Raw genomic sequence first — 72089 nt, 5'->3', positions numbered from 1 at the left:
TACGTCACGCCGAGAAAGAGACTTTTCTTTTACTTTTCTGGTCGTTATAAAACATTTTTGACGGATATAAAGTCCATGTCTTAAAAATATAGAATACAAAGATTAGTAATTGCCGGTGATTACAGCTGGAGGTGTCCTGTGGCTGTGAACAGTTTTAGAAGCTTCTCTTTTACTATTGCGGTCTATGGGAAAAAAGCTTTCTGGGCCACATGGGATTTTTTGTTGCAGTACCGCGGCTGGCCACTGGGAAAAATCGGCGTGCCTTCTGAGTGGGAGACCCGGGGGCTGGTTGATGGACACTAGCTAAGCAGAAACTTCCCACAATGCAATGCAGCGGTGTTTGGTTGCTAAGTGATACGTATATGTCAGCCATTATGGCCTGCGCTCACAGAACTTTATTCAAATGCAGGTCCCGAGAGCCAGAACTGAACTGGGTAAAAAGGCGTTCCAGTTTTCTGCCCCCTCAACCTGGAATGATGCACAGAAGGACTTGAAATTAGTTGAGCTTGTATCCTTGGGTACATTCAAATCCATTTTAAAAGACAGAGAAATCAGCTCTCTCGGTTCTTGTGACTGCCCAGTTGTGTAAATTTTACTATTGTTTTACTATTGTTTCCCCGGAATGTGTGACTGACTGTCTGTGTTTGTTGTTGTATTGTTGTATTGTTTTTATGCTGCCATTTTGGCCAGGTCACCCTTGAAAAAGAGGTTTTAATCTCAATGAGTTTTTTTACCTGGTTAAATAAAGGATATATATATATATATGTCATAAGTATAATACTAAGTATAATAATATTATGATATAATATTAATATTATAATATTCGTATATAATAATATTATATATATCATCTTGTTTCGGCCAGGATAAACGGGAACTAGCGGAGCGGTGCTGCCACTGCTGCTGTGACACGGCACTTCCTCCCAACGGCAGGAAGTGACGTGTGCACTCTGAATAGTACGTCCGAATTAATGCATACTACTGATATTTACTCAAAAGTGTGCCGAACTTAAGTATACTTTTTAGTATACTGTTTAGTATGGCATTTCGGACGCACCGACTCATTCTGCTTTAAATTAATTCCGGTCTTTCTGCGCTGCTCGTTTCCTCGCCCGTCTGTCGCGATGACGCTTATATTCCGCGCTGGGCTTGTTTTCCAAACAAAGTTTCAAGATGGCAGCACGCAGTAAACGGTGGTCAAGAGCAGAGACCATTTATTTAATAAATAGCTTGGAGGACCTGGAAATAATTAAAAGAATGATTGGGTTCCACCAGTCTTTGCTTTGCGCTTTCATCCACTGCTGTCTGTCTGTCAGTGGACTGAGGTAGAGCAATCATTGAACTGACCGGTTTCCGCTATTTATCAAAGCACGGTCTTCTATCTCCCTCCTCCTCAGCACACGAAAGAAAATCATCGACATGATGTTGTCGTGCTGCTGCTTCAAAAATAAAATCAAAACAAATCCAAAAAGGATGCTAATAATGTGGCCCTCCATGTTGTTGCTAATCGAGTACGTTTGTTTTCTTCCGGTAGACGTAAATACGTGAAGACGTCCGCCCCCCTATCCAATCAGAACCTTCCCAACCCCCAGACCTTAAGAGGAATTGGATAAAGCCGATCAAACGTGTTTTCCATGTAAACCTCAATTCGGAATTACTATTTCCATGTAAACTCGAAGGAAAATAGTTTAACTCTGAATTATTTTATTCGGAATAAATAATTCTGAATTAAAAAACGTCATTTAACCGTGGCCAATGACTGTGGACTGTTGTGACCTCACACTATATTTCAGAAAGAACTTGATCATAGGTAATTACATTCTTGATAAACATTCATGATTGTCCTCGTTCTCTTTGCTATGTCTGGACTTTTCCCTTCTTCCTCTCTATCTCTGTTCTTCTCTTCGTCTCTTTCTCGTAACAATGCAAATGAAAGTCAGCAGAAAGCTAATAAATGTCAGGATGAACGGAGACTCTGGAAAAGAATGAGAGGATTCCTGAACTTGAGATAAACTTAAATGGCTACATCCCTCTCCTCTTTTGTCATTTAATAATGGTCCAATAATCTCATCAGGCTAAGTGCTTGGACATAAAGAAGATGAAATGAAGCCGTTTTCATTCATCCAAGCCAGAAAGGAGATTTAAAAGCTTTAATCCAAAATGCAACAAAGTCCATTTCGATGGGAAACAAAAAAAAACAAGAAAAAACCTTGTTACTCAAAGAAGTTAAAATATCTCACACACACACACACACACACACACACACACACACACACACACACACACACACACACACACACACACACACACACACACACACACACACACACACACACACACACACACACACGTCCTACTGACATGCCTTCAGGCTCAAAAAGCAAACAGGACTTTAGTTCATCTGCACAAACACAAAGTTTTCTGCTGGTGATGAAGTTTAACAGCATGATGATGAAGGTCTGCAACGACGACCGCTAACTGTGAAGGGGGTTGTAGAATATGAGAACTTCTTTAATAAGACCGCATTTCTGTAAATGTGTGGGTTGCGCAGTCACCCCCAACCTGCCCCAGCACAGACACCCGGCAGCGATAAAGAGGGATGGGAGGCCCCAGAGCCGAACCCACGAGCATCGCCACCAAGGGCCCAAACACCTACACCAGCGCGGTGCTCCATGCAACACTCCCCCCCAAAGTCACAATATTCAAACTTCAAAAAAGAGCAATAACAGTTGTAAATAAAGAGGACTTTAGAGAATCAACAAACCCACTCTTCATCAAACTGAGAACACTCAAATGTAAGGATCTGGTCGACTTCAAAACTATACAAATCATGCAAAAACCGAATCAGCATCAGTTGCCCCAAGACATCCAGAAGTTGTTTCAAATAAAAGAAAATAAACACAATCTCAGGGGAATATGTAATTTAAAAAAAAAAGAACGTACGAACAAACATCAAAACCCATTGTGTATCAGTGATGGGAGTTAATCTGTGGAACAACTGCAAAGATGAAATTAAATCATGCAAATCACTAAGTAAGTTTAAACAAATCTTTAAAGGGGACCTATTATGGTAACTACTACCTATTTTAAACAGGCCTTGAATGTCTTAAAAACAAGCTTTTGATTGTTTTTGCTAAATAAATTAGAAATTCAGCCTCTGAGCCATGTCTTTATCTTCCCATTCTCTAACCTCATTATCTATGCGGGATTCTGAGTGGGCGGGGCTATGATAATGAGGCTCTGTGCTGATTGGCTGCCTGAATGACCCGATACACCGCTATGGAAAAATGGCGGAAGCTCCGGCCGGCAGAGTTAGTTGTGGGCGTGGTTTCACGCATCGGAGGCCAACCTATGTAAATCGCGCCCATTTGGTTTCTTTCCTCCTTCTCTGAGTTGGCAGGCTGAGGGGGGACCACTTTATATATGTTAAAGCAAGAGAAAACCTGTTTTTCATAATAGGTCCCCTTTAAAATACTCTTAATGGATACGAAATGGAAATGGACACATGAACTGACAGCCAATGACCAAAGTGCCTTGCTCAGCTGAACCACTTTTTCTTTCTTTTTTATCCTTTTCAGTTCTGTGAAATTAAGAAATTGTAAAAACAGAACATTAGAAAGGGTAGGACTAGAAAGGTTTTTTTGGAACTTCCTGCTACACCCTTTCAAACAGGAAATATTTATCTACATACAGATTTGTTTCTTTAATTTGCTTTGCTTTGCTTATGTTTTTTATTTTTTGGTATATACAATCTTATGTATTCGGATTATTTTTTGTTTTTGTTTTAACCTGCTGAATAAATAAATAACAACAAAAAGTCCACAATGACCCCCAGAGCCCTGCCCTAACCCCGCCCACCACCATGGGGCACCAAATGTGGACCACTGCTAGAACAAAACCCAAACAACCATGGAACCGGCAGAGCTGGGTAGAGGAGCCAAAAATTGTACTCAAGTAAAAGTACTGTTACTTCAGAATAATATGACTCAAGTAGGAGTAAAAAGTAGTCATCCAAATAATTACTTGAGTAAAAGTAAAAAAGTACTTGATGAAAAAACTACTCAGGTACTGATAACTGTTGAGTAACGGCTGATTTATTTTTTTTGACACAACCATTCAAACAGACAAAAGTACAAAATAATCATCTTCAGGCTAATTAAATCAATAAAATAATAAAATTATAATATTACATTAAAATGAATAAAGAATAGCTTAAATTAAAATAAGCTTAAAGTAAATTAAAGTACTTTAATAAATAATACAATAAATAAAATAACAGAATAAAAAAATAAATTAAGCACAAGTAGCACAAAGTTTCAAGCCTTTGTACTTTTCTTTTTTAACCAGAACTAGAACAAGCCCATGAACTCATAGAAACTCTGTGTGTGTTTGAGTCTGTGTAAATGTGACAAAACATGCAAAAACAAACATATTTCACAAAGAATCACTCAGTGATGTCATGAGATTGACGCGTACGCGGAAAAAGGCATAAAAGAAAAGTAACAGCTCAACGTAGCCTAATGTAGCGGAGTAAGAGTAAGTTTCTTCTTCACAAATCTACTCAAGTAAGAGTAAAAAGTATAGTGATTATAAACTACTCCTAAAAGTACAAAATTTCCCAAAACTTACTCAAGTAAATGTAACGGAGTAAATGTAACTCATTACTACCCACCTCTTGGAACCAGACCACAACCCAGAGGGACCAGGAGAAGCCAAGGAGATCCAACTACCAGAGAAGCCCGTTCAACCCCATCTCAGATCATCGTCCTTGTACTTGCTGATCACACCACTGGCTGAAGTGCACGTTCTCTTCATGTTGAATTAACATCAGAAAAGGAAAGACATTAGGAACATTTTTGGTGGTCAAAAAATAGGAAGTAAAGAGTAAAAGTTTAGGTGCCGTTTTACTTTCTGTGGCGGTCGGCAGGGAGCGGATAAGCAGGAAAACCACGAAGAGGCACCAGGGAGATGGCAGTACGAGCTCCAAGGTGAGCGAGGCTGTACTTTAGACCGCCGGTCTGACAGAGCAGATCTCAAAGCCGACACAGTAACGTTTTGTTGGGCCACAGCCCTGTGTTGAACTTGGGAAGACTCGGGAAGAGGCAGAACTCTGAGGCCATCCTTGATTTTTTATACGTTGGCCACCCGGTTTGAAACAAAGGAACATCCATAATGAGTCAAAGCCCCGGCAGGCTTTGCATTTATGGCCCTTGGTGATAAGGAATAGCCTCCTCATTGGGCATGAACCCCAAATCAGGGGCGGCCCTTGCCGATTTATGGCAACCCAGGCCCGACTATAAAGAGCAGCCCCCCCCTCTCTTCTCTCTTTCTCCCAAGATCTCTTCTACCTTGGACCTGTCCACTGTCCCATGGAGTTCTCTGCAGTGACGTGCGGTGAGGTTCATGGTTGGTGAGGCACTGACTCCTTTAGTGTCAGATTTACAAATATATAAACCAAAAAGGGAAAAGGGTGGCTTATTCAATTGGCTACTGGTTATTTCATATCTCATCAGCATTCTTCACAAAAAAACACACGGGCACACACACGCACGCGCGCACACACGGTACATATTACAGATACGTAAAGGTAAGAAAAACGTGCATTTGCTCTACAACCTCCATGTGTTGGCCGTCGCAATTCTATAATTCATACAACATAAATGAGAGTATAGACTGGTGTACAAAACCACAGATTTAAATTTTGACCTTTAATGAAATATTCAGTTGTTTTAAAAAACATTTAATTTAAATTTAATCAATTTACAGATTGCTCAACAAAAAGCATGAAAAGAAAAACAAAGAATATTTTATTTGAGGCCAAAATGTAGCTTTTAAATATTCTATTGTATTTTTCTTAGTCGAATCTCTTTTTTATAAGATTGAAATTAAAAGTGTTTGTACCCGTTGGCTCACGTTCGCCCCCTTCAGGGCGGCAGAGTATTGTCTGCCTTTTTCAGTGCGCTTTTATTTCCCATCAGTGAAACTAAATATGTCACTAACAGACTTTAAACTTTAATGGTTAAACACATTAGCCAGACTGTGGAAAATCAGGTCAAATAAACGTATCTGCAAACATTATATTGGCGACATGCAGAGATACGGAAAACAGCACGCGCACATGCACGTATCAACACAGTTTGTGATGGATTGTCCAACCAGAGGCTCGGCTCGTTGCTGCCGCACCTCACGTTTCAGCCCCGTATTTGAACAGGGAATAGGCAAATTCAGCGATTTTGACTATCAAAAATGTTAAAAATTACATACATAAAGATCAGTGGACAAATATTTATATAAATTTGATGTTATAATTATTTATTTTTTTACTTGTCATGATGACAGGTGAGGCTCTGCCTCACCTGCCTCCCCTGACCGCACGTCCCTGGTGTTTAGTTATTATTTCCTGATAAGTCAGGTGGTGCCCCGTTTTGATTGATTCATTTTGATAAGTCATCTTCTTAATTAATTATTAGTAACTATTGTTAAACAATTATTAATAACTCTCTAATAACTGAACCAGTACTCCATTTGTGGCAAAACAATTTTAATGTGTAGCCTTGATGGCACACGCAGCCTGCGTCATCAAACCAAACGGCCTCAGAGGGAAATATCTCTTTCTGACGGCCGCCGGAGCTTGAGGCACCAGACACCAGACTGCTGGTCTCATGAAGATCCTTCAACTGATTTGTAATATACATTTACAAACAGATGCTGTTTGTGAATGTATATTACGTTTACTCGTGGTTAGTACAGCATTCCCGTGTGCTCAACTCCCAACTCCTAGGAGTTATCAAAGCTCATTTCCTGTATTGATTCTCATTTTGGTGCATGTGAGTGACAGCAGCCTCCAATCATGGGGGGGTTAATTCACACTCTGGTAGCAGGTTTTAAGGTATTTTATATGGCATCTTCATATATATCATATATTCCTATGTTTGGACATTTTTGGACATGGGATTGTAATACTCCTCTGACCCACCACCTGATCCCGCGTCATCCTTCAGCCCACATCACATATCTTTTTTCAAAAGTGCTCAGAAGCCTGGCACTCGGCTCGCCGACCGCTCCAGGCTCCGAGGCAAACCTGTTATTCAGGTTAAAGGTCAACCTGGATTCACTTTGCTCCAAGAGAGTGGAGGCCTGCAGGAGCAGTGGCGGCTTCAGTGTGGACAGTTGGAGTGCAAAAACACCATTTATGCAACCCACCCGCCATCAGGTAAATCCCTGTTACATAAATCAGCTTACGGAGCCACAGACCTCTGGGAAACAGGATGCAAAAATCACTGCAGACTAGACTAACGGCAAAATAGTCTGCTCATAAATTAAAAAGACACCTATTTACTTTCACTGTGATATTCACAAAATACATGATGAATCTGTTTAACAGCTGAATTACAGACAATCATCCTCAGAGCTGTGGCGGTGATAACATTAGCTACAAGAGGAAGCGGTGCTGTTCCCGCCACGCTGACCCATTTCTGACTTACATAACATAAAGATCGCAGCCCCCTTCAGGATTACAGGGAACAGCAGGAGTTTTTATGCCTGCAAAGATGGATGGAGGTCAGGGAATAGAGACAAGGCTGGGGCTGCATTTTATGCTCGTTTTTCCTCCTTAAATGGTTCAAACAGACCTCACTGTGGGTTTCAAGCAACAATTTATTTTATGTGACAAATCTGATCAATTATTCAGGTACATTTAAGTTTCAGACGTACCTTCAGCTCGCAGATTCTTTGGTTTCTTCAGCGGACTCAGCTGGGTCGCCACACTCACTTCCTTATCCCTCCTCCCTACTTTTCCACATTGCTGAGGGATTTATTGCATTTTCATTCCCACGATACCTTTTTTTCTGGGAGTTGAATGGCTTTATGTCAGAAATATGTCAAATACATTGTGAAAAACTTATTTAATATGTATCTGGATAAAAATATTACATTAAAACGTCATCTTAAGAATAGAAAAACTAATGCATCTCTTAGATTTACAAGAGAACTCTCTCTCCCCCGCCTCTCTTTTTATACTTTACATATATAGACAGCACAAAAAGTCAGGAAATTTGCATTTGGTTGATTATTTCTTTGTTGTAACCATGCTTCTTGGCGATAGATCTTATAGAAAGCCTGTTTATTTCTCTTTTAAATGGTGCTACATTCATAAGGAACGTGCATCTGTGGGATGAGCAGCAGAGCTGAGGATGATGAACCATGAACATTTTGCCAAACAGCTTATTTTGCTGTTGCTATTGACTCTGGCATCGGTGTTGGCATCACTAGGCTTGTCATCATTGGAGGCAATCTCAGTGCAGAGATGGAGGTGAGATTCTGCAACCAGTGGCAATATCATCATCATCTAATCATCATCTCCACAGTCTGGGACCCGACTATCCTCCAACGCCTCCTCGCCTCCACAGAGCGGGTTCTTCAGAGATCTCCAGAATCTGGGAGTAGAGAGGATGGTGGCCTGCCATCAGTCCTGACTTCAACCCTATTTAACACTTGTGGGATCCGCTTGGGCGTGCTGTTTGTGCCAGAGTGACCAACGCAACCACGTTGGCGGATGTGGGACAAATGCTGGTGGGAGAACAGGATGCCGTCCCACAGCAGTGCGTGACCAGGCTGGTGACCAGCGTGAGGAGGAGGCGCCAGGCTGTTGTGGCTGAGTACGATTCCTCCACGAGATACTGAGGCTCCCATTTGTTTAGTGGATCAATTGTTAAATTACCAATATGCAGAGGTGTCAAAAGTATTCACATTCATTACTCAGGTAGAAGTATAGATACTAGAGTTTAAAAATACTCCTGTAGAAGTTGAAGTATCAACTCAAGTTTTTTACTTAAGTAAAAGTATAAAAGTACTGGTTTCAAAACTACTTAAAGTGTAAAAGTAAAAGTAATGTAAGGGGGAAAAAAGCCATTAAGGACAAAAGCCATTGAAAATGAATGCATCTTAGTATAATGCAAATATATTAAAGAACCATATATGTGTACTATTGAGCATTAACATGTGTTTCAGAGAGCAGGAGATATGATGACTAGTTGCCTATAAGTATTGTAATGGTGCAAAAAGTCAAACTTCATGTTCATGTTATCATTTATCCTAACCTTTATTGGAATGTACATCCAGGTTTAGTTGCAGGAATCTGAGGGAACGGATGTAAGAACAAAACTGGACAAGAACATCTGAAACAACCACAACCAAATTCACTCTATCCGGATGGAGCAATTTAACTGGATAGTTTTTTTTAAAGGCCGAAATGAAATAGAGTAACAAGGCTGTTTTTAAAATGTAAGGAGTAAAAAGTACAGATAATTGTGTGAAAATGTAAGGAGTAAAAGTAAAAAGTCGTCTGAAAAATAATTACTCCAGTGAAGTATAGATAACCAAAATTTATACTTAAGTAAGGTAACGAAGTATTTGTACTTCGTTACTTGACACCTCTGCCAATTTGTGTTATTTCCTCAAACCTCAGTTGTCCAGTCCACCAAACACCAATCTTTGGCCTTGGCGAAGAAGATTTGGCAAATTTTTCTTGTTACAACCGACATCCTCAGCTCTGCTGCTCATCCCACAAACACACGTTCCTTACAAAGTTGTCACCATTTAAAAGGGAAATAAACAGGCTTTCAAACGATATAAGATTCATCACCAAGAAGCATCGTTACAACAAAGCAATAAATCCACGAAACACAAATGTCCTTACTTTTTGTGCTAAGTTTATATATCCATATTTGAAATACATATATATAATTACATGTTTTTGTTGTTAAAAACAACCCATCACCAATGACAGCATCTAACTGTCATCTAATTGCTGCATCACAGCCAGAATTAGCTATTTTTGGCACAAAGATAACCATATTTCCTCTTACTGCGGTCCCAGATCAGACAAAATTTGAACAGAAAAGCAAACATTCAGCCTCACATTTCCTTGGGCTGTTGTTTATTTTCAGGCGGTCTGAACCAAAGATCTTTCCTCGTAGTTGTTTGTGCAGGCCATTTCTGCATCTCCTGGTACACCTGCTACCATTCAGAGCTGCTGCTGGAGTTTATATGGTAATAAAGCCATGGAGGATCAACGGAGCTTCACTTTGTCAACAAATGTGTGAGAATATCTTTGGAAAGCAACATTTCAGAAAACCATTAAAGGAATCTGGAGGAATTTTCCTGCAGAAACACAGCTGATATAACCACGAAGCCACAGTCTGGAGCTGCATTCATAGGTGGAGCTTCAAATGTTGCCGTTCAACAGGAAGCCTTGCGTTAACTTTGTTCAACACCGACATCTTTGAGGTTGAAGGCCTCATGGCTGCACCATCAAATTCAGAATGAAGGCCATGTGCTCTGGACTGATGACAAAAAGCATCATGAACAAGTAAACACATGCAAAATCCGGGCTCCGTGATGTCATCAGTGTCCCTCGGCAAAACCTCATTTCCACCTCTTTGATGGCGGCGTTCACGTCCAACAGCAAATTGAGATTTCAGAGCCCAAGCGGATGCAGAGCTTAAGACCTTAACTCACCAATGACAAGGAACAAATCAGCATAAAAGGTCAGGCAGTGGAATGTGTGGATAAGTATAAATACCTTGGGACCATTATAGACAGCAAACTGTCTTCTGTGGAAAACTGTGAGGCCGTCTATAAAAAGGCAAACCAATGTCCCCACTGCTTACGGAAGTTGTCATCTTTTCACATTGATAAAAAGCTGCTCACCATGTTCTATAGATGTTTTATTGAATCTATAATCTCTTTTAGCTTAGTGTCCTGGGGCCTCATTTATAAAGCTTGCTTGCGCACAAAACAGGGCTTGAAAGATGTGCAAGCCACCTTCTACGCAAAGGTTGGGATTTAAAAAGAAAAAACTAACCGAAAAATCTGCGTCAACCCTGACCCTCCCGTAGGAACTTACTTAAGATATGGGGAACTGGCGACGCAGGCGGTGAGGTGGTGAAATGAAGCCAGATTCATGATATACTCTTAATAATGTCATCACATATCAGACTTATAATAAAATAGCACTGATCGTGTCCCTCTGTGTGTGAAGCTCAGCGTCAGTCAGGACTCTGCTGGTGCTGCAGCCGCGGTGCAGGACACACCGGGAACCTCCTCGTCACCCACCGCGACAACTGGAGAGTGACTGAGGACAGAACAAATGAGGGGCTCCGTAAAGCGTTTATAAAAATCTGTGTCCTTTTAGGGGCTCCGTAGAGCCCCTAAAGGGACACAGATTTTTATTTATATATATAATGAGTTTAACGCGCGCGTGAAACCTTTATGCGCGGGCGTAAGCCTAAATTATGGTCCCGCGTTAAAACGACACAGAGACTACGCGGTGACGCGCACCTACGCCGTAGGCTCTGCGTTGGTGTGACGCGGAACCATAAATCAGCCCTGAGCAGCACTGAGGGGAGAGGGGAGCGGGGCTGCCGTCCCGTCTTCGCATCGCCTTCGCACAGTTTCTTGATGATTTGCAATTACAGGCTGAGCCTACCGCTAGTTTTTTTTTTTTTTTTTAATTGTTTCTTTATTTGGAAAGGATAATAAATAAAACGATACAGCAACACTCAATCAAATGAAAATGAATGTCCTTCCGGTTTTGCTAGTTTAAGTCACAAAAATTAACGTTTACATGAACTATGAACAGAAAGGAGGTCACCTGCCGCTGCTGTGTTGAACCAAACATAAAACCCAGTCGAGGTCAAAACAATGAATTACATATTACCAGTGAAATCAAACAAAATCTGCTCTCATGGGGGTGATAAATACAATCCAGTTATTCCAAATCTTATAGAACATGTCCCGTTGTGCTTTCAGTTGGAAGGTCAGCTTTTTCATCCTGAAAATCTCTAAGGTGATACCGATCCAGTCTTCTAGAGTAGGTGGGGTCGGAGTTAACCATCTCCTGGTTATTGCTTTCTTACTCGCCACCAAGAGCAATTGCAGCAATTTTATCTCTCGCCTACATTCCAAAACAGTAACATGACCTAGATATAACACGTCAAAACTCAGAGGAAACTGAATGTTACCGCTAGTTTTTAAACTGTAAAAAGTGGGGGGGACAAATACATGATTTTGAAAAGTGGGGGGACATGCCCCCCCTGTCCCCAGTGGAAATTGCGCCGTGGCACTCACGGCGTTTAGCGAAGCAACGACGTGCTGCCACTCACTCGCTTTATTTTATACTATTTATATACTTTTTCTACTTTTACTGTGACCACCAAATAATCTCGTTTTCCTGTCCTCCACCTCATCAACAACATCTCCATCTCAGTCTCCGTGAAATTTAGTGGCACGGTGGCTCGACACGTCTCATTCATCAACAGGCTGCAGGAAGCCGCTGCGCATGCTCAGCAGGATCATTCATATGCAAATACTACTTTGCATTGCCCATATATGATATGAAGTGGGCGTGTAGAGGGCGGGGTATGAGGAGAATTCAGCTGCGCAGCCTTCCAGCTGGACTGTGATTTATAAAGCGAACATTGCGTGCAAGTGTGCATGCACGCGGTTTTATAAATCCAGATTTTTTTTTGCGCCCGCCATTTTCGGCTTTTGGGTTTATGTGCACTTTTAGTATGAATCCTACGCACTCTTTTATAAATGAGGTCCCTGGTTTGGCAACTTACCCCTAAAAAATAAAAACTTGCTTAATCAGATTATGAGGTGAGCCAGTAAGCTAATTGGAGAGACACAACTCAACTTCTCTCCTCTTTAATGTGCAGCTACAGAGACTAGCTGATCCATCTCAGATGATGCATCTCATCCACTACACGGCAAATTCCAGTATCTCCCTTCTGGCCTTTGTGCAAAACTAAAAGGTATAAATGTAGTTTTGTCCCCTCAGCTATTAATGCCCTGAATAGGATATGATTTCCATCCTCCATCTAGGTCTATTTATTTATTTATCTATTGTATTGCTTATTCAATCTGGAGCATTTGTTTTGTTTGTCCGTCAATGTTTTGTCTTGTCATTCTCCTGTTTGTCTTGTGTCACTGTCACAGTACTGTATGGTGTTGTTGTAAGTTCCTACTTTTTACGTGCAAACAAATCTACCTTCAGGTATCAGTAAAGTTACCTTTACTTGTACTTTACTTTACTTTAAGCTAGGTGTGTATGAAAGAGACAAAATAATAACTGCAGCTTCTCTTAGCGAGTGTAGTACGGACAACATGAACATGGGGAGGAAGGGAAATAAGAAATACTTCACTTTCATACTCTCCTCTAAGGAATAAAAGTCAGTGTAAGAACCCCCCCAACTCTGTCTCCATCCAGGAGTTTAAAAGCTACTTTAAAGATCCTGTGACAGCAGCGTATCTGAGATGCTGGCGGGTCTGGACGTCGAGGTGCAGCTTTGGCTTCAGGTCCAGAGTGCACATCTGTCACATCCAGCTCCGTCTGCTGTGTTGATTTAGTGTGCACACAAACACTAAAGATGGTTTTTAAATCATGCCGTGTAACCTCCTGTAACCCAAACCTTTTGTAGTGCTGAGGCTCCGAGCCCACATCACAGCGGAGCGTGTCGGTCGCGCTGCTAGCCGCCGGCCCGGAGGGGGCTTGAGCTGTAATTGCCTGTTTTTTTATTAACAACCCTTTTTTTCTTACATGACGCAATGATTTGGTCCGTTGCTAACTGCAGCCATCCGTCTGATGCGGCTGCGTCTGAAGGGGACACGGCGTTGGGGGCTCTGGTCTCCACTCGGACAGATGGCAGCTCTGCGGGACGTCGGGCCTCCTCCAAGGACCAGCTTCTTCTCTCATCCAGCAGCCTGAACTTTGACTGGAGTTTAAATGAGGGCTCGGATACACAAATACACAAGGCACTCTGGGAAAGCAGACTTCCAAGTCATCACGAGAGGAAAGGACCTTGGAGACGGAAACACATGCTGCGTTTATCCTCCAGCTCGCCGCTCCAATTCGTAAAGGACAATAATAAGTGATGTTACACCAGGGAAGTTAATATTTTATTTTTTAATCTTTACTTTAACTGCATTACTTTGTCATTCTGTTGATAATATTGTAAAAGCTGTCGAAACCTGAGTCCAGGAATTAAATCAAACTTTAGTCACAACATCAGCAGAACTGGACCGTGTGGGGAAGAAGCTGCAGAGCTCACCTATGAAAACCATCTGTGGTTAATGACTACAGGAGGAGACCGCGGGTTTCCGTGGAGACGGGGGAGGAGCTTGGATGTCAAGATGGACCAGTTTGTTTCATTAAGCCACTTTCAACTTTTACTGTAGAGATGGAAGTTTGTAAATCATTTATTATAAGAAAAATATATAAAAAAAGTGCAAGATCGGAAATGAAAACCACAAACACCAGACTATGACACTCTGGGGTGAAGAGGAGAGGAATCATCCGAGTAGTTTTCAGTGCTCAGTTCAAATACCTGGATTTCTTATGGTATGACACTGCTTTAGTGCCTATGAGATGGACATCCCTAACTGGTTTTAAAGCAACACATCCAGATCCAGACCGTATTGTTGCAGGGAGGTCCTAGCATTTCTATGTCAGACCTCATTCTACATGCATTAAAATAAAAAAGCATGACTTAGGCCACGTTTCCACATAGCCGGGTATTTACAAAAACGGATATTTCTCCCTCTACGTTTTGAAAAATATCCTCGTTTACACGAACCCGGATAAATACGCTGTTAAGGTGCTATGAGCAGCCAAACCTGCAGGGGGCAGTGTAACGAGATGATAAAGTAATGCTAGCCAATCAGAATCCTGGAAAAAAACGTCAACAAATGACACGTGTGAAGCCTGAATAATATGGTTCTGCGTTAAATCGACGGCGTAGCCTACGTACGGTGCGCGTCGCCGGGTACCCTACGTAGGCTCTGCGTTGGTGTAACGCAGAACCATAAATCAGCCTTGACTGCAGTTACTTCCAAGACGGAAAGAGAGTCTTTCGTTTGGAGTGACAGAGAAGTGGAGTTACTTTTAAGTGTGACTTTGGAATATAAAATATATAAAATATAATGTGCAATATCATTCACTGCAACATGCAATTATGTAAATATCCATCTGTGAATATCCGTCTGGTATTTATGTACCAGTATTTCTTATTATTTATTTTTCTTATTATTATAATTATTGTATATACCAGTTTACTGTTTATAGTGTGTTATTATTACTATTTCTATTGATGCCTCTTGTTTTTGCACTATCCCCTTTGCTGCTGTAAACTGCAAATTTCCCCTCTGTGGGACTATTAAAGGATTATCTTATTTTATCTTATCTTAAAACAGGTAAAATACAAGAAAATATTGGCGGTGTTCAAAACAAATTGTAAACACAGGTCGCACAAATGATGCTGGTGACGTTTCTGTTGCATAATGTGACGTTCTGAAGCCTAATCTCCGTTTCCCTCCGTTTACAAGCAAACGTGAAAATGGAGTTTTTGAAAATCTCCACTTTGGCCGGAGTTTTCAGAAACGATCGTTTTTGGTGACTCTGAGCTTCGTTTTCATGTAAACGAACGGCCAAAACGCATGAAAACGCCACCGTTTTTGCTCCGTGTAAACGGGGCCTTAGATGAGGATAAGTGCTCATGAAAAAGAAATGGCCCCAAAGAAGAGCCAGAACAGAGCCTTCCCCAAACATCCAGATGTATATGGACTGTTGATGTAAGAGTAGGAAATGGTAAACATGTTCCCGTAGCACATTATTTATTTAAATCTGCAGCTCCTCTGACGGCAGCGGAGGCTCGATCCTCGTCCGCATCGGCCCTGAAGGTCAAGTGAAGGAGCTCTGCCTTTGTCGCCGCCTCTCGTTCAGGTTGACCTTCACGCATTCGTGAAGCCACAGATGCACACGGCTCACACGAGCACACGCTCGCATTCTTGCAACAACAACAGCAAAAAACAATAAATAAATAAATATATCACACCTACCATCAAACTGCACAAAAACCAGCTCTTAGTGTCTTTTTTCAAGGCTTTCATTTACCAAGACTCTGAAAAAGCTTTCAGGATATCGAGCGGTCCAAACAATGGGGGGAAAATGGCATTGGGGTTTCCATGGCAACTGCTGCATGCTGCTAAGAGGGCTGCTTTGAAAACATATGTCAGACTTGACTGGTTTGTTCACAGCGAGCCTAGCAACAGATTCTCGGTGCAGCCTATCACGCCGTCTCGGCCGGCGTTGGACTTGCTGTCTGAAGTGATCAGGGCAAAATAATGAGAAATATTTTAATGATAAATCTGCCTCGTTCTTTGCTCCAGAAGCAACGAGGACTGAAGTATGATCTCAAACATATTTTACTGAGCAACATTTCATCTCTTCTCGCCTCTTTCTTTCTCAACTATGAAGATTTTAACACCTGAGGGTTGGACGTTTCAGCTCCTCCATCAGCCTAAATAACCAACCAAGGTGTGCGTTTGTTCTGGTGTGCACTTCACTGAAAAGCTCATCAATGATGAACATATCTGTAAACCCGCAGCTCTAATGTCTCTGGAGAAGAGAGCTGTGCGTAAACCTCGTCTTCACGCCTCGTGCGCTTTAATTCCTGTTTGCTGCTGCAGAGGTGGTGGGTGGCTTGTACCAGCAGCAGCTCGCTGCCATATCACTGTCACACCACTGAAGAGCAAGGTGGGAGGGAGGGGGATAACAGATGAGGAGGGATGGAGAACTGGGGGGGTAGGGGGGGTTGATTTGGGGGGAAAGGAAGAGCAGAAATGAGAGATGCGTCACACCAAATCATTAGCATGCAATCAGGCTGCTGGTGCGGCGAGGGACGCCTGCACTGCAATGTCACGCACACGAGCGCGTCCTCGGAGAGGATGGGAGGAAATAAGGGGTGCCGGGAGAGGACCCCCTGTTTTTGATCACCTGTCAGCTTCAGCTTTGGCTCATTAGAGAGCTGGAGGTGGAGGTGGGCCGCGGGGAGGGGGGGGTGAAGAGCGTCTGTCCTCTGACATCACCAGTGTTTCATCAGGATGGAGAGTTTCAGCCTGTGTGCTGCAGGTTTGAAGCCCTTTGTGGTGTTTGTGCATGCCTGAAGAGAGGGGGGGGCGGGGGGGTGACTCTAAAGACATTGATGAGCTGCCCCCCCCTCCCTCTCCCTCACTCTCCTTTGCTCTCTCTCTCTCTCTTTCTCTCTCCATCACTGCGGTCTTTGGAAGGTCCACGTTGCCACGGCAACGCTCACATTGCCGCAGGCTGGCTGGAGCGAGGCGCGCTGGTTGAAAAAGAAAAACCAAGAGAGGGAAGGAAAGAAAATGAGTGAGAGGGATCACTGCGGAGGGCAGGGAGAGCTGGCGAGAATTGGTCCTCCAATTCATTACCTCCACGGCCCCCCTGTAGAGCCCCCCCCCCCCCCCCCCCCCCCCCCGACACACACACACACACACACACCACCGAAACCAAACTTATCATTACCATCATGAGCCGAGCAGCAGCCTTTGTTCTCCTCAGTAGTCCACGCACGTCGAGGCCCAACTTCAGACTGCATTTATTATTCATCCTCATCCTCCTCCACGGCAGCAGACAGCAGCGCGGCCAAACACGGGCCACGCACACACACACACACACACACACACACACACACACACACACACACACACACACACACACACACACACACACACACACACACACACACACACACACACACACACACACACACACACACCTTTCGATGGGTAAATGTTACAGCTGGTAGAACGAGGGACGACTAGATCAAAAATCTTTTGTTATGAAATAATCAATTTCTTTGTGCAGTTTCAAGTAAAATATCTTATTTTAACAATAATAATATAAAAGTAAAGATATTTTAAGATTTTTTTTAACATATTGCAAAAGCTGAGGTTCCCACGACAAGAACTAAACTTTTTTACCAGAGATAGTCAGTAAACTCCGACCCAGCGGCTCACGTCGACGTCCTTAGCTAACGCTAACCCTTGAATATGTAAATATTCCCCATAAATGCTTGGGTAACCTGCCCTCAGAGGGGGAAAGTCCATCTGTGCTCATCAAACATGAACCGAACCTGCTCTTAATAACTTCTCAGCCCCTGAGCAGCTTTGCTGAGCAGTGACAGAGTTGAACATACCGTCAGCGGTTGCTAAGATACGCCCGTGTGACCAGGTCCAGAGCTGAAGTACCGCATTCAGAACCTCTGCTGGGGCTTTTTTCTCTTCTCCTTTTTCCCACTTTTATTCTTATCTCATCTCAATTAACCAACCTAGACGAAAACACACACAAAAATCCTTATCTACCTCATCTACCTTCAATGTTCTCATAATTACGCAATAAAAGTAGTTCATCAGGTATAAACGTTTCCTGAGGGAGGTAATTTCTCTCCACTTGAGGTACTGCTTAATTCCCTCTCCACCCAGATACATCAGGAATGAGGAGCTCAGCATCCCACAGCCGTAGCATTTACCGTAGAAGGTTGTTAATATGACAGCTGCTCAGCTATTCCACTTTTGTGATAGAAAGCAACATCAAGTGAGCACAGATACCCCTTTTCCACCAAACTGGTTCCAGGGCTGGTTCTGGTCCACAACTCGTTCAAGTTGCGAACCAGCTGAGAACCGGTTTGCTTTTCCACAGCTTTTTTTTGTGGGTACCATCTGATGGCATTTGGATTTTCTGATTTATTTATCTTGACCCAACCTTATTTTGTGTTCAATTATTCTAATCTATGTTATTTTAATCAGTCTGTATTTTGTACTTGCACTAAGTGCTTTAAATGTTAACCTTTTATTGTGGTTTCAGGACATTGTATAGTAGTCTGTTTCTTGTATTTGCATTTGAATACTGTCATTGTAAACCCTAATGTGTAGTATTTATGTTTGTCAAGGACTACAGATGGAAATTAGCTTGTGGCTAACTCTGGTGCAGCCATCTTTTTAATGTACCTGCACATTGTCCTTTAAATAAATAAATAAATAAAGCTCGGGTGCTAAAGGGAGCCATGTCTTTACGTCGCTGTAAACGTCAGTTACGTCACTGCGTTTACGTTGGGGCAGAAGTTGAAGCAACAACGTATTTTCTCCAAAACGGACTTGGACCACATCTCTAAAAGACATGTTGTTTCCTCCTCAGACCATTGCTGCATCCATATTAATTTGTCGCTTATTTAAAAATGTCGCCGTTTCGCAGTCTTGCTATCGCTGTTGCTCATAATAACTCCGCCACCTCCGCTTGCGTAAGCGGTGGAACTGGGTTTTCTGGCCCGGAGCCAGTTCTTTGTCAGTGGAAACAGAAAGCCCGGTTACAAACTCATCACTAGCCCAGAACCAGCCCTGAGACCGGTTTGGTGGAAAAGGGGTAGATGTTTGTTTCAGCTCTTCTTTGCTTAATGCACGTTGTCACAGGCTCACTAGCTACTTTAGCGCTATAAAGACTAAACACAGTTTTTTATTGTCACACCGTTTTCTCAAGTAATATATGGTCCAACTGGTGCAGAGGTCTTCTTCCAGTCTAAGAATCGCTGGTCTAAAGGCTGAATTATGGTTCTGCGTCAAATCGACGCCGTGCCTACGCCGTCACCGTGACGCCGTCGTGAACCTTCGGACTTCTCCGTCACTCCATTTCTCCGCGGTGCAGTACCCCCCGTGACCGCTAGGTCACGATCTTTTCCTGAATGGTTTATCCGACTTTTCCGGTCACAGTGAATCAAAGAGATAAGGACAACTATTGTGCAAAAAAGCAAAACAAAAAAAAATCAAACATACACGAATAAAAGAGCACTGAAAGTTCACGACTGCTTCAAACCGGAAACCGGAAATGCTTTGCTACCAAGCAAACCAATCACAGCCCTCTCCGTCTGCGTTTGGTCTGCGTCGCCTCGACGCGTAGTTACAATTTTTGGGAGGTGCACGTCAGTGACAGCGTGGGCTATTGCGTACCCTACGCCGTAGGCACGGCGTCGTTTTGACGCAGAACCATAACTCAGCCTTTAGTCCTCCACAGGTTGAAATGTGCAACTATATTCAATGCCCCTGACATGGTCACGTATCAAAAGTGCATGTAGAGCAACAGGAAGTGCCAGATGTTTGCATGTAAATATGTGAGGAAGAAGCTCATTGTAAAACCTATTAAGGAACTGTATTAGCGTATAGTTATATCATTTTATGCTGACGATACTCTATTTTACTGTTCTTTTAAAACCCCTCTAAAATAAACTGGTGACATTATAATCCGTGTTCCTGTGTTTAAATGTGCACTCAACATAAGATGTTCACAACCTACGGAGCCCCTAAAGGGACACAGATTTTTTTTTTTATATATATAATGATTTCACGCGCGCGCGTAAAATCTTTAGGTGAGCATGTAAAGTTGTTTACTTGCAAGCAAAGTGGTAATGTCCTTATAATGGAGTCCCAAGTTAAAATATAGCTCAGCTAAATCCTGTAATGTCATTTCCATTCATAAACAGAGCAGGAGCAACTGGAGGGTCTCCTGTTCCAGCAATACTCCCATGTACTTGTTTTTACGCGCTCATGTAGAACAACTTTTAGGCGCTCACTTATAAGTTTTGCGAGAGCGCGTGAAACTTTTTAGTGAGTGCATAAATGTTTTACGGGCTCACGTAAACAACTTTACGTGCTCACTTAAAGGTTTTACGCGTGCGCGTAAAACTCATTATATTAAAAAAAAAAAATCTGTGTCCCTTTAGGGGCTCCATAACAACCCGACCCGGCTGCTAAGTAGTTTTCTTTTAGTAGCAAAACAATTCCTGACCACAAAGGGGCGTATAGATCTGCTGGGCTGACAAAACTGTGCTAATGAGTGGAGGAGGTCCGGCTCATGACCGAGAGGGGCACTTCGCTGCGTCTAAAGCCTGAATTATGGTTCCGCGTTAAACCTACGCCGTAGGGTACGCGGCTACGCGGGAGGCTCTGCGTAGCCTACGCCGTAGCCTGACGTGCACCTTCCAGAAAATGTAACTACGCAGACCGAGAGAGCTGTGATTGGTTTGCTTGGTAGCAACGCATTTCCGGATCCGGTTCGGGAAGCAGTCGTGAACTTTTCTTTTCTTCGTGTGTGTGTGTGATTTTTTTTGTTTTGGTTTTTTGCACAATAGTTGCCCTTATCTCTTTGATTAACTGTGACTGGAAAAGCCGGAAGCTAAACAAAGTATCAACTAGCGCTCTGGGGGGTACTGCACCGCGGCGAAATGGAGTGACGGAGAAGTCCGAAGGGTTCACGACGGCGTCACGGCGACGGCGTGTGTTGGTTTAACGCAGAACCTTAATTCAGGCTTTATACTTCACAGGCTGACACATGCACTTTGTTGTGGTATGCTGCTCCCATGTGGTCAGAGGTGGTATTGCTACACAGGGTGGCTTTAAATATCAAGAAATGTTGAGAACTACCTCCAGTTAGATTCAGATGAGACATAACGTGATGCCGACTGATTCGTGAGCTTATCGGCTCTTCAGGCTCATCCGTCCAGGCAGGTCTGAGTTGTGTTGGAACAAATCAAATCCAATGCTTCATTTCTTCTTTAGATTACTTTCATGCACTTTTTACTTAACAGTACGAAACCCTGCCGTAAGGCTCCTGACTGGAACCAGCAGAGGGGCCCGCATGACTCCTGTTATATCCGCGGCTCGCTGGTCGCCAGTTAGTTTCTCTTAGAGTTAGAGTTCTTCTCAAAGTTTTGGTGGTAACTTTAAAGGCTTCCCGCGGTCCAGCTCTGTTGTTCCAGAGCTGCTGGAGCCGAGCGCTCAGACGGGCCCTCGGGTCATCCAGCCGGAGACTGTCAGCAGTTTGCCACATTCGATTTAAAACTCGGGGGGACCTCAGCTGTGAAATGGGCTTCCAGTGTTTTTAACACAGGAAGCAATGACGTGTTCAAAAAGTAGCTGAAGTTTTTAAAACATTTTTTTAGTTTATGAGGAATTGTGTAATGTGTTATTTAAACAATTACACAATTATAGTATAGATTGTGGACTCTTTACCATTGAATCTTGAATCTTTATCTTTATTTCAGCTTTATTTCGACTTTTTACAAAATAAGATGAAAAGGTAATAATAAAAAAAACAATTCCTTTGCCGAAAAGGTGTAGGCTGAAGCCGTAGTTTATAGTGCCTACCCTTTTTTTCTTATGATCAGTTTAAATGTAAGACATCACCATTACTCCGTTGAAACAAACAATGCATAAAAAGACAAAAATAAGTAAGACAAAACACAAAATTGACGTTTCACATTCTAAAATGTTCCCGATAGTATACTCTATATTCATAGTGTTTTATATTTATTTACAGTATTTTCTTTAAACATTTCCTTCAACTTGAAGATAGAACTACACAGTTTTAGGTTGTTATTACAACTATTCCAAATTTCTCTAGCCTTAACTGATGTACATCTCTTTTTAATATTAGTTCTTGCTGTCGTCATCTCAAACATGAGTTTCCCCCTCAGATCATAGCGGGTTTCTTTTATCTGGAACAAATCCTGAATGTAGTTTGGAAGCATTCATCACCAACCACTGGAGTCATGGCAGTGTTTATGAGACATTGTCCCATTTTCCACTTAAAAACTGCTTTTTTTCCACAAAAGAGAAAAGAAATTTGGTAACTTGTTCAACATGGGGCAAAAATATTTTACATAAAAGATGTTAAATTCCATAAAAGTGAATGCTGATATTTGCAAATATACAGTATGTTGGTTGGTTGGTTGATTAAATAATACAAAAGCAGAAGTTTGGTTGATTTAAGCAGAAACGGCTTGAGCAGCAGAAAACTTCAGGGTGAGACGGGGACGTGTTTACCGGTGCGTTGCATCACCTCTCCTTCTGACAGCTCTCGTTTAGGATCTGAAGACATCATCTGTCGTGGTGTAGGAGGGTAAGCTCTTCCTTCGTGCAGAGTTTCAGCTACTCGACAGAGCAAGACTCCGGTTTCTTACTGTTTTTATTTCGTCATGCACCAAACGTTTGGCTGGGCGGAGCAGATGAGTCATCAGCAGAACTTTGCTCTGAGACCTGGACGTGCTTTCGAGCGCTAATGAAGCTCACTTACATCACTCATGGCCTTTAATTCACCTCATGCTCTCACAGGAGATGTCGGGTGAACTCTTGATAGCAGGTTGGATCATCCCACCCCCGTTTCTTCTATCCCAGAGAACACGGCAGCCGTGCTTTCTAGAAAATGTTTGAAGATGTGATTTGATGCACGGCAGGACTGCGTTCCACCTCACCTCAGTCCATCTATACCGCAGTGAAAGAAAACTATTTCATGTTATTATATTTTAGGAAGCGTCTGTGAGACTGTGGGACCAGCTAGCAGAGCTCCAGTGGACACCATGGCTGGGGCAGGTGGGGTTTTTTTAAAAGTAATGATGGAAAAACAAATAAGAGGCGAGTAAAATCTGGACTTGACGAACTAAAAAAGGCGAATCTCCAACCCTAGAAGAGGTGACAATTCCTAAAAACAGACAAAGACGACAAGACAAACTACAGAACAGGGCGGCATGCCTCGCTCTCTGCTGCTCTGCTAGCAGCAGTGTTGAGTGGACGACTGCCGCTTTGTCCTGGATAAAAGTTGACCAAAGGCTGGCGTGGAGCCTGGTAACATTTTTGTTCAACATCTGGAATATTGGTAAACCTATCAATTTGTTATCACATCTGAAACCCATCAATACTCAACATGGCTCTGCAACCAGATCTGCTTCTGGTGTTCACTTTACTCTTCCTCCACCAATAACCAAAGCACTAAAGAGGCTACAATGTATAGAGCAGTAACATACCGTATTTTCCGAACTATAAGGCGCACCTAAAAGCCTTTAATTTATGAAAAACTGGCAGTGCGCCTTATATATGATCATTACGGTAATTTCTGTTACTGTAGTCAGGGGGATTGTGGGTAATGTAGTTGGTGTCGCCGAAGAAATGGCGCTAAAAACGTCAGGAATCGTCACAGACATTCAAGACAACAGCAGCTATGCTGACTCGCATAATAGCGACTTTGACAAGACGGAGCAAAGCTGGTTTTTATTTTGTTAATAAAGTTTGACATACGTTACTTTTCTTCTTGTTTTTTTTTTTTTTGCATTTGTAAGATTTTGTAGCATTTCCTATAGCGCAGCTCCATCAGGTAGATACGTAACCCAACCCCAGCCACTATAGTACGGTATTTTACGATATATTTAGTGCTCCTTATAATGTGGTGCGCCGTATAGTGCGGAAAATACGGTATTGGAATAAAGCTAGATTCAAAAATAAATTAAGAAAAGCAGTACTTAGCAAGGAAGTCAGTTTTAGTGAGTTGGTTTATTCTGAAATTCTTGGTTTATTCTGAAATTCTGAGTGTGTAAAATGGAATATTTTTTGGTTGTTTGGTTCTGGCTGGTTTCAACAATTTAAGGGTTGAGTTCCATTACATCTCAGATCATTTTTGTTTAGATTTAGTTATGTTTTAATTGTAAGGATTGTATTTTATTGTTTTATGTGTGGAATGTTGGACCCCAGGAAGAATAGTTTTCACTGCAGTGAGGATTAATGGGGATCTGTATTAAATAAATAAATAAATAAAATCCACACAAGCATGCAGGTGACTTGGTCATACCCTTTGGTGGTGGTTTTTAGGGGGTGGAGTCAGACACTTCTGTCACAGCACAACTCTCTTAAAATCAGAGTTGAAGCTTGGAGCGACATCTGAGGGGCAGCAGATGCAGGATGATGTGAAGCAGGGTGGAGATAAGGATGAAGAGGCTCTGATCTGGGTTGATGAACAAAATGTCAGGTTTGTGATTCACGTGGATGCTGTCAAACCCACACATTAATGCTCTCAGGGACAGATAAATGTAATAACATGATGAAAACAGAGATTAAAACTAATTTCTGCTACTCCACTTGCACAGTTGTGGATGCCAGCGTCGTGTTTCGCATGCACGTCCTCTCACGACTTCTCACGACCTCTAGAAGTCACATGTTTATGAAACATAATGATGTGGAGTTGCGGTGCATTTCAGATACTTGTTGTGTGAGACCCTGAAGTTCACAGCCTCTCATGCTGTTTCTCTGGAATATCTGAACTTTTTAAAGGTTCCATTGCATGTAAAACAAGGTTTACCTTGGTAAAGTTAAAGAAAGATATTTTGGGTGGAGGTGCAGTGAGTCACTTCCTGCATTATGCAAATTTAACAATTTAAACAATCGGCTGGAAAAAAAAAATACAGTCCCGCAAACTGCAACATGTTACTAAACACATTATGTTGACTAATTTGGACACGCCCCCAAACTTCCCAAAGACCAGCCCACTTTCTGTTGAGCTCAGGAACATCAGAGCGCAACACTTCACAGTTGACTTCTACGAGGATCTGAAGTCAGAAGATCAGAGTTTCATCAGGACAGAACATGTCAGACGGATGGAAACGCTCCATCCTGGTTGGTCGGGAGATGTCATGTTGGTTCTTCCCACAATCTTCCAAAAGACCTGAACGATCCAAGTACAGAGGAACTGTTTATGCAGAGGTGGGTAGAGTAGCCAAACATTGTACTCAAGTAAAAGTACTGTTACTTCAGAATAATATGACTCAAGTAGAAGTAAAAAGTAGTCATCCAAATAATTATTTGAGTAAAAGTAAAAAAGTACTTGGTGAAAAAACTACTCAAGTACTGAGTAACTGTTGAGTAGCGTCTGATTTATGTTTTTTAACACAACCGTTCAAACAGACAAAAGTACAAAATGATCATCTTCAGGCAAATTAAATCAATAAAATAATAAAATAAAATAAAATTAATAAAAAATTAAAAATAGCTTAAATTAAAATAATCTTAAAGTAAATTCAAGTACTTTAATAAGTAATAAAATAAATAAAATAATAACAGAATAAAAAAATTAATTAAGCACAAGTAGCACAAAATGTCAAGCCTTTGTACTTTTCTTTTTTAACCAGGCAGAACTAGAACAAACATGAACTCATAGAAACTCTGTGTGTGTTTGAGTCTGTGTAAATGTGACAAAACATGCAAAAACAAACATTTTTCCCAAAGAATCACTCAGTGATGTCATGAGATTGATGCGTACGTGGATAAAAGGGATAAAAGAAAAGTAACAGCTCAACGTAGCCTAATGTAGCGGAGTAAGAGGAACAGTTTCTTCTTCACAAATCTACTCAAGTAAAAGTAAAAAGTATAGTGATTCAAAACTACTCCTAAAAGTACAAAATTTCCCAAAACGTACTCAAGTAAATGTAACGGAGTAAATGTAACTCGTTACTACCCAGCTCTGTGTTTATGTCTTGAGCCTCTTAGTACATGGGCGATGTCACATGTGCTGGTGTGAAGTCCGTGAAAGTACAAGAACCATGGAAAGGACCAAGTGTTCAGATTAACTGGCTCTCTCTCATAATGAGCTGGAAAAGACTTATTGAGCACTCTGAAACACTCAGGTCCTGTCTCTGGGCGGCTGGCTGGTTCCTTATCAGAAACAGGCTCCAACATAAAAGGCTCAACACCCATGACACAGACTGAAAGATATTAGCCAATGTTGACTATATTTACCTTTCACGCCCAACAAAATGAATTATTAATGAGCCCAACAAAACAGCCTCTTCTGATTAGAGTCATTCACAGGAACGTGTAAAAGGCAAGTTGGTCAAAACAACATTACATACCCTGTTTAAAGACATCAAGAAAGAAACTACTTACCATGGTGGTTTGGAGGACCAAAACTGTCATAATTCAAAATAAAAGCAGAAATATATATATATATATATATATATATATATATATATATATATATATATATATATATATATATATATATATATATATATATATATATATTTTTTCCTTTTCCTTAAACATGCATTCCTAGTCTTAATTTTGGCCCGATCCTGCTTCTTCCAGTGTATTGACCAATAATAGAGCAACCGGACCACGAAGGCCCTCCTCATTTGCATAATGAGGCAGATATGCATAAGGAAAAGTAAAAAGAGGAGATTTGGGGATTTAAAAACAAGTAATGCATGTAAGGAAGAAAAAAAAAGAATATATATATATATATATATATATATATATATATATATATATATATATATATATATATATATATATATATATATATATATATATATATATATATATATATATATATATATATATATATATATATATACATATATATATATACATATATATATATATATGGTGATGGTGGATGGTGGATTTTATCATATTGGCACAGATAATTTGTGCTGATTACAAATAATATAATATATTACAAATAATAGCACTGACCAAAACACCTGCAGAAATACTGCAGGAATGACATAGCAGCAGTTAAATGCAGCCTTCTGTAAGATTTAAATATCCACTGGGCTTACATCTAATACATCAAAACACAACAATACAAAACAGTTTTCTGAACTTATCAATATGACTCTGTCCTTCACAGGATAAGTAACATGGATCACTGCAAAAACTCAAAATCTTAACAAGATTATTTGTCTTATTTCTAGTTAAAATGTGTCATTTTAGTAAAAAAAACTCATTAGACTTAAAACAAGACTCGTCACTGGAAAAAACAACAATTTTAACTTGTTTCAAGTAGATTTTCACTTGAAATAAGTAGAAAAATCTGCCAGTGGAACAAGATTGTTTTGCTTGTAATAAGAAGATAAATCTTCTCCCACTGGCAGATTTTCCTACTTATTTCAAGGGAAAAATTTACTTGAAACAGGTGAAAATTGAAATAAGTTATTTTTCTGGTGTTATTTTTCTGGTGATGACTCTAAATGCAGTAAAACCACATTCATTGATGAAATGACATAAGGGATGGAATGTATACATACACATATATACACACACACATACACATGTCCATAGGTACATGCCCATGTGTATTATCCCTTTGTTTTATATGTATTAATCATTTTGTATTTATAGGTGCTTTTGAATTGTAATAACGTGCTACATATTTTCATTTCAGTATTTAAGCTGTAAGCTGTGCGTTTGCTGACACGTTGGCCTCCTGCTTGTTTGCAGCCTTCCTTCACGAAGCATCTTCCACAGCTGCAGGTGAACCGATACTGCAGGACCGTGTTGGGGGGGGTTTGATCCACCTTTGCTGCACCCGGCCTCACATTTGTTGCATCATGTGTTTGAGACTGGAAGGGTTTCGTCTGCACACGGCTGCATTGTTAGAGAGAAGTACAACTATGAGCACGAAGGGCAGCCATGGAAGAGATTTCCTCTGTTTCATCACATTGGGCAGATAATGACCCCTAAACGCTACAGAGATGAGATGAAAGCGTGACAAATCCTCCCGAGTGCTCTGTATGTACACGCAGACGTGCATCTAAATGAAAGATCAGGAAAAGATAAGCGATGGGGAGACTGCAACATTTTTGCAGTTTTCTGCCTGAAACTCAACTGTTGTAGCATTAACTCACTTATCATTAAAGGGTTCATACGTTGGGAGGAAAGATTGTGAGGAACTACTCGAAAAACACCGAAATATGACAACTATTTTGGCCCAAAAACACAGATCTGATTAGAATGATCCGTCTTTATACCCATATTTAAATGATGCTGCGCTTGTTTTACCTCAATAATTCACTGTTTTCAGTGATGCTTCTGTTCAAGCTCAGCAAAACTGTCCAAAGGGCGGACAGTCACCGGTGGAGGTAAACTCTCTTCATTTGAACAAAAATAACAGAAATGACTTTATTTGGCCCCTTGACCCTGCACTCGATAGGTTTCGTAAGAAACCTCGGTGGGATCTTTGATAACGGTTCTAAACTCGACAGATAGACCAGCTTTTTTCAGCTGATGCAGCAGCTCGTGTTCTCACGGGGGGAGCAGGTTAAAGTTTTATTATGTGGTTTAAAGAGTCTCTGCGGCATGTCACCACCTTACCTGTCAAAGCTCGTCTCGCACTTCATCCAGAACTCTGAGGTCTGCGTACCAGCTGCTCTGAGATCTGGACCAAAAATCAGGGGCGATAGATCGGCTGTAGCTTTGGCCAAGGGGCTACGTCTGTCTTTCTGGACCGTCACTAGTGGAAGTGGGGTTACATGTGCTGTTCAGTGGATGACCACTAGGGGCTGGATCCGAAATCAAGCCAGTCTCCTCTGAGCCCCAAATTAAAAAAAGTTCAAATGAGAGTGAGTTCCCTCATACAGAGGTCCAGAGGTGGTAGTAACGAGTTACATTTACTCCGTTACATTTACTTGAGTAAGTTTTGGGAAATGTTGTACTTTTAGGAGTAGTTTTGAATCACTATACTTTTTACTTTTACTTGAGTAGATTTGTGAAGAAGAAACTGTTCCTCTTACTCCGCTACATTAGGCTACGTTGAGCTGTTACTTTTCTTTTATCCCTTTTATCCGCGTACGCGTCAATCTCATGACATCACTGGGTGATTCTTTGGGAAAAATGTTTGTTTTTGCATGTTTTGTCACATTTACACAGACTCAAACACACAGAGTTTCTATGAGTTCATGTTTGTTCTAGTTCTGCCTGGTTAAAAAAGAAAAGTACAAAGGCTTGAAATGTTGTGCTACTTGTGCTTAATTTATTTTTTTATTCTGTTATTATTTTATTTATTTTATTATGTATTAAAGTACTTGAATTTACTTTAAGATTATTTTAATTTAAGCTATTTTTTATTTTTTATTAATTTTAATTTATTTTATTGATTTAATTTGCCTGAAGATGATTATTTTGTACTTTTGTCTGTTTGAATGGTTGTGTTAAAAAAAATAAATCAGACGTTACTCAACAGTTACTCAGTACTTGAGTAGTTTTTTCACCAAGTACTTTTTTACTTTTATTCAAGTAATTATTTGGACGACTACCTTTTACTTCTACTTGAGTCCTATTATTCTGAAGTAACAGTACTTTTACTTGAGTACAGTTTTTGGCTACTCTACCAGCTCTGCAGAGGTGACATACTACAGATGTTGCACGGCGGCTCAAAGCTGTAGGACAGATCTCAGGTAAGGCTCTTATCAAGGACGAGAGCTGACGCTCACGCCGCTCCATGAAACCAGACGCTCTGAACAGATCTGTAAGTTCAGAGTCGGTCTGTCCCTCTGAGGACTTTTGATCAAAGGGCACGTCATTAAAATGATGTAACCTGAAAGAAAAGATGGTTTGTGTCTTTCATACGCTCTCCCTGGTCTCCGACTGATGTTTTTGTTTGACATTTGCCCTCTTCTGACAATAATCTTGACAGGTTATTAGAATATTTACACCCTGGCTCTTGTATTAAGAACCCACCCCACCCCGTTTACACTGCTCCTGCCCCCGCCCAAGTGTTCAAAACACTAAAAACCAAAGTAAAACAGATTAGTCTAAAGCCTTGCAATCAGAAATTAGATGAAAGTCACCAAATTTGGGGGAAATGCCAGACGCTGGCGATGCTGATGAAATAATGCTGAATTAATTACATGGTTCCTTTCACTGGTGGCGCCTGCCAAACTGATGGGCGTGGCCTAAAGCTCCTGATTGTGTAGCCTGTGTTTTGTTTTGTGATGCAATCCTAAGTAACAAGTCTCAAATTGAAAATTTTGGCGCTGAAAATCAGGAAAACAGTCTTTGTGAGCAAACAACACATTTTATGAAATTGTGTCTGCAAATGTGCAACTCAACATATCGGAATGTCATGAACCAACTGCAATCCTCCAAAGTCGTATGTGTTTGTGCAAAACTGCAATTGCAGGAGGTACCTGAAGTGACAATTTGGCTGGCTTTTTCAAAACAGCTGCTTAAAAGTGTCGGAGACTTTACTTTAATTAATTTGGAGCCACTTGGATGTGGGTCTGACCTGATCTGTATTCAGGGGAAATAACCAACCTTCACCTGGATAAACATTTCTATGCTGGTGTTAGAGAGATCACACAATGATTTCAGAGACAATTTATTAAAAAATACAAAAATAAAATTCTGTAATTGAATTTTGAAATCACACAAAGTCTGAAAATGAGGAGAAGCAGCATAATATTAAGGTTATTTCCTGAGATTGCTGGAATGAGTATATTTCTTTTTAGCTCATCTTTCTGCTAAAATTGTGATTTTCTGAATGAATACTGTCTTTTTCTTATTTGCAAATGATGTAAAAAAAAATGATTCTGAATTTCAAGACAGCTGGAAAATGACGAGACCACGTTTAATATGATAATGGTTAATTGTGAATACACTGGCATGCATAGTTTTTAACAGAAATAAAAGAACATGTGAGATCTGCATGGATTCAGTGTGATGTTGACATTTAGTGAAAATCCTTCATTTCCCAGACCTGCAGCTCAGACTGCTGCAGTTACGCACATGCACCCAAACGCTCGAGACTGAGACGGAGGAGCTCACACACATATTCAACATACCTGTGAAGATACACAGAAACCTGGCAGGAGAAGCGGCTCGCAGGGAGACGCTTTACCCAGCATCTGCGGCTCTCTGCTTTCCTGGCCGCGGAAAACTGCAGGCTTGGTTCCAAATTCACGCTGCTGAAAACATCTTTTAAAATTCCCTTTAATTTGGTAACATTTAATATTACAAGCTGGATGGTTTTGATCATTTTGGAGCTGATAAAATCCTTGGAGGCTTTAAATGGGGGGAAAAAAATGCAAGAGAGTTTAAGAGGCTGCATCCGTGGGCCTTGCAGGATGCGCAGGGGGTTACAGATGGTGCGAATGCGATGGCAGCAGAGGTGCCTGAGCTCATTAAGAAGCAGGACCATACTCTGGTGCAGAGTAGGGAGAGGGGAGCAGTGGGGGAGGGAAGGAGGGAAGGAGGGAAGGAGGGAGGTAGGGAGGCTGCAGAGCCGACGCTGAAATGTTTCACCTCAGTGCCACATGAGATCTGATGCTCAACCGCCATCTGAAAAGCACCGCAGCTCCTTTACTCCTGCAAGTGCACGACTGTGATGATCTGTGTAACTGACATTAGGTAAAGGAAGCAGCGGTGTGACCTCAGAGGTTGTTCAGAGGCTGCAGGCTGCCGCTTCACCATGCCCTGGACTGTGGCGCCACCTCCCTGCAGAACCGGTGCATTTCTCTGCTGCAACTCAGACGTCAGAGATCAGAGGTCACTGGAGTTGACGACGAGGGTTCAAGAGCAGTAGTTTGTGCAGATATGCAACACATCACAGCCATGAGGAGTTTCCTGCATGGTGTTAGTTGATGTGGGAAAGAAAAGGTTTCCAATCCTTGTTGATGAAAAAAAATCATTGCACCAAATTAGACTTGTAGTCAGAGGTGTCAAGTAACGAAGTACAAATACTTTGTTACCTTACTTAAGTAGACATTTTGGTTATCTATACTTCACTGGAGTAATTATTTTTCAGACGACTTTTTACTTTTACTCCTTACATTTTCATGCAATTATCTGTACTTTTTACTCTTTACATTTTAAAAACAGCCTCGTTACTTTATTTCATTTGGGCCTTTAAAAAAAAACTATCCAGTTAAATTTCTCCATCCGGATAGAGTGAATTTGGTTGTGGTTGTTTCAGATGTTCTTGTCCAGTTTTGTTCTTACATCCGTTCCCTCAGATTCCTGCAACTAAACTTGGATGTACATTCCAATAAAGGTTAGGATAAATGATAACATGCCTCTGAAGTTTGACTTTTTGCACCATTACAATACTTATAGGCAACTAGTCATCATATCTCCTGCTCTCTGAAACACATGTTAATGCTCAATAGTACACATATATGGTTCTTTAATATATTTGCATTATACTAAGATGCATTCATTTTCAATGGCTTTTGTCCTTAATGGCTTTTTTCCCCCTTACATTACTTTTACTTTTATACTTTAAGTAGTTTTGAAACCAGTACTTTTATACTTTTACTTGAGTAAAAAACTTGAGTTGATACTTCAACTTCTACAGGAGTATTTTTAAACTCTAGTATCTATACTTCTACCTGAGTAATGAATGTGAATACTGAAGACACCTCTGCTTGTAGTTCTCAAGACTCAAGACACACCAAGGCGTCAGAATCTTGTGATAACCAGTTTTTCATTGTAATCTGGCTACTATAATGGTAAACAATGCAGTTTCAAGTTGATAATTGTCTTTAATATTCAAAATTCAGGTTTCATCTCCAAATTAAGTGCAATTTAAATCAGTAACATTTACTATTCATGACTTTTCTGAGGTGGAGGGGGGAGTTGGAGCTGGTTATTCTGCTAGAGGACTTTGGGACTAGTTAGTAGTCGTGTCAATCCTTAAAAGCACTGGAGTCAATCCTCCAATAGTGTAGAAATAGCGGTAGTGCAGTCGCCACACATATCTGATCTCAGCTGATGGATGAAAACATTTCTAGTGAGTTCAACATCATCATCCACTTCTCTGTGTTATTGTGCTGCAGTTGAATACAAGCTCATATGGAAACTAGCTGAACCAGGATGATGTTCTACAATCACGCAGGATCAGGAAATTACTAGGTTTGTTTTTAGTCTCGTTCTGGAGATAAACTAGTCTTGGTCTTGGCAGTCTTGACTAAAATATTCACCAAATGAGAATAATATGACAGCATTTTACGTCCCTTTTACCCCATTCCTGTTCCGGGTCAAAGGGGTCTGCTGGAATTCATCTCAGCCCAAGAGTACGTCCTTAAAAAGGCCAAATCTGTGTAAATAAACTAATCAAACTATTGTATTTAACATTACTTTTCAGAACAAGCTGAAGAAAATGCTTACGAAACTAGAGCTTTAATCAGGTTACGATCATTTTCCACACCAGACTACGTTACTCTTGAACACTTCTGTCGTTGCAGCACTGACGGGTAACCGCTCCGTAAACCGCCTGCTTCCTTCTCGTCAGCCAGAGTTACAGGGCAAATTCAAGTTTCATTCCTCCGGAGTGAAATCACTGCTCTGAAAAAGCGGGAAAGGAAAATGTTGCCGTGCACTCGCAAGATCCAACCGTCGGAAAAAACTGAAAAACACCACTTTCTCTTTCATTTTCATTTTCTTTAATTGCTTCAAAAGTTATTTTTCCTCAGCAGTTTTCTCCAGTATGTGACTGTAGGCCTGAAGTCTGCTGCGCCGCCACCTCATTAATCAGTCTCTAGGTCGGCTCTGCTCTCCTGGACCGGCTGCCAGACCCGCTGTGTTGGTCGTGTAAACAAACAAGGCAACACAAGCGTACGCAGAATCACAAAAAATCCTGCACAAGCAGAAATTCATCAGAAAAACGCTGTTATGTCCCATGATGCCCGCAGTCGGACACATTGAGTCAAGTTCCGAGCTCCACCCGACAGGAACACCAGCCCGAGGTTTGCTGGACCGACCGCTGCGTTCTCCTCTGAAAATTTATGATGCAATCTTGCAATAAACTGGATGAAACAAGTACAAACATAAGAACGTACAGGATGTCTCAGAAAATTAGAATATTGTGATAAAGTTCATGCAATTAAAAAAAAAATAAAATGTCATACATTCTGGATTCATTACAAATCAACTGAAATATTGCAAGCCTTTTATTATTTTAATATTGCTGATCATGGCTTACAGCTTAAGAAAACTCAAATATCCTATCTCAAAAAATTTGAATATTCTGAGAATCCTAATCTTAAACTTTAAGCCATAATCAGCAATATTAAAATAATAAAAGGCTTGCAATATTTCAGTTGATTTGTAATGAATCCAGAATGTATGACATTTTTGTTTTTTGTTTTAAATTGCATTACAGAAAATAAAGAACTTTATCACAATATTCTAATTTTCTGAGACAGTCCTGTATCTAACACATGAATTCACAAGTTTGTACAAATAAAAAGTTAATAGAGTGCAGCAGCTAATCGTCTTGACTTTTGTTTTTCTTCTTCTTCTTCTTCTTTCCTGCAGCTTCTGCAGGATCAGCACACCAAGTGTCCATCGGCTCAAGTTTGACAGAAACCTGCTCCACCTTCACCTCCTCACTGGGCTCCAATCCCTCCTCCACCTCCTCTCGCTCCCTGTCCTTCTTTTTCTTCCTTTTCTTCCTCTTCTCCACCGACTGATCCACCTCCTGGAGGGGCGGCTCCATCGTCACCTCTTTCTGAATTTCATCAACGGGTTCCTGCTTGACTTGCACGTCCTCCTTGGCTTCCTCCATTTTCATGCGCTTTTCTTTCTTTCTCTTCTTCTTTTTCCTGCCTTCCTCCTCAGCTTCATTCCTCCATTCATCCTCTAACTGTTTGACCACCAGCGGCCGGAGGGTTGCGGACGAGGGCCCCAGCGAAGCTCCGTCCAGCTCGTCGTCCGCCACGCAGGTCAGCGTGGGAGTCTTGCTGCCGAAGGGGTGGAACCGCTGTTTCAGTCCCTGTGGGATTGAGGGCGACGGAGTGGCGGGGATGGGCCGGGGTGTCTGGTCGGCGCTGCTGTCGCCGTAGCACTCGTGCACGTTCAGCAGGCCTGAAAACGCCGGGGCGAACACCATGCGATCCGACGCCTGCGTGTCGCTGGTGAGCAGCTGCAGCTCCGGGCTGCTGAGGGCGGAGGCCAGGAGGCTGTAGATCTGCGGGCCGTTGCCTGCAGCGCTGGGAACCTTCAGCGTCTCCAACCCGGAGAGGGGCACCTTCATGCCGCGGAGACTGGAAGGAGAGAAGAAAAAAATGCTGTTTATGACGCGTTTACAACATTAGTTTTTTACCCGTTGTTTGATTTGAGACAGATTTCTAAATTTCAAACTCTCTGGTGTCGGTGGCAGAGAGACAGAACCTGGAGAAGACTCTGTCCCTCCTGGACACCACAAGACATCAAAACCGTTTCCACGTTCAGAGGTGTCAAGTAACGAAGTACAAATACTTCGTTACCTTACTTAAGTAGAAATTTTGGTTATCTATACTTCACTGGAGTAATTATTTTTCAGACGACTTTTTACTTTTACTCCTTACATTTTCACACAATTATCTGTACTTTTTACTCCTTACATTTTAAAAACAGCCTTGTTACTCTATTTCATTTCGGCCTTTAAAAAAAAACTATCCAGTTAAATTGCTCCATCCGGATAGAGTGAATTTGGTTGTGGTTGTTTCAGATGTTCTTGTCCAGTTTTGTTCTTACATCCGTTCCCTCAGATTCCTGCAACTAAACTTGGATGTACATTCCAATAAAGGTTAGGATAAATGATAACATGCCTCTGAAGTTTGACTTTTTGCACCATTACAATACTTATAGGCAACTAGTCATCATATCTCCTGCTCTCTGAAACACATGTTAATGCTCAATAGTACACAAATATGGTTCTTTAATATATTTGCATTATACTAAGATGCATTCATTTTCAATGGCTTTTGTCCTTAATGGCTTTTTTCCCCCTTACATTACTTTTACCTTTATACTTTAAGTAGTTTTGAAACCAGTACTTTTATACTTTTACTTGAGTAAAAAACTTGAGTTGATACTTCAACTTCTACAGGAGTATTTTTAAACTATAGAATCTATACTTCTACCTGAGTAATGAATGTGAATACTTTTGACACCTCTGTCCACGTTGCACAACATCATATTTATTTATTTTTTTATTTACACGTGACACTTTTATTGATGCGCTGGACTATTATGTTATTATATGTTACTAACCAAGTTTTTCTATCTTTCCTTGATACTAACCTGCTTTTCTGGGCATCTATGTAGCTGCTGAATACTTTGAATTTCCCTCAGGATTAATAAAGTATCTATCTATCTGCTGAGAAAAGAGATCCTCCCACCTCTAATGATGTCACACAAACTCCTTGTTTTTTTTTGGTATTTTTGTTTCTTTTTATTCTTATGTGCCTTGTGTTCTCTTGTATATGTTTTCATTTAAAAGGAGGAGAGAGAACATCATTATGTGTATAATTTTGTGATGATATATTTGTTACGTCGCAAAAATATTCATAAAGAAAAAAAAAAAAAACTAGCTGACGTGTAACTTTCCGAATAACAACCTAACCGACCTGACATGGAAAAGATCTGGGATCAAACCTCAAATTCTGTCACGGGGAGAGATTTCCCCTACTCTCAAGTTGCAACCTTTTCAAATTTGGGGGCTTTTAATGTACCTTTTTTTCTCTCCACAAAGCCATGTCCTGTTCTGTTGAAGTATTTAAGTATTACAGAGGATCACATTGTGCTTTCAATGTCCAAAATGGTCCAGTGCAATGGCTAAAGTCACTCAAAATAAAAAGTCTGTGAGTGCTGAAGAAGATTTTAGAGAGTTACTTCTATGTAATTTTAGCAAACATGATTTCAAAATCGGTCAAAAAGGGACAGGGTGCACCCACCATTTGGGGTTGAAGTTGGAAGGAGCTTTGATGAGCCATAACTCGCTGTTGTTGTTCTTCAGACTGTCTGCCAGAGTGCTGCTGCAGGGTTCGTGCTGGAAAGTCACAAAATCTGCAGGACACTTGTACCGTGTGGTCTTCTCTCCTGTGGAATCAAACACATATTTACATTTATATTTTCATCTGCAAACCAAAACCTGACCAGTAACGCGTGAATGAAGGAGCTGGGTGAAATCTACGTAGATATATAATGCCAAGTAACGATACAAGCTGTGTAATGTGCGTTTTAATGAAGTTATTTAAATAAAATGAGAATATCAGTCATCTTATGACACCACATTCGTGAACTTACTGTGTTCCTTTGCCGTTTCTACCGGTCCAGCAACAGAACTCTCCGCTTCATCTTCGCTTGAAGACGACGATATATCTTTTGGCATTTTTATGTTTTTACAACAAAAGCTAACTAAAATGTTGAAAACTTCCTCCCTTCGACACACATGGCTACGGGAACATGTGTTGACTTAAAAATGAACTGTGACCTTTTTTAAATTGCGTCACGTCCGGTCTAGTTCCGACTGTAGTTCCACATCTGAGCTCCGAGTTAATGTTCGAGTAGAAACTCCGGACAAGGAAAACTCATTCCCCCACAATCCACCTCGCTCGATTACGTAACGTCCCCGAGTTAAATGTTAAAAACATGATTGTAAATTTTCTAATACTTTCTGGGAAGATTTGTATGACTGGTTATTCCCTAAATTTGTCAATTTCTCTAATCTAACAAAAGAAGATGTTTTGTTTGGTATACTTGGGACGGACCCAACGCATCATCATTCTTGGGGTTTTTTATTTTATTTTAAGTTTTTTATAAATAAAAATACATTCATAAAACTAAAACCAAACTGTTATGTTTTTCATAAGAAGCTATGTCACTGTTTTTCATCTTTAAAGTGTATGGAGAAGAAGAATACTATTTTCATTTATTTTAATTTGTATTATTAAATTTCATCATTTAATTTCCATATTTCCTTTCACTCTATCTTACTTTGTGTACTGTCTGTTGCCTACCTACGTGCTTTCTACATTGCACCGTTTCAGAAGGAAATGGAAATTTATTTTAAATCACTTATTGATTCTTCTAATCAAAAGGCTATTAAGACTGAATATTTGCACCCTCTACAAAGTTTTTATATAATACACTGTTCTGTTCTCTGTTCCACCTGTATTGCAAATTTCCCCTCTGTGGGACTATTAAAGGATTATCTTATCTTATCTTATCTTATACTGTTCACTGTACATTGTGATCTTCATACTGTATATTGTGATCTTTGTCAATAAAGATTTATAAAAAAAAGCCATGGGTGTCGAAGGGAGGAAGTTTTCAACATTTTAGCTTTTTCTGTTTTTTTGTTTTTTATTAGCAAAATTGAACAGGTTTACACAGTAATGACATGGTGAGATGATCAATAATAAATCTACAGAGGTAAATTAAATGAAAAAAATTAAATAATAATAATAATAATAAATTAAATGCTAAAACATATGTAAATGGATAAAGTTCACAAAATGAGCAGTTTGTATTAATGTTTTTTTTTTTATTTCTGCATATAATGACTGGCCGGGTAATACTTATGGATAATTTTGAAGGATACCTCCTTAACCTTGTTTACAATTAAAAATTTATGAGGGAGCATGGTCCGGGTATTAAAGTATAATCCGTTTCTGATTATACTTTAATACCCGGACCGAGCATCCACACTTTCTTTCAGTTAATATTTTGGCTACGGGAAAATGCACATGTGTTGACATAAAAATGAACTGTGACCTTTTTAAATTGCGTCACGTCCGTTCTAGTTCGGGTTGTAGTTCGGTATCCGAGCTCGGCGTGATGTTTGAGCTGAAACTCAGGACGGGGAGAACTCAATCCCCCACAATCCACCTCGCTCGGTTACGTAACGTCCCGGAGTTACGTTGGGGAAACAGTTGACTGCAACGAAGTGGGTCAACAAAACTCACGTATGGAGGGAGACCGCCCGCTGCCGTGACTTTTAAGTTGTTTTTCATACATTTAGGGTGATGTGTAACCTTTATTCCGAGTGCCGTGGGAGCAGTTAAGGTAGAAAATCGGCGTAGAAAAAAACAAGTGTGCACCTGTCAGAGCTAACTGCTGCTAACACGCGTGGACGGCGCAGGTGAGCCAGGTGAGCCAGGTCTGTTTGCTTTATTGGTTTTATTTAGGATCCCCATCAGCATCAGCCACAGCATTAGCTATTCTTCCTGGGGTGCGACATACACACAACACACAAATTAACACTTAATACACAACAGACATACATTATACATGACAAACAAAACAATAATAGACACAACTCCCTTAATCACAATCAATACAAAGGAGAACTAAATCACCATCATTCTCAGACATACATACATAGAAATGAAATCAAATAAAACCTCCATAACCAATACCTGCCTGAAATGACCTTATTTCATTTCATTTCATTTTTATTTATTCCGATCATGGAAATATGCAAACAAAAAAAAGTAAAATGACAACACAATCAAAAGCATATTCCATAACCAGAAAGGAGCAGGAAGAAGAAAATCTTATTATACCTGCCCCTTCCTCAAAGCAAAATTGAACAATAATAACAGATGGTCTGCACAATTACTTAGTTAATATCACAAAGAAAGAAAAACAAAAAAATCAAAGATAGATTGTCTGTCTCCATACATATTTTTTTCTCTTTAAATTTCTTTTAAACTGAAATATGTTTATAAAGCCCTTTAAATCATAATGTAATGAATTCCATAACTTAATTCCAACAATAAAAACGCTCATCTGCTTTAAAGTTGTTCGGGCAAATAGATGTTTAAAATTACATTTTCTATGACTATCTTCATTATTTGAACTGAAAGTAAACATGTACGTTTTCTGGTAATGCTTTACATTTAGCTGTTACATGATTGTGAGTGTCTGTAATTTAACCAAATCATCGAGAAAAAAATAATCTGTTGGTGTGTTCTCTGTAATGCGTATTGTAAATAACTCGAAGTGCTCTTTTCTGTAATAAAAATAAAGGATTCATATTAGTTGGATATGTTAAATATAAAATAAGTTAAATAAGGCAAAATTAATGAACAATATAAAATTCTCATTACTGTATGATTTAACACAAACTTAGCCTTATTCAAAACAAAAATATTTTTGCACACTTTTGATTTTACATGAGCTATATGAGCTTTCCATGTCAATTTCTCATCCATAATAACACCTAAAAACCTAAATTGTAATACTCTATCAATTAAAACTAATTCTAATGTAGTCTTATCTTAGAATTCTGTGACAACATTTCACCTTTATTATGATAGGGTTTACACGACCTATAATTCTATTCAACCTTCACTTTGTTTCTTCTAAATGTCAAATCATCATTCATTAAATTTTAAAAGATATTGTTTCAACTGAAACTTAAACCAATCTTTGCTACCTGCATGAGAAATATGAACTGGTATAGAGTTCCAGCCAACCATGGCTCTGTAAAAAACAGTTCTCTGAATCAAACCTGTTCTCACCCACGGTAGTATGAACCTCCTTCCTGATGTGATTCTTGTACTGTAACCATGGTGAGCAAAATTATAGTATAATCTGTCATACGGTTGTTTCGGAGATCGTGTCACCAGTATATTTCTCCGAAAATTTAACAAATTATACATAGACCGTTGTCTTATAGATAACCAGCCTAGATTCTTTTGCTGCTGGACACATTAGATCTATAAGGACACAATAGCACAGCGTGCAGCTTTATTTGGTGCCACTTGTAATTTCTTCCCATTTTTAACTGAAGTATTTGATCAAACTACAAAACAATAATCCGGTTGCGACAAAACCAAAGCATTCAAAACCTGTCTCCTAACATCTAGAGATAAAAATTTGGAGATTCTTCTCACTAGTGACACGCCTCTTCCCATTTTGCAAATTACAGAATACAGAAAGGTGAGCCAGGTGGAGCCATGTCGTCCCCTTCCTCGTCCTCCTCCTCCTCCGGCGGCTCCTCCGCCTCCAGGCGGCAGTGGTGCTACCTGTGCGACCTGCCCAAGATGCCGTGGACGGTGGTGTGGGACTTCAGCGAGGTGGTGTGCCGCGGCTGCGTCAACTACGAGGGGGCCAATCAGGTGGAGTTCCTTTTTCTTTTTTTTTTTGCTGTTTCAATATCTCCATACATTAGAGCACTTTTTTTTTTTGTAATTCAGTGTTTTTATAATTTTTTTCATTATTGCAACATACAAAACAGCAATGTTTAAGACAACAATAAGAACAAATACAAAGGGCAGATGTATATCTGTTTTAGGAGTAAAACTGTGGAACTCACCAGACAACAACCTTAAATGAGCAAACTCAATAAAAGCATACAAGATATTATTCAAAGCAAAGGTAATGGACACATATATAAAAGCAGAATAACCAAACAAAGAAGAATGTACACATGTATGAGATGAAATGACAACCTAAATTGGTTTTGTCGGTTTCTTTAGCATCTTTTCACTTTCTGTTTTCAGAGCTATCATTATTATTATTACTATTATGACAGTTATTACAGCTAATATTATTATTATTATTATTATTATTATTATTTATTTTTTTTTTTTTTTACTATTATTATTATTTTGTGTAACCTCGTGATACTTCATTTGTTCTTTTTGTATATTTTATTCTGTTAAAAGGTGGGCAACATAAGCTTTATGCTTCAAGCCCAGACCTTTTCGGTCAAAATAATCACAATGTTGACCAGGGAAAAACCTGTGGATGTTTGTTATCTTGTTTGTTGATTTTTATGCTTGTGATTGACCGAAATAAATATTATTATATTTATTATTTCATAATCTTTAACAAGTTGTGACCTTCTAGGTGGAGTTCCTGGTGGCCGGCGCGCGCCAGCTCCGGCGCGCCCACGGCCACGCGCAGGACGGCCACGCGCGCTCCCCGGGGCCCGCGCTGGGGAAGCACGGCGGGGGGGACGGTGGCGGCGGCAGGCTGCACGGGGAGCAGCGGGGCGGCCGCGGCAGACCCATGCTGGGCGCCGCCGTGCCCCCCAGCCTGGTGGCCCCCAGCCCGGGGGCCCCTGTGCTGGTGGCCCCCGGGCTGGTGGCCCCCGGGCTCCCCCACGGGCTCATCACCGGCCTCACCGCCAGGACGGCCCCCATGAGCGGCCCCATGATGTTCCCCGCGCCGGTGCTGGCCGAGATGAGCCGGCGGCAGCTGGGCCTGGGTCTGGGGGTGTCGCCCTTCATCACCACGGAGCTGGAGCGGGAGCTCAGCTCCCCCCACGGCCACGGCCAGAGCCAGGGCCAGCCCAAGACCCTGACCCAGGTCCAGAGCCACGCCGTGGCCGGCACCAGCACCAGCAGGAGCACCAGCCTCCCCTCCTCCTCCTCCTCCTTCTCGTCCGCCTCCTCCTCCTCCTCCTTCTCCATGGCCGGAGGGGTGAGCCAGACCAGCCCCAAGCCGGCCTCGTCCCCGGCCCGGCAGCCGCGGCCCCCGGCCGCCAGGTCCGGCGGGGAGCCGCTGGGCTCCGGCACCTCCGCCGAGGCGGCCACCACCGCCGCTGCCTTGCCCAACAGCGGCGCCTCGGAGCTGGGCTCGGCCTCCGCCGGCAGCAACCTGTCCGCCGGGAGCAGCCTGTCCTGCACGCTGTGCCACGAGCGGCTGGAGGACACGCACTTCGTCCAGTGTCCGTCAGTGCCGGGACACAGGTGGGACCATTCATCTATTAAAGTACTACTGAAATATGGACCGCTTTAAACAAATTAATTTATATAATTGTTTGTTTTGAGCTTTTATTCACACCAAGTAAGCAGTTGCAGCCTGTCAAATTAGTTTCACTCACTGAACCCAGGTTTAAATAATTGCAAACATATATATATAAATATTTTTAAGAGCAAAGTTAAAACCTACCTGTTAAACATTAGTAGTGAGTTGGTTGTTTTATGACCATCATGTTGATTTTATATACTTTTAGAAGTTTTTTTTATCTTGTTTTTATTGTATTTTTAATTTTATTATTTTTATAGTGTCTTATTCGTGTTATTATTGATGTTTTATTTTTTATGAAGCACCTTGTGACATTTCCTTGTCAAGTTTATTTGTTCAACACAAGGTAATTCAAAGTGCTTTACATCAACATTAAAAGCAGCAAGACATAATTAAACAGTAAATAACAAATAAAATGGTAAAGAGGTAAAGTAATAAAAAGCAGAAGTTGTTAAAAAATAAGGGCAGTAGAGTACAGCAGGTAAGTATTTAATTTAAGAGTACGTTTCAGTAAACAGTAATGTTTTTAGGCCTGATTTAAAGGATCTACAGTTGGAGCAGACCTCAGGTCTACAGGAAGTTTGTTCCACCGGTGAGGAGCAGAATAACTGAACTGCCTCACCTTGCTTGGTTCTGGTTCTTGTTCTTGGGACACACAACTAACCAGATCAATCCATCCATTAATTATTAGTAAATCTGTGCCTTTATCTTCCGCACGCAGGTTCTGCTTCCCCTGCACCAGGGTGTACATCCAGAGTCGCCGCGGCGACGGCGAGGTGTACTGCCCCAGCGGCGAGCGCTGCCCGCTGGACAACTCCCCCAACAGCCCCCCCTGGGCCTTCATGCAGGGAGAGGTCTCCACCATCCTGGGCACCGGCGGATCCGGGTCCGGCTCAGCCGCTCCACCCGGAGCCAGCACGGGGCCGGGGGCTGCAGCAACATCTGGAGCGGGGGGTGGAGCAGCTGGAGGTGGAGGTGGAGCAGGAGGCGGGGACATCACCGTCAAGAAGGAGCGAGAGACGTGATGGTGATTTCAAAGACAACCAACATGCAGCGAAGCAACAGGCAGGTCCTCACACACCGACCGGGTTTCACCCAACAGATGTCGGCATTTACTTTAGTGCAACAACTGCACGTCTGAACTTGCATGACTGCAAATATTTGAATGTTGAGGTCAAAATACTTTGATTTGAGCTACTACAAGATCTCATGAACACAAATGGATTTTCAGTGAGTTTGTGATTCAGCAGATCTGTTTTATTCTGGGTTAACAAACAGGAAACTACAGAAGTGTATTGCATTCACTGAGAGAAAAAAAATCTGTTTTTCGCTATGTTTTTTTCTATTTTTTGTGGTAATTTTTTCAGCCCTCTTTTACTGAGACCTTGATTTGATGGAAGCAAGCAAACGCGATCGACTTGTAAAGTTTCTTTCGTCAACGAAAACTATGAATAAATATCGTCGTCAATGAACCTTGATCACCTGAGGAAAACGAGACGCAACGGAAATACTGGTCATGTGACGATAACGATAATTAAATATATAATACAATATCGTAGAGGAATAAAAACAAGACTAAAATGTAGATTACAAAATAAAAACTCTGCTAAAATGTATCTTCATTTTCGTTGACCAAAACGAGACGAAATGTTCTAACAAAGATCCTTAATGTCCATGTTTTCAGTAGTTTCTCTGGTTTAGTTCTGCTGGGTGACGTTAGTCCTCAATCCCAGTCGCTGCAGCGGGGAATCAGATCCAGAAGATGCAGCTGCAGAGTTAGAGGCTGATGCCGTTAACGCAGAGATCTAGGTTCACGTCAATTAAAAACAAAGTTACATAGAGAAACGTGAGGATCTGCTCTGGGGCTGGAGAAGAAGAAGAGACCATCTTTGGATACACTTTCCTACATAGACGTGGAAAAGAAAACCCAATGTGTAGTTGAAAAAGAAAAAGATGGGGAGAAATAAATTTGTTGTAAACTCAAATTAGAGTCTTCTGTATCTGGAATGAATGTTTTCTTGAGTCTATAAGGTAACAAAAATATAATAAACAACACCAGAAACAACACTACCTACTTGTTTAGTTTAACCAAGTTTAACTTTGATCTGGGTTTAAGACACTGGGAGGGAGTCCTGTCCTTAAGCCACATAGATGGAATCACCATTAGTTTGTCGACTTTGCGCAGACAGCTGAGGACTGTTGTTCAGACGGGAAACCCGTTCTCCTCAACATAGCCATGTTTCTCCAGGAGCAGTTGTACATATATTGCTCCATGGATACAAGATGATGCATATAAAATGCATTCAGGCAGCTTTGTGTGAAAATATTGGATCCACACGGTGTGCAGCTGAGATGGAATCACCTTTGGTGGCGTATGGCCGGAAAAAAAAAACACCTCAAAAAGCAGAAAAAATTATACCTTAAAGCAGGACCAAAAAAAAAGTAAAATACCACGTAGGGCTGGGCGATATGGACCAAAAGTCATATCTCGATATTTTCTAGCTGAATGGCGATACTCGATATATATCGATATTTTTTCTGTGCCATAATTGGGGTTTCCCCCAAAGCATTATAGCATAGCATCTCTGTTAGCTTCATTTTTTCTGAGGCAAACCCTTAAAAAAACAGTCAGTTTTAATACAATGCCTCGTGCCAAATGTCACACAGGTTCCTTTATTAACAGAGATCTGCACAATATCAAAATGTATAAAACGAATGAAATAAAAATAAACTGCCTGCATATATAGAATAAAAATGCTTCTTGAATAAAATAAAACAAATATCTCATGCATAACAATTAAATTAAAATACACTCTGCAATTAATACAATGTAGACAGTAACAGGCAGACTTTTCCACTGAGGTTGACAGTTGTGCAAATCTCAAATAAAACATTCAAGTCAATTTGTCACAAAATAAGCTATATCAAAATCATACTTTTTTTTTTTTTTTTTTTTTTTTTTAAAATTGATATAAACGATATTGTCTCGTACCATATCGCGTTTGAAAATATATCGATATATATTAAAATCTCGATATATCGCCCAGCCCTAATACCACGTAAGACAGAAAAAAATTAACACCAAAAACAAAGCTTCTTTTTTTCCCAAGCAAATGCAAAACGCTTTCTTAGGAAAGAACAACTCTGTTTGGTTGCTACAGCTTTATTAATGAGATGGACTTTTTTTTCTCAGTTTTTTCAAATACTTACAGTAGATATGTGGAAACCTTGTCCCGTACTGCGTTTTGACTTGCCGTTTGTTGCCCCAGACTCGTATCCGCGCAGGAGGAGGTGTGTACACTGGACTGCTGAGGGACCCACAACAGCCACGTCGGCCGCCCACATCACGCAGGTCTCAACCCACTCACAGCTGAGTCCCGTCAGCGTCGCCAGGCCTCGGCAGCTCGCCCTGTCAAGCTGCAAAGACTGCTTTCACATTTGTTTTGGGTTTTGTTTTCTCCTCTTAGAAAAAGGTAGCTTTTTTTTTTTTCCTGGATCATATCGTATTCATGTGAAGAGAATGTAAAGTTTAACTCCAACGACTGCTCTTACCATTAGATTGTTTTGCATTGCACCTTTAGGACGTCTGGGGAATGATTTATATTGGCTGTTTTCAGTCCAGCAGAGTTCCCTGAGACGGTGACTAACATAACGTATGGAACTAGGTGCTTTTGGATTCAGATGATCAGCTCTAATCGACAGCCGGCTCTCGCTACATGTTCTCAGCTAATAATCGTAGTTGATTGTTCATGCCCGATGCATCAAAGCCACGAAAGAAACAGAGTGAAACACCTGAATTATCCTCACTTCCTCCAAATGAAATGAACACCTTCGAAATGATTTGAAAGATGCTTAAAATCCCAAGATCTCACCTCCTCCTCCCTGCCGATCTAGTTTGCTCTGCTCTTCTGCTTCTGGTTCACAACCAGCGAGGTGAGCCGACGCATCGCTGTCAACTCCAGACTTCTGAGAATCAGGTCAAAGTATCAGCATTTTTAAACATCTAAATATGTGCGTGGGTGCCCAGATGAGCTGAAAGATGCCAGTCTGAGTCCTCGGCGTGAGCTCGGTCGTAGCAGCAGCAGCCGCAGCATCTAACACACTCCTAAGAGTAATATCAGGCATGCGTTTGCTCCACATGTGGAAACGGTAGCGTCGGTTGTTAACTATCATTAAACATCGGCAGCTCAGACCCGACCTGCGCGGACGAACGGGAGCTCAGCAGTCGGGGACAAAAATTATCTGCTCGCACTCCGTCAGAGGAAAACATGTTTTCCCTCTTTGAGGACAAACTCACCAGACACGACAACGTTTAGATTTCAAAAAAAAAAAAAAAGTGACATGAAAGTGGTGACATTTCTCCGTGTGCCTCTACTAATCGATCTGATGGGACTCAGAGAAAGTTTATGGAAACAACCAGTTAAGCTGGTTCAACCAGCCACCAACACTCAGCATTCGACTGTATTTCATACGCTCACATACGAGTCCGGCCCACGCTTCACCCTGAATGTACACTAGAATATCTATCGATAAGCCTAGGACTATATTTTCTACTAGAACCTTAAATGTTGTATACTGTAAAGAGATGTATCAGTATATATGTGCAATCCCTTAGTCATAGTATATGCAACAGTTTGGAGTATATTAAGAACAATTGTTTATCATTTCTTAGACCTTTTTAGGGGAAAATCCACCTGAAAACCAATATTTTTGTTAATTGTCAAGATTGAAATGAATAATTTTCTTCCCACAAATGAACCCGAAGGTCAAGCAGACGTGTTGTGTAACTAAATAAATTGATTGTATTTGTTTTTTCTTTTTTTTTTTCTAATTTGTATTGATACATAAACATGTTGCAGGGATTTTAAGAGACTAAACTGATGGATTTGATGCTGGTGACGTGTTTCAATGAGGTGGTGCTCTGGGTTGATCCTCTCTTCATGTGCAGCATCAGTACAGAAGCTCACACAAGCCAAAGGTAGTTTATACCCACGTTGATGCTTCTGGGTGGAAATGTTTTATGGGAGGGAGGTAAGAAAAAGAAAAACATATTTGTTTATTTCCAGCGCTGATTTTCCTAACGGAGCTGCTGCGGTTTACGGCGTCCTGCTGCGCTCGCTGCAGGGACTCGTGCAGGGTGGGTCTGTGGTGCAGAACTGTCTTTTAAGTAGATGATGCACTGATACGTAATGCAATCCCTTGTTAAGTGCCTTTTTAAAATGTTTACCATCCGTATGTGTCTGGGATCCTCAGGGGAAGGAGGAGTGCAATGAACTCTTTATAGTCCAGTCAATGATTAACCCCGATCTGTTTCCCCTCCGTCGCCATCGGACGGCTTCTCCTTTCATGTGAAGCCTTTGTAAAGTCGACCAGCCGCTTGTTGTTTTCTGTGCATCCCTCTCTGTTTCAAGTTTCTTTTGTCCTTTTATTTTGTGTAGGTCTGTTGGTTTTACTGCAGCTTCATGTACAAAATAGAAACCAGGAATAAACGGGATGGAAACTTGTACGTCTTTGCCTTTTTTATTATGTTTTTCCACTCATTTCTTCATGTAACATCTCAGTTTCAAAAAGAACTTCCCGACCTGTTTGTTTGGATCATGCTTTTTTTAATTTAAGGTTAAAGATTACTTTTATAGAAGTAGCCCAACTAAATTCGTGTCTTTTTGTAGTTTGTTTGGAGCTCCATAGTTAAATTTCTGCTTTTGGACGACGTTGATCATGTAAAGAAACAAGCATCTTTATAAGATAAAGAGAGGACGCAGACCTGCGGGGTCGCCACCAGGTGGCGCTGCTGTCCACAACGAGCAGACAACAGATCCATCTGCAGGTTTCCAGCCTCGAGGGATTGAATTGAGGACAGAATCCCATTTTTACCAGTTAAAATCGTTAATTCAGCCTGAACCTAACCAGCTCGAGTTGGGGGGGTCCCTGGTCGGTCCTCATGCATCTCCCACCACCACCGATCTGTCGTTTCCTCCATTAGTGTTAACTCATTACGACTATTGTTAAACCAATTATGGAGGTGTTAATGGACAATGGACGCCACATTTACATGACAACACGGATCGCAGACTAAGACAGAGAAAAGGGATCTGAGAGGTTACACTGAGCAGGGATGTTGATTAAAGGCCCGGTTTGGACGCAGGCGATCAGAAATGCGGGGAGGCGGTAAATGAGACTGTTTTCAACATTTCTGTCTTTACTTTCACAGCATTTCCACCTGTAACGTTCAAAGTAGCAACAATTGGCCGAATAATATTTCAAATATGAACCTGATGCTCCAATGCAGGATCCAAGAGAAACCCAAGCAAACTCCAATGTTCAAGTAGTGACGTTGCTGGATTGCAGTCTAAATTTTGCGCTCAGTCTTTCATTTTCCTTTCGTTTCATTTCATTTCATTCCCAGGTTAATCCACAAGGTAACCAAGTGCCCAAATGGAGAGTCCGCCTGGTACTATCCACACTAAAACCTTTATAAATATCTTTGTGCTTTAAGCTATTTTCATGTAACTTGGTACAGTTGTAGTCAAGGAGTTGCCGAATTCAAGCACTGGTGTCTTTATAATTATATGAATTGCTATCATGGTGTTTTTCACTGTGCAAACTAAAAAGAAATTAGACGAGGATAAAAATTTCATTTTTTTTCCTTTGGTTTATCACAATTTGCTCAGGCGTGTGAACATTGACACTTTTTGTGACACTGGAAATGTATGCTGTGAGGTCTTAGCTATCGATTGAGACCAAGATTATGCATATTGTCCTTATAATTGTGGAGATGTTGTTGAAATTCACCTCCAAACCCCTCGGGGTGAACAGGTTAAAGCCCCACGCAGATCTTCATCTCAGAGCTCGGTTTGGTCAGAATGTGTAACAGTTCTATGTTGCAGGGCCGCGTTAAAGGTAATCTCTTTCAGGCTTAATTGCATCATTACAGACACGGAGGTGTGAGCTCATTCCACGTGTTAATCGACTTGACAGCTTTTTGCAAACATCGTTCAGCTGATGACGCGCAGAGCGCCTGACAAAGGTAGCCAGTAATTATGAAATCACACGCAGGTTGGATGAATTGAATGAATTGAATTGTTGTGTATTAATGTGTCATACACCTCTAAAGTTCCAGCCTATAAGGGTTTACAAGACACAGATACACTACGCCAGCAAACAAACATCAGCTGCGTACAAACAAAAACACAAAATTATAAATTCCACTTATACATTACAGATCAAATTACAGATCCTTTCTCAGTTTCCATATAATTTGTCCTTTGAAAAACCATTCCAATTTAGCATCATCCCCATTCCAAAACAACTCACAATCTTGCATTTTCTGAAATAAAAGCTGCCTGGCTTCATCATATAATGGGCAAAAAAAAACAAAAAATGAAGTTCATCCTCAACAACATTTAAATCACGCACACTACATAATCTTTCCTCTTCAGGTTGTATTTTATGTTTTGTTTCGGTGAAGGCAGCACGTCCTCATGGGTGATGGCTCTATGACGTCTTTTCACGTCTGAAACTCAAGCTTTCTCTGCTTGAAAGATTTCTAACTTTGAATCTGCGTCCCGTCGGCTGCTGAGCTCTGCATTTCTGCACCGTGGCGCGGATTTCCCTTCCTGTTGCATGGCCGGGATCTTTTCTCACCACCTAATCCCTCGGACCTCCTGCATGCGCATCAATTACATGTTCATTGAGTGGCCGTTAGGCCCAGGCATTGACATTCACGGCCGTCCGTCTGCTGCGGCCCCAGATGTGTATTCCGCGACGCGGGAGGCCTGTATATGCATTACGCCAGGATTACATTATTTATTGTATTTCTCCTCGGCGTCTGGTCGGGAATGCGCCTTTGTAAAAAAAAAAACAAAAAACAAAAAAGAAGCTCTGGGATGGAGTTCTTCAGAAGATGAGGCCTCTCGCATTCAGCTGAAGTCCAATACGCACAGGCCGCTCACATGAGCTGCTGCAGAGAGATACGCAAGGCTGGCATTATCAAAGAAACGCAGTTTACGCACACTTTACGCGCACATTAGTCAAGCAGGATATCGTTGAGCTCTGTTGACTTTATAGTGCTATTTTAGTGTTTTTGTGACAAGAATTTACTCTTTGTTGTCGGTCCTGTTTCAGATTATGATCCGTGATGGTTTGATATTGGCAATTATAAAGTCAAATATAACCTTTTTATTCATCTTTTATAAATATTTGGCTATCAAAAACCAGGATCTGAAAACAGGTTTTAGGTGAAAGGAAACCACAAAGCCACAGAAAAGCGACAGGAGATTATAGATTAACTTTTTTTTTCTTTTGCTTTTGCTTTAACTGGCTTAAAGTGGTTTAATATTTGATATTCATGCAACAATTGACTGTTTTTTGCGTTCATAGCAAATTCATTATAATTCCACAAAAGGAAACTGAAAGAACAGGACTTAAGTTAAAAGAAATATTGGCTGAATAGTTTCTCCATAACTCATTATAGCCGCAGAACAGACCTATAAACCCGCTTTAGGCCTAATACCATATCTAACAATAATAATAGATAGTCTCCCTGGAAGGTCTCCGCCCGCCCGGGTGGCCCCGGTGCAGCCGCTGGGCCAATATACAGCACGCCAGGGGGCCACATCGGTCTTTTTGCGGGGCCCTTCCTGGTTCCTAACTCGGTATTCAAATGTCGGGATCGGGGCGGGCCCCGCCAGCAGCTTATAAGAGGAGGACGTGGAGACTTGTGGACTGTATTTGCGCGCTGCACCTCCGTCCGTCTCTGGCCGCGTTGTGAGGGCCCCGGCTGACAGAGAAACAAGGGCCCACAATAAGAACTCTGCGTCTGCTGCCACATCAAGATTCAGGTTCAGAAACAATGGATGACTGACAAATAAGAAATATTGACTTTTCCCAGGAGAATTGCCACACTGCGATTGTTTGCAATTATCTGCATGCTTAAGAAAAGATTTTTATTTTTCTTGGCGAAAAGGAGACATCGTTCTGGTCTGGATTTTCCCTCAAAAGCCCACGCCGTGCTGAGGATTTTATATATTGTGATATCTTTAAAAGAATTAGGTCATCAAAAAAAAGTTCCCTCTAAAGACGGTTGTTGGGGATGTTGAGCTCTGTGAAGATGGAAACCCATGATTTACCAGAGTGGAATACTTTCTACAGCGAGGCCAACGAGGTAAAGCCGCCTTTACGCGCTCACATGTAAATGATAAAGCAATGATCTGACCATAAACTGGCTCGGATACTGAAGGTCTGTCTTCAGGTATTATTTTAGCTTGTTTTAGATGCTCTAAAAGTAGTTTTATAAAGGAGTTTGTTCTTAAATTTATTTTAGAAAAGCGGATCGTCTATGCAAAACGTTTTTTGCGCACATCCTAAATTACTATTTCAAGAGAAAAACCGTTATAAACACTCCTACGACCATTTATCTAATTATTTTATAAATATATCATATAAAAAAACATGTGTTCATTATTCTGAATATTCGGAATTAACATTTAATACATTTTTACACAAAGAGGAATTCCCCAAAGCACAAAAATCTTACTTTGCAGAACCCCGGCTTTAATATTCAATAACTATCCTAAACAAAAGATTAAAACTAAAAACAAACCACAGACTTTTAATATTTCGATTCTGTTGTATTTGGCCTAAACTTCAGTTTCTTTTTTTATTCTGTTCTAAGTTATTTGTTGACTTTATATGTTATTTGCTCATGAATAGACCGCCTTCTTTGTGTCTCAGCAGCGGCTGAAGTGTTGCGACTCTTCAGGTGTTACATTACTTTTTTCTCTTTCACTAATTCAATTAGAGTTAATTCCATCAGCAACTTCAATTCCCACCTCAAATCGACCTGATGAAATTACCACGAAGAAAGAGTCTGGCAATATTTAACCAGCAATCAGTAAACGGGCTCTGATACCTTTCATCCTCCGCCGGTTTTATTTTCCTCCACGCACCTTTAAATGTAAAATTCGCTTCAGCTTTTAAGACGAAAACAAACAAACTATTATTTGGACAACTAAATTATTTGTCTTGTTAAATATAAATGTATATGTAAATAAGAGTGGTTTTGTAGTTTAAAGTTGGAACAGCCCGTTTTTTCCGTGCAGAGGCCGTCTGAGCCGAGAACCATGACGCGCTTTTTACGCATTTTCAGGTTGACACATCAGTGTGAAATCCATGTCTCCCTCGCACACTGAGAGCTTCATTGTGCATTGATAAGAGACACTTTTAAAATACAGAGCCAAACTGCTTTCCTTTCACATCTGTTTTGCACTGTAAACCTAAATAAGATCTATTAACCACGATAAAATGATTCCAAAAAGTTCAAAAGCTGCATTAAATTTAGTCAATCTTATTATTATTTTGTTTTAAAAGGAGCTGCTATCGTCTCTGCTGTGACTAACTCTGCTGTGTTGTGTTCCTCTCGACTTCCAGATGTATTCCTCTCCCGTTGCCATGAACTCTGGGCTGGGCTCCATGGGCTCCATGGGCACCATCACCAACTACATCAACCTGAACCCGGCCACCGGCTCCCCCGCAGGTATGAACGTGCCGTACCCGACCTCCAGCCTCAGCAGCTCCCCGCTGGCGTCCATGGGCTCCGGGCCCAACCACATGTCCCTCTCTCCGGTGGCCTCGTCTCTCAGCGCGGGCTCCCTGACCCAGCTGGGCCCCGCGGCTCCGGGCTCCCTGGGCTCCCTGCCCCACTACCAGAACATGGGCCAGTCCATGAGCCAGCTGGGATACCCGTCCACCGGCACCTTGAGTCGGGCTGGGCCCAAGGAGATCCCCCCGAAGCCGTACCGGCGCTCCCTGACCCACGCCAAGCCGCCGTACTCCTATATCTCCCTCATCACCATGGCCATCCAGCAGAGCGGCAGCAAGATGCTCACGCTGAACGAGATCTACCAGTGGATCATGGACCTGTTCCCCTACTACCGCGAGAACCAGCAGCGCTGGCAGAACTCCATCCGCCACTCGCTGTCCTTCAACGACTGCTTCGTGAAGGTGGCCCGCTCCCCGGACAAACCGGGCAAGGGCTCGTACTGGACGCTGCACCCGCAGTCCGGCAACATGTTCGAGAACGGCTGCTACCTGCGGCGCCAGAAGCGCTTTAAGATCGAGGACAAGAGCGCCAAAAAGGGAGGCAAGAGCCAGGAGGGGAGCTCGGGGAAAGGAGGGCACGGCGGGGATCACCTGGTGGAGGATCACAGCCCTGCAGGGGGATCGGAGGGCGCCGACTCCGCCCACTCAGACAACTCCCACCCGGGCTCCTCCGACGACCAGACGCACCAGAGGAACGCTCTGGTTTCACTTGACTGTCCTCAGCTGTCCTCCTCACACCTCCACAGCCCGCCCGTCTCCCTGCCTCCGTCCTCCTCCTCCACCTCCTCCTCCATCCCTCCATCCTCCCTGTCCCTGTCCTGCACCTCCTCCTCCTCCAACCCGCTGCTGCACTCCCAGCCGCTCGGCGCCAGCTCCCACCTCCTCCCCGGCACCATGCAGCAGCACATGGACCTGCAGAGCGACGCCCTCAAGTCCCTGGACCCCCACTACAACTTCAACCACCCGTTCTCCATCACCAACCTCATGTCCAACGAGCAGAAGATGGACCTGAAGTCCTACCAGGACCAGGTCATGGCCTACAACAGCTACACGGGCGGCTCCTCCGTGGCCGCCAAGCAGATCTACGACAGTCCGGGTCCCGCCGCCATGGACTCTGGCGCTTACTACCAAACTCTGTACAGCCGCTCGGTGCTCAACGCCTCCTAACATGGGTCCCACAAACACACATGCACGCACACACACACACAAACACACACACACAAACACACACCTGTATGTAAAGGTGAGCTAAGATGGAGACTTCTGTTTCTGTTTTCTAAAATGGACACCAAAGCTCTGCTTATCTTCCTCTTTCTCCCTCTCCCCCCGCCTGGTTTATGTCCGGAGGCCACCAGAGGACTCGTCTGTAGCGACCGACCTAATTCAGGAACCTATAAACTTTAAAAAAAATGTAAAAAAAAAAAAAAAAAAATGTTTTTTTTCCCATTTTATTTCATTTGATGAACAGATCTGTTTTGTTTTTTTTTTTAACGAAGAAGGACACTGTTGGTTACAAGAGGACAGACATGTGACGCTGGATGAAAAGACCCCATCTCTGCCTGTCGCAGGAGCAAAAAGTTAACTTTGTATAAAATGTAAATAGAGGTTAATATGCCGGGGAGGAGGACCTTTGCATTTATTTATGAAGGGAATAAATTTTAATATATCTTTTGAAGTGCTCTGTCAGCCAGTTACAACCCACATGTGAGGGGTTTTGTGTGTGAATGTGTGCGTCAGGTTACTGCTTCAGGAAGGTGTTACTTGGATTGGGAGGCTGTGGAGCTCGTGTTTTGTGTTACAACATTGGTCATTATAATAAAAAAAAACAGTCCCATTGGGCATCCATCGTCGCCAGTGCAGCTTGTCAGGTCTGTACTTTCAGTTTTAAATGCCTCCTTTTTGTTCCTCACTGAAAACTTTCATTCTGATGGTAGGAGACAAAGAAACTGTGGTCAAAAGCTTTAAAAAAAAACAACAAAGCTACAAAGAAAATAAAAAAGAAGACGTTTTTCTGTGCTTTTATTGGTCACGGCCATGAAACGATGTCCTGTTATTACGTTTAAAAACCCGTCAAAACTCAATGTTTCTCTGCAGACTGTAACATTTTGAAAGAGGAGTCCTGTCAGTTACTAAAACAGTGGCGGGCGGGGAGGAGAGATGCACTATGGGATGATTTACATACAGTACTTTGCACTATGGAGCTCCCAGAGGCCAGGTGGGCTGATAGTGTGTGTGGTTGTGTGTGTGTGCATGTGTGTGTGTGTCTGTGTGTGTGTGTGTGTGTCTGTGTGTGTTACAACAATGCTTAGGTACGCCCTCCTTACACTGTCAATCCATCAGCTCAATGGGATCAGTGTAACAAAGTTGAAGGGTGTCAAATGACCCCCCGATGTCCTAAAAGTGCCTTTTCTTCAGCCGACTGCTGATCTGATAAGAGGTGGAGGTATCGATGATCTGCTGGAGGATTATTCTGACAAACAGTTTCAGGTCACGCCGTGTCCTTTACGGAGCATACTTTAGTTTAAAAGAGAAATGTCTTATTTAAGCTACGTTGCCCTTCACACTCTGAAAGTGTGCTGATATAATATATTGGGGTTTTTTTTGTTGTTGTTTTCGTTGTTGTTGCTGTTGTTCCTTGTTGGTTTAAATGTGATTAAAATGATTCATGTTTCATTTTTTCTTATTAAAAAGGCTTAAAAATCTGGGGAAGAAATGTTTCATCTGCTTTATTTATCATTCTTGCAGCTTCGTCTGTTCATGTCAAGCTTTTTTTTTGCAGAGGTCAGCAGTATAATAAAATATACATATTTTAAAGCAGCACTATGTAACTTTTTCACCTTAATATCATATTTCCAGAGTCATTGTGATGGTACATCAACTTACCAACAGGTTTAATGAACCTCTGTCATGGTCTGAGGGGTCTGTATCACCTTCACTGGCACTATGTAACTTTGAGGAGCATGGTAGGAACCCTTCCACACTACTGGTAAAGCACTACCGCTTTTGTCCAAAGGAGCCGCCAAACTCAACAAAAGCTGAAAGTTACGTTGTGCTGCTTTAAAGGAATGCAACTTCCTGCAACGTTTGGTGGCGTCAAATCTTCCTACCATGTGTGGAGCATTTCCAGAAGCCAGTTAAAGCATCATATGTGGTTTAAAACAATTATTTTAAAGTTTTTTTTTGCTGCACGATTTGGATTCATCCTGGTCAATCAATCAATCAAACAATCAATCAATCAATCAATCAATCAGGCTCTATGTTGGCGAGTCGGTGCAGCAGGAATCGCGTTGTCTTGCTGAAACAGCTCCAGACCAAATGCCTGGGGTGTGTGACATGTAGGACCGGTAGACTAAACACGACTGGATCGCACTGAGAACCTCAAAGTAGACCTACACACACACACACACACACACACACACACACACACACATGCTTACACACAGCAAGACCCGGACCACTCCAAAAACTACTGACCCGCCTCTGACCCCGCGCTAGAAAAACTATCACCGAGTCGGGGAGAAAGTCGAAGCAGAACATTTTGCTCTTTAATCTTTGGAAATTCCTGCCGGGCCGCGGCGGCTCCATCTGAGTAATCAGATTCTCTTGTGCTTCTCCCAAAACTGTGAAAACACCTGCTGAATTACTGTCGGGAGGAGGATGGGGGGGTTAGGGGGGGCATTAGAACATGTGAAAGTGTTGAGATGCATTACTTTAAAGGCGTTGAAAACAGAACGATGTCCATGTCACGTGCAGAGTAACTCATGTGCAGAGAAAAAGAGGATTTATTGATTTTGTTGCTCCTGCAGTTCAACACCCCCCCCCCTTGCCCCCCTGACCTGTCGCCACGTCTCCTGTCTGGCTGTCCGTTGGCCGACAGTTGCTCAGGCCTCTTCCATGTGCTGCTTACGGTTTCCAAACGCCACAACTGTGATTCAAAAAGCTTTTAATGCAAAGATTTTCCTTTTATTATGACGCAACGGCGATGTGTGGATCTGTTGAGCAGCAGACGCAAAAGAAATGGGTCTCAAGCAGGACTGGAGTTGAGGGGGGATGAGGGGGGATGGCACCCCCCCCTAAAATAAAAACGGTCCAAATCTTACCCCCTGTAAAACTGCCATCCCCCCTTTCCATTCCTTATGTAATTTCATCAATGAATGTGGTTTTACTGCTATTTCAACATTTAGAGTCATCACCAGAAAAATAACACCAGAAAAATAACTTATTTGACAATTTTCACCTGTTTCAAGTAAATTTCCACTTGAAATAAGTAGAAAAATCTGCCAGTGGGACAAGATTTATCTTCTAATCTTCTAATCTTGTTCCACTGGCAGATTTTTCTACTTATTTCAAGTGAAAATCTACTTGAAACAGGTGAAAATTGTTGTTTTTTCCAGTGATGAGTCTTGTTTTAAGTGTAATGAGATTTTTTTTACTAAAATGAGACATTTTAACTAGAAATAAGACAAATATTCTTGTTAAGATTTTGAGATTTTGCAGTGATCCATTTTACTTATCCTGTGAAGGACAGAGTCATATTGATAAGTTCAGAAAAGTGTTTTTTATTGTTGTGTTTTGATGTATTTGATGTAAGCCCAGTGGATATTTAAAGCTTACAGAAGGCTGCATTTAACTGCTGCTATGTCATTCCTGCAGTATTTCTGCAGGTGTTTTGGTCAGTGCTATTATTTGTAATATATTATATTATTTGTAATCAGCACAAATTATCTGTCCCCATATGATAAAATCCACCACCCCCCCTGATTTTTTTTTACAACTCGAGTACTGGTCTCAAGTGTGAGTGTGAACCCGGGCAGTTCATCACCTGCATGCACAATAGTCTCTGTGGAGCAGTCGACTTGATAAAGTACAGAAAAGGCCCCACCTGATACGGTCCCACAGCTACAGAGATACGCACGCAGCGCCGCTGCAGGTATGACCGACCTGGCCGACTCCGATACGTCGCCATGGCGATCGGGAGGCCGTGCCGATAGCGAACGGGCTTCTCGTGCAGGGAGACAAATTAGAGGCTATCCACGGATAACGCGGCACGGCTCGAGCGTGTGAATGAGCGACAATAAAGCAGCCAGAGCGACAAAAGAAAAAATAAAAAGCATCTAACTGTGACCCTAACCTCTCCTCTGTAATCTGTAACCCGCGGCTGACCCAGTTTCCAGACGTGAGAATCCAGAAACCCAAGAGCGGCGGCTGATAACGTTCTGGAAGTCACAGCGTAACAATCTACGCTCACAAATGATCATAAAAGCTGCAGCCAGAGACGTGTTTGTTTGTTAGTAGGACTGGGACTTTATCGCATTAATTACGATTAATTAATTACAGAAAAATAATGCGACAAACAAAAATAACGCATTTAATTGCAATTTACTTATGTACTCCAAACAGTGCTGAACGTTTCTCATTGCACGAGTTCCCGGTATAAGTTACCCGTAATACTGATGCACAGTAATCAACACGAGAAACAACAATGGAAACCCAAACCGATGGGAAGTTGTTGCTGAGTTCGGTGGGCGGAAATTTTAGTTTTAAAAAACTACAGAGTGGAAACCTGGATAAAAGCACAGTTGTTTGCAAACTGTGCAAGAAAGAATTTGCCTATCACCAGATCAATTTTGTTGTTTAAGCTCATTTATGTGTCAATTCAATGATTCAGTCATATACCAAAATCCATTAAGATTGAAAAATGTTGCTTCTCGTGTCAAATATTGATATGCGATTAATTGCAATTCATTAATTACAAAGCCTCTAATTAATTAGATACATTTTTTTAATTGAGTCCCACCACTATTTGTTAGCTTCTTTATCTCACTCTTCCTTGACTGAATTGTTTAAATCTCGTCAGACAGGAAAGATCAAATATGTCTCGTCTGTCGTGGTGTTCGGGACTTTTATTGGGTTTATTTTGTTCTTACTGTGGTCTCGTCTTTTCTTGAGTTTTGGTGATGGTTTATTTCTGCCCTTTTGTCATTGGAGATATCCTGTTTTATTTTGAAAGGGCTTTTCCCTGACGCGTAACTTCCTTTGGCATCTCTTTTAGGATCCGATCTTTCTTACTGACCCTTTACAATGTCTAGTGCATGTGATCGGATCTGATCGGGCGCGTCTTTGCTGATGCTCTTTACTCCAGCTGGTTGCTATGGTAACCTATGCACAGAAAACTGAAGTAAACACATCAAAGTGGAAGGTGGTGAACTGGTTTTGCTCCCATCATTGGTTGTTAATGGAGCCTCTGTTTTCTTTTCTTTGTCTGCTTCCGTGAACTACTTTGACTTTGGTGTGATTACTGTGGCGATTCACCCCGTCTTGGGCTTCGACAACTAGCACCTGCTCTCAAAAGAATCAGTTTTATTGGTCAGACTGAAATGTTAAGAGTTGAAGTCCAGAGGTGTCTTCAGTATTCACATTCATTACTCAGGTAGAAGTATAGATACTAGAGTTAAAAAATAGTCCTGTAGAAGTTGAAGTATCAACTCAAGTTTTTTACTCAAGTAAAAGTATAAAAGTACTGGTTTCAAAACTACTTAAAGTATAAAAGTAAAAGTAATGTAAGGGGGGAAAAAGCCATTAAGGACAAAAGCCATTGAAATGAATGCATCTTAGTATAATGCAAATATATTAAAGAAGCATATATGTGTACTATTGAGCATTAACATGTGTTTCAGAGAGCAGGAGATATGATGACTAGTTACCTATAAGTATTGTAATGGTGCAAAAAGTCAAACTTCAGAGGCATGTTATCATTTATCCTAACCTTTATTGGAATGTACATCCAAGTTTAGTTGCAGGAATCTGAGGGAACGGATGTAAGAACAAAACTGGACAAGAACATCTGAAACAACCACAACCAAATTCACTCTATCCGGATGGAGCAATTTAACTGGATAGTTTTTATTTAAAGGCCGAAATGAAATAGAGTAACGAGGCTGTTTTTAAAATGTAAGGAGTAAAAAGTACAGATAATTGCGTGAAAATGTAAGGAGTAAAAGTAAAAAGTCGTCTGAAAAATAATTACTCCAGTGAAGTATAGATAACCAAAATTTCTACTTAAGTAAGGTAACGAAGTATTTGTACTTTGTTACTTGACACCTCTGAAGCCAGTCCAGTTAACAGTTCGCCAATTTCCCAATATGATGTAACAACTTAAACAAATATTTGTTGTATTAGTGTGCAGCTTAACTGGAAAACTACAACTATTGCCGTGTATCGTGACAGTGTGGCATAATTTGGTAAGCAGATTCCCTTCATACGCAGGTATGTGGGGACAAAGGAAGGAGTCCAGTTTAATGGCGTAATTCAGTTACAAATGTAAGTGTCTGAATGTAAGTGTCAAGTAGGCCCGTTTGACCCGAGTGAGAGTGAGAGCGGCGCTGGTGTCGTTATGTCACCTGTCACCGGAGGAGGAACAATCTTAGTCCTTGTTGAACACAAGATGACACCTGACAGCCAGGCCAGAAGAAAGAAAGAAAGAAAGAAAGAAAGAAAGAAAGAAAGAAAGAAAGAAAGAAAGAAAGAAAGAAAGAAAGAAAGAAAGAAAGAAAGAAAGAAAGAAAGAAAGAAAGAAAGAAAGAAAGAAAGAGAAAGAAAGAGGGCGGTGTGTGTGCATGAGGCCGTGCATCCTGGATCCTGTTAGCTGGATGAACTGTTTACACAGTTATTGCCTGAGGAAAGGGTGAGAGTGACGGGAGGGAGAGAAGGAAGTTTCAGGGCAGGTCTTGTTCAGGGGAAAAGTAAATGGATGGAGTGGCGTTCACCGTTCAGACAGACACGCAGACAAGTCACACACTCTCTCAGGTAGTTTGTGAAGCAGTGAGACGTCTGAACCTCATGACAAGACTTGTTACACAAAAATAACGTCCTCAGTTCACAAGAAAAAGCTGTCACTTCTACCAAACTTCTATCAAAATAGTCACTCTTTATGAATTATTTGGGAAGAACCGATGATCAGGAAAATGAACTATTTGAGTCAACTTGTATGTATGTTTCCGGTTAACATAGACAGACCTGACAAAACAAAGCTGAGAGACGGCGTGGGCGCTACCGTCAGGTGGATGAAAGGTCCGTCAGGGGTGCAGCAAGACAGACAGACAATGAGATAACGCTGCAGCTCGTAAAATATGAGGAGACAATCAATAAGAAGCTTAAGCGGTGAGAAGGGGCCGGTGTTCTGCCAATTTCTGCTACCTGCCGAGAAATGCTACTTTGTGGTTCTGCGCATGCGCACGGTCGATTTTCAAAGTTTGCATCATTTCTTGCACGATGTAAAATTGATAATACTGGATGTTGAGTATTTGATCCTTCAAAATACACTACCTATGACATGAATTGCATTACACTTTGTGAACATTATACGATAAAGAGGGAAAAAAACTATTCTATCGCTTTATTTGATATTCATTCAGTCATTCGCCTTTATTTAACCAGGCAGGTCATTAAGAACACATTCTTATTTACAATAATGGCCTGGCAAGCGACAAGGACCACTTGTGGGGGAAAAGAAGTGGGTTAGGGAGTAAAACACAGTAAAATTGTAGCTCTACAAAGGTAGAAAACCATTAGGTAGCATTTTTTGGCAAAGCAGCAGAAATTGGCAGAACACCTGTCCAACGGTGGAAATACTTTAAATTCTGTTGAAAGAAAAACATGAACACAAATGCGACAGGTGACATTTTACATTTTTCAAATTCCTTTCAATTAAATTTAAAAAAACAAAGATTTGATGCTTTTCTGGCCTTCTCTCCATCCTCATCTTCCTCCGACCTCAGGACAGCCTTTGTCACCATTTCATCACCCCCGCTTTCAGATCTGACCCCTACCCAGTCACTACAGGCGTGCCCCAGGGCTCTGTATTTTCACTAATTCCATATCCTTTTTGCAGATGACACTCAGCTGTATCTTTCCATACTACCACCCCCCTCCCTCTCCGCCTGCCTATCCAAAATCACATCTAGGTTTTTGAAAAGAAACAGTGAAAAGACTGAACTCCTTCTCATTGGTACAAAAGCATCATTATACAGAGTTCTCGCTCCCCTCAGGTTAAGTGTCTGGGTGTCATCCTCGATAGCACACCCACATTTAAAGGAGCTTGAGGCTCCTTTTAAGAAATGAGACTCTCTAGCGCCACCCTTCACCACGACGGCCGTCGGGGGTACTGCAGCCAACAGCAAAGCCGACACGGGAGAACGGGGAGAACGCACATGCAGCGTCATGTGACGTCACATCCGCAGGACAGCGCGGGAAATTCGGGACCGAATTGCAGCACATTTTGCAGCACACAGCCTGTTCAAGGCAACGGAGAGATACGCTAGAGGGCTCATTCTTTTGGGTTTGGAACGCTTCATCTGACATTATTACTAGAAAACTTAAAACGTATACGAATTTTTTTCATAAATTCTGCCTCAATCCGGCCTCAAGCTCCTTTAATTCCCATATCAACAACGTCACGCTGTCTGCTGACTTCCACCTTCGTTACATAAATCGACTCCACCCCTCCATCTTTGTCCACTGTCTTGTCACCTCCCGTATGAATTACTGCATGAATTGAATTGAATTGAATTGAATTGAATTGAATTGTTGTTTATTGATGTGTCATACACCTCTAAGGTTCCAGCCTATAAAGGCTTACAAGACACAGATACAAACACACAAACACAAAATTATAAATTCCACTTATACATTACAGATCAAATTACAGATCCTTTCTCAGTTTCCATATAATTTGTCCTTTCTCTGTTTCCAGGCTCTCTTTATAAAGGCAGCTATAGAGAAAACCTCCTCTGAAAAACCATTCCAACTTCATCCTCAGTCCAAAACAACTCAGGTTTACAATCTTGCATTTTCTGAAATAAAAGCTTCCTGGCTTCATCATATAATGGACAATAAAACAAAAAATGAAGTTCATCCTCAACAACATTTAAATCACACACACTACATAATCTTTCCTCTTCAGGAACAGAGTTATATCTACCTGTTTCTACGGCCAGAGGGAGAATCCCAGTTCGCAACTGAGCACATAATGATCTTTTTGATCTATCCAGGGGTGAAGTCGCATAAGGTTCAGGACAATAAATATTCTTCATCAACCGGTAAGTTCTAAGTTTCGGTTTATGCCAGATGTCATTGGCCCATTTTTCTTTATACTCAAAGAATAACATTCGCTTCACATACTGAATATTATACTGCAACTGCCTCCTCTTTGGTTTCCCCCAGAACTGGTCCATAGCTCTACTGCCCGGATCATAACAAGAACCCCATCATTGCATCACTACACCTTCATCCTGCAGCAGCTCCACTGGCTGTGGACCTTCAAGGCCGTCCATAACCTCACCCCACCTTATCTGTCTGACCTCCTACTCACCATAAGCCCAGCTACACTGTTCTTCATGTTTTTACTATATGCTGATTTCATCCATTGTTGTTTTATCTGTTTGTTGGAAGGTGTCCTTGGGTTTTATGAAAGGTGGTTATAAATAAACAGTATTATTAATATTTAACATCAAATACATTAAAGACAGGTGTTCATAGAAAGCATTAAAACAAAATCAGCTCGAGTGAAAATGCAGAAAGTGGATAGGAGAGCGTCTGAGTGACAGAAAAAAACGCTGCAGCTGATTATCAGAGACGTTGAGAAACAGTTTGGCCGCTGAAGGAGTGGACACGAAGCTGGATGCAGCTGTAGCTGGACGGAGAGAGACCATCGGTCCACCCAACTGCCAGCTAGTAATTCATTCAGGCAGACAGACGGGCCGACGGACAGACTGAGCGCCGCTGAGGCCCAGATAAGCGGTTGGACTTTGCTCCGTCGGCCCTGGGTGTTGCAAAGAGGCCGGAGATAAACCGCGGGCCTGAGAGATGAACACAGAGGAGGCTGATTGCATTTACCCCGGTGTGTGTGTGTGTGTGTGTGTGTGTGTGTGTGTGTGTGTGTGTGTGTGTGTGTGTGTGTGTGTGTGTGTGTGTGTGTGTGTGTGTGTGTGTGTGTGTGTGTGTGTGTGTGGTGGGACGGTTAGGGAGGACTGAATCGATCCAAACTGCACAAAGGAAGACGAGAGCAAGCGGCGGATTAAAGGTCAGGCAGGCAGGTATGGACGTCAGTTGATGGTTCAAATCCCTGAGTCACTGGTTTGTTACAGGCAGTTGGTGAGAAATAGTGGGACACCCCTCTGGTGTAAATGCAGGTTGAAAGGTCACAGTAGAAGTCCAACATTTCATTCACCTTCCAGATTTAAAATGTGAATAAAGTTTGCGATCCCTCCACCAGATAAACTCATAATAGTTTAGTTTAGTTTAGTTTAGTTTATTTTGCACATAAAACATAACAGTAAAAAACAAAGGTCAAATGAAGCATTGTGCAGGAGAGGTGGAAGCCAAAAAGGCTTATGAAAATGCCTCCCCTTTATAAAACAAACATAAACAACAATAACAACAGCAAAAGCAAAAACACAATATAGAAATAGATAATATAAGACAGAAAAAGACAATTTAACATGAAAAAGAAAAACACTACTGAATTATTGAAAGATGGAAAAAAAATGAAGGAAATGTGGTATAATTGCATGAAAAAAAGTACCATTTAAAAACTCCAGATGTGTTTCTGATCTTAACTAAAAAATGATTTTTTCAAGTGTTTTTTGAACAAAGCCAGTGAAGATATTGATTTTAGTGATGTAGGTAAATTGTTCCATAGGGATGGTCCTCTGTATTTTAAAGTGCGTTGATTGTGTGAAGTCTGGCATAAAGGAAGGTGAAAGTTCTTTGAGTGTCGTGTCTGATATGAACGGATGTCTGAGGAAAACTTAAAAAAATTCTGGAAGCTGAGTGGCAGGTCATGAGATGAATATACAAACTTATACATAAACACACAGGTTTGATAGGTATTCACATTGAAGACGGATAACAAATTAAATTTTCTAAAAAGAAAAATGGAAGATTCTGTTTTTTTGGCAAAAGTAACCATTCTCAAAAATGTCTTTTGGGCTAGCAGGATCTTATTGAGAAAGGTAGGACATGTAGCTGCCCATACAGAATTACAATACACACTATATGGATAAATTAAACTATAATCACAAGTTAAAATACATGATTGATATGTGTATATATTTATATAAATACATTACTGCTTCATTTCCTCTCACATTTCTTTGTTGTGGCCTCCTGCACGGGTATGCACTGACCCAGTTTCCTGAAGGGATCATCAGGGTTTCATTTTTATCTTATCTTAATTTCAGTGAGTAACATTGTCTGTGTCATGATAAAACAGAGCACCTGATGGGTTTGTCAAGTCGACTCCGTAATACTATCCACAGCAAATTCCAAAATAAAAGTAGTGCTTGGCGTGGCGTCTCAACGTACACACCCACGGATCAGCGGAGATAAGAATCTAACTGTCATGTCACAGCTTAGCAGGCGGCGGCGTTGACACCTGCTTCTCCTTTATAGTTGTTTGGATTTGTTGAGGAGGAAATGCCCAGCACAATATCCTGAAGACTTTGCACGGCTCCCTCCTTCCTGAGTTTCTCCTGATAGCCTCAGGACGTGTTTACGATATTGAAGTCAGTGAGTATGAACTCAGGGAAAATCCCTCATGTTGATCTATTGTCAGATAATGAACTACAATCTAAATAAAAAAAATCACCTTCACTTCCTACACCAGCAGGATACCAAACAGCCAAATCAAGTTAACCATCAAAACCTGAACCACTGTTCCTCAATCTGAGGACAAACTGTTGCTGGAGCGTCTTTGCTTACTGTTAACTGCCAAATATCATCATTAAAGATGCTCGTAACAATGTTGATATGAGTTAAGCTGGAGAAGAACATTTAAAAAGTAGAAAAGGGTGTTTAATCTGTCAAATATCAGAAATAACTATCATGATATGGGTCTAATGTGAGCAAAATACAAATATCTAAACCTGGACCTCCAGAAAATGAAAAGGGTGAGACACAAACACTTATTAAAGAGAGAAAGAGAAATGTTTTGAGGCGACTGAAAGCAAAGTCAAAAATCAAATAATATAAGTTTGTGAAGAAAAGAACAAAGTTTCATTTGACGAAGAATGGGAAACTGAACCCAAGTTTGGAAGAATTATCCAATGTGTGTCCGTTTGTGTGCGGTGGAAATAGGTGAAGATAAATGTCCACCGGTGATGTAGGGTTTAAGTTTTTTTGGTTAGTTCTGTCTTACTTCTCTTCATAATGGCCTCTGCTTTGTGCTTTGCTGTTTTCCTGCTGTGGTTTAATTTTTTTTTCTAGATTAGTCCCGTATTTTCTTATGCTGCCTTTATGTAGGCTGTTTTAGCTTCGCTTTATCTGGTCCTTTGTGTGTTCAGCAGTGGATTTCATTTTTATGTAAGCTAACTCTTGTGTATATTTTGTCCTTTCCTTTCCTTTCCTTTCCTTTCCTTTCCTTTCCTTTCCTTTCCTTTCCTTTCCTTTCCTTTCCTTTCCTTTCCAATTCAATATCTGTCTTTTGATTCGAGTCATCCTGCACTTGCAGCATCTTTGGTTGTAATTAAAAGACTAACATTGTTACTTTCTCCTCCTTCCTTTCCACCTCGCTCCTGCTTCATATCCTCAGCATTTCCTCTTCAGCTCGTCTTGTTTTGTGGTCTTATTCCAGGTTTTACACAGGCCATAGAAGCGTAATCAGCTTGTAAAATGTGTTCATTTTTAATGGTTACTGATAAGAGGTGCTAAAAGGTGCCAGAAATACTAGAAAAAAAATAATTTAATCAGAATCAGAATCAGAATCAGAATCAGAAAGGGGGTTTATTGCCAAGTTTGTCAACACACACAGGGAATTTGTTGTGGTGATTGGTGCAATACGGTAAGAATAAAAATAAAGATAAAAAATAAAAAATATAAAAGCAAACAAATATATATGGAGATAAACTGAGAGATAGAATAAAGTAAAATGTATAACAGGGATAAACAGAAATGTACAATATGAGGATTAAAAAGTGCCGGATATGAATCTTTACAAAAAGTGACGTAGGATGACAGATGACAGATAAAATGTATAAACAGAAATGAACAGTATAGGCAGAAATGTACAATATGGGGTTTTTAAAGTGTTGGATGTGAGTCTGTACAAATGTTACGGGGTTGGAATATTTACGTTAATGTAACGTAGAGTGGGATGGGGGGGCAGTCTGTAGTAGTCGGGGGGAGGGGGGATCGGGGCCTTGTTGACGAGGACTACCTCAACATCCAAACCAGCTTGGAAAAATGCTTCAAAAACTTTCAACACCCACTTCATCGTGTTCAGGTGGAGCAGCTCCTCACTGCAGCAGCAAAGTCTTTTCCTTTCAAAATAAGAATATAAAGAGTTGTATTGCTGCAGAAGCTACAACTACAACTAAGCAGCTCTCCTATTAAAGTAATTAAAGACCACATTGCAGCGCTGCATGTGTTATAACCAGTACTCGAGTTGTAAAAAAAAATCAGACTCTGTCCTTCATAGGATAAGTAAAATGGATCACTGCAAAAACTCAAAATCTTAACAAGAATATTTGTCTTATTTCTAGTTAAAATTTCAAATTTTTCATTTTAGTAAAAAAATCCTATTACACTTAAAACAAGACTCATCACTGGAAAAAACAACAATTTTCACCTGTTTCAAGTAGATTTTCACTTAAAATAAGTAGAAAAATCTGCCAGTGAAACAAGATTGTTTTGCTTGTAATGACAAGATAAATCCTGTCCCAATGGCAGATTTTTCTACTTATTTCAAGTGAAAATGTACTTAAAATAGGTGAAAATTGTCAAATAAGTTATTTTTCTGGTGTTATGTTTCTGGTGATGACTCTAAATGTTGAAATAGCAGTAAAACCACATTCATTGATGAAATAACATAAGGGATCGAAAGGGGGGATGGCAATTTTACAGGGGGGGATGATTTGGACCGTTTTTATTTCATCCCCTCTCAACTCCAGTACTGGTTATAACAATCACTCGTCATTTCAAAGGTTCACAGTTTTATTTTGGAGTGAGTTCAGATGTGAAGTTGTGCAGCAGCTTTTGTTTTGAGCTTGATGTTGATGGAAGCCGGTGGGCATTTCCACCCTTTATTGGAGTGTTTGTCCTGTTTCTTCAAGCTGCCTCCAGTTTCAACAAACCCACAAGTGGGCTGTGACAGTGTCGAGATGGTGCGAGGAGACATAAAATGTCCACAAGTGTGATGAGACCTTGAGGAATGTTCAAGAACATCTGGAGAGCATGTGTCGGGTCAAACACATAGTGGAAGTGTGTGTGTGTTTGTGTGTGTGCTACTGGCTAGACTTTAAGACAACACTATTGAATTGACGGCCACCACTGTCCGCCACTGTAAATCACTGACACGCACACACACACATGAAGATGTACAGAGCATATCAGAGGCCGTGTTTGTCTCCGGCTCACAGATGGGATGAAGACAGGGTGTCCATTTTTTTGCCAGGAGGCCGGGTCCGGTGCAGCGATGTTCTGTTGAACCTGGCTCCACGCCCACATCCAGACCTCACTTCACTCCTGAATTTTTGGGGGCCGACGCGGTGAGGAGCGAGACTTTGATTCTCACTTTGAAATCAGTCGGTTCAAATAGAGCTCCGGCAAGAAAGATTTTACTGTATTTGCTCGGTTTTGATGTTTGTGTGTTTGTTTGTTTCGAAGCGAATGAAAGCCTACAAGAAGCAGCTGCGAACTCTTTTTTTCGGCGACTCCTGGAAACCTGCCAGCGCGTCCCGGTTTTACTGAAGCAGACTCGGCTTCGCGGGAAAAAACGAGGCACGGAAAGAATTTAGCTGCTTCCCAAAACACTTGTGGAGCTTTAAACCCAGCTCAGGTTGGGGTTTGGATAAAGGATGAATGCATTTGAAATGAATTGGGACAAGATCTGTCATCATCTGCCAATAACAACCTCTTAAAGCCAAGTGGGTTTGAAGGCAGTTCAAAACCAAAAAATAGAAGATCCTACATCTTAAAAATGACTAAAATAAACATATCCAGATAGTGCAGACGCTCGAGTCAGTGGATGAAGAACCATTTCTGAGGCGAAGGACTTGGAGATGATTTTGCATGACTGACTTGAAAATTAAAGGAGCATGAGGCTCCTTTTAAGAAAAGAGACTCTCTAGCGCCACCCTTCGCCACGACGGCCGTTGGGGGTACTGCAGCCAACAGCGAAGCCGGCACGGGAGAACGGGGAGAACGTGCATGCAGCGTCATGTGACGTCACATCTGCAGGACAGCGCGGGAAATTCGGGACCGAATTGCAGCACATTTTGCAGCACACAGCCTGTTCAAGGCAAAGGAGAGATACACTAGAGGGCTCATTCTTTTGGGTTTGGAACGCTTCATCTGACATTATTACTAGAAAACTTAAAACGTATACGAATTTTTTTCATAAATCCTGCCTCAATCCTGCCTCATGCTTCTTTAAAACTTGGGAAAAGCCTGCAGCTGCGTGATCAATCTCCTCCGTCTTCCACGTTTGTTTGCCCCGTCTCCCTTCTTTCTTGACGTCATCAGTTATACATTTGTTTTGAAGGCGTGTAGAAACCGTGTCATAGCTGAGGGCAACGCTCACCACGCACTTCACATGTCGTCCTCAACCGTTTGCTCATAGGGGCAGATATGGAGGCGTTCTTTTGCCGTCTCGGTACATTTGCAATGACGGCAAATGAATTCATTTATTATTGGGAAAATCAGTCATTTTTAACCATTCTACACCTGAGATGGTTTATCTGTAAAATGTCGTTGAGTTTAGAGGAAAACCTTTTTTTTTTTTTTTATACCTTGTCTGCATTCATATTAATGGTTGATACCATGCTGGTAAAAACCTAAGGCATATATATCTGCATTGTTACTATATTTAATATTAATATATATTGGGAATATATTGGGAAGACGACCAATATTAATATATATATATATATATATATATATATATATATATATATATATATATATATATATATATATATATATATATATATATATATATATATATATATATATATATATACACGCATATTTAGATGAAAACTAAAATAACGGAGAAACAGCAGCGAAACGGATTGGTCATGTGACACCAAGCGTTTACCAATAATTTGAAAATAAAACCATGCTTTCATTGATCTGAGAGCGAAGGAGCAGCAGACAGAGGAGAAGGCAGCCATGACTTTACAAATATTCTTACGACTTTGATTACTTGCAGCAAATATTTACTGCAAATCAGTATTAATCTTTGTGCACAGAACCGACAATCTGTGATGCTTAAATATGAATCAGGCGGGAACCAGATGTGTTTTAAGGGACTTCTTATCCAACCAGGTCAGAGCTGGGGAGGTATGACTATTGATACATGCGATCATATTGATCACATGGAGAGTTGCAGAAACATTAAACACTGCTGATGTTTTATCAGTCACCACAGGTGTGTGTGTGGTGACGGGACTCTTCCGAGCTAAGCCTATACGTGTGCAGGTGAGTGTGTGTAAAAACCCATATTTAGTCCCTGGTACCAAATGGAACCTGACAGGAATGGAAGCTTTCGTCTGAGCTCAGGTTGACTGTCTCCAGAATCCTGGTTCTAAATAACAGGAATCTGAGCGACTCTGTGAAATTAGTGAGGAGCATGGCGGACTCAGAACCAAGGGGGTGATTCTGGACTGGAGGAGCCTTTTCATCCTTCTTCTCCTTCTTTTTTGTGTTTGCACTGCAGGAAATGCAGCAGATTTTACTTCATAGATCTCTTTTTATATACAGGACTGTCTCAGAAAATTAGAATATTGTGATTTTCTGTAATGCAATTACAAAAACAAAAATGTCATACATTCTGGATTCATTACAAATCAACTGAAATATTGCAAGCCTTTTATTATTTTAATATTGCTGATCATGGTTTACAGCTTAAGAAAACTCAAATATCCTATCTCAAAAAATTTGAATATTCTGGGAATCTTACTCTTAAGCTGTAAGCCATAATCAGCAATATTAAAATAATAAAAGGCTTGCAATATTTCAGTTGATTTGTAATGAATCCAGAATGTATGACATTTTAGTTTTTTTAATTGCATTACAGAAAATAAAGAACTTTATCACAATATTCTAATTTTCTGAGACAGTCCTGTATCTTTTCTTTAAAGCTTGTGCATCAGAGCAGGAGAAGAACCACCGGTGATGGTTCAAAATAACATGACACTGGTTGGTCCAAACGTTATAAAGTGATTGGTTGAACATCGGGACGTAGTACCAGAATTTGTCATGACATTTCTAAACGTTAGTCTCTAAAAACCCTAACAAAAGGATCTTCTCGGCTTGGTCTTCTGTGCGTGCTGCCAGGTCAGCTTCATGGCTACAATGCAAACACAACCATGCAGCTCCTCACCCTCAATAACCTCCAGAGAGGCCTGAAACTGGCGAGAAGTTGCCTTAGAAACGAAGAAGAAACCAGCAGCTGGTAGAAGCTGCCGCAGCTTTCAGAGAGGAGCGTCACTCTTTAGGTACAAAGAATAACTAACATC

The 72089-nt window shown here is 41.2% G+C and overlaps 3 protein-coding genes across 5 annotated transcripts; 2 read left to right on the top strand and 1 right to left on the bottom strand.

Moving 5' to 3' along the window:
- Positions 1-34537: 34537 nt before the first annotated feature.
- On the bottom strand, positions 34538-37693 carry polr1g (RNA polymerase I subunit G). The gene is made up of 3 exons (XM_061720450.1): positions 37519-37693; positions 37167-37311; positions 34538-35492 (listed from the first exon to the last, which is right to left on the bottom strand). Exons 1-3 carry the CDS (start codon positions 37601-37603, stop codon positions 34715-34717), a joined length of 1008 nt encoding a protein of 335 aa, XP_061576434.1. The 5' UTR covers positions 37604-37693; the 3' UTR covers positions 34538-34714.
- A 1427-nt stretch (positions 37694-39120) lies between these two features.
- On the top strand, positions 39121-48481 carry LOC133441992 (interferon regulatory factor 2-binding protein 1-like). Of its 3 annotated transcripts, none has more exons than XM_061719855.1 (5): positions 39121-39355; positions 41150-41339; positions 42073-42917; positions 43697-44040; positions 46245-48481. In XM_061719855.1, the coding sequence occupies exons 2-4, from the start codon at positions 41178-41180 to the stop codon at positions 43998-44000; spliced, it is 1311 nt and encodes a 436-aa protein (XP_061575839.1). In that variant the 5' UTR covers positions 39121-39355; positions 41150-41177; the 3' UTR covers positions 44001-44040; positions 46245-48481. The 3 variants fall into 3 exon arrangements, with proteins under 3 accessions (XP_061575839.1, XP_061575837.1, XP_061575838.1); XM_061719853.1 differs by having other exon boundaries at positions 39121-39364; XM_061719854.1 differs by having other exon boundaries at positions 39121-39373.
- A 3234-nt stretch (positions 48482-51715) lies between these two features.
- Positions 51716-56276, top strand: foxa3 (forkhead box A3). Its single transcript, XM_061719852.1, has 2 exons — positions 51716-52138; positions 53404-56276. Exons 1-2 carry the CDS (start codon positions 52067-52069, stop codon positions 54739-54741), a joined length of 1410 nt encoding a protein of 469 aa, XP_061575836.1. The 5' UTR covers positions 51716-52066; the 3' UTR covers positions 54742-56276.
- The last annotated feature ends 15813 nt before the right edge of the window (positions 56277-72089 follow it).

The sequence above is a fragment of the Cololabis saira genome, chromosome 4, assembly GCF_033807715.1.
Source record: "Cololabis saira isolate AMF1-May2022 chromosome 4, fColSai1.1, whole genome shotgun sequence".
In the NCBI taxonomy this organism is placed as follows: Eukaryota; Metazoa; Chordata; class Actinopteri; order Beloniformes; family Belonidae; genus Cololabis; species Cololabis saira.
This window is presented reverse-complemented; position numbering and strand designations above follow the sequence as displayed.

Coding starts and splice junctions, on each gene's coding strand:
- polr1g (XM_061720450.1), bottom strand. CDS start 37,603: ATGCCAAAAGATATATCGTCGTCTTCAAGCGAAGATGAAGCGGAGAGT. Junction 37,312..37,518: donor AGAAACGGCAAAGGAACACA/GTAAGTTCACGA, acceptor TTGATTCCACAG/GAGAGAAGACCACACGGTAC. Junction 35,493..37,166: donor TCCAACTTCAACCCCAAATG/GTGGGTGCACCC, acceptor CTCTCCTTCCAG/TCTCCGCGGCATGAAGGTGC.
- LOC133441992 (XM_061719855.1), top strand. CDS start 41,178: ATGTCGTCCCCTTCCTCGTCCTCCTCCTCCTCCGGCGGCTCCTCCGCC. Junction 41,340..42,072: donor ACTACGAGGGGGCCAATCAG/GTGGAGTTCCTT, acceptor GTGACCTTCTAG/GTGGAGTTCCTGGTGGCCGG. Junction 42,918..43,696: donor CCGTCAGTGCCGGGACACAG/GTGGGACCATTC, acceptor TTCCGCACGCAG/GTTCTGCTTCCCCTGCACCA.
- foxa3 (XM_061719852.1), top strand. CDS start 52,067: ATGTTGAGCTCTGTGAAGATGGAAACCCATGATTTACCAGAGTGGAAT. Junction 52,139..53,403: donor TCTACAGCGAGGCCAACGAG/GTAAAGCCGCCT, acceptor CTCGACTTCCAG/ATGTATTCCTCTCCCGTTGC.